Source organism: Perna viridis, chromosome 7 (assembly GCF_037379345.1).
Source record: "Perna viridis isolate PV_CMFRI_1.1 ecotype Kerala chromosome 7, ASM3737934v1, whole genome shotgun sequence".
NCBI classification, from domain to species: Eukaryota; Metazoa; Mollusca; class Bivalvia; order Mytilida; family Mytilidae; genus Perna; species Perna viridis.
Genome location: NC_142451.1, coordinates 15,080,540 through 15,152,628, shown reverse-complemented (window position 1 = coordinate 15,152,628; position 72,089 = coordinate 15,080,540). Strand labels below are relative to the sequence as shown.

The following is a 72,089-nucleotide window of genomic DNA, read 5'->3' as shown; positions in this document are numbered from 1 at the left end:
TCACGCACGTGATAATTACACTAATTACGTTTATGCGTACGTGACATTCTATGGTGTGGATGTATTGGCCTAGTTAGTAATGATTGTATTCATACGCAGTAAAATTAAGTAACTTTTCTGAAATAACGACATTATTAAGTTTGAATCAGCTATGATTTTATTAAGATGCTTTGGATCTAAAAATTTAATCAATTCTGCAGTAAATGGCTTCTACAGCACTCGTGATAATATTCATGCACTCTTCAATTTTTATTCTGACGCAGTCGGCTTTGACATCACGTGACATCCATGTTGTTTAACCATTAAAATTTAACCGATGTAGCTTACAACCTCGCATTTCATTGGACGAATGTGAAAACAACTGTGAAATTTAAGGTTCATTTGGGGCATTGGTGTCAGGAATATATTCGATCACTTTTATATACTGAATAATCTTTTATAAACTGAATAATTTGAAAAATTGTACTTGTTGTACCAATACGGAATATATAGTACACTGATAACACAGACCACCAAATAAAATCTTACTCAGATTTGGGTATTAACAAAGCGAGAATAAACGCTGGCTATCTTTTTGCTTTAAACACTAAGACGACTATATGTGATGGGTATAACCGCGTTGATAGTCCATTGGTTTATATACACAACAACAGAGTGCCATTTCTTGGCTTTGCCGTTCTTCTAAGATCTTCTAGATTTCCATATTATTCTAAACATGAGTTTCCTTGATTTAAAAGTGTTGAAATCATAATAATAATTCTTAGAACTTTCTTTGCATTATAACACACATGACAATGCTAACTCGGTGGCAGTGTTACATTGGCTATATTGGGTTTATCTTGTAAACCATCCCAACCAGTTGATGCAGTGCTTAGTTACGGCAGGTCATACCATGAAGACTACCTAATGATCAAAATATTCAATTAAATTTGTTGGTATAAAAAGGTCAGATGAACTAAAATTTATATTGTAGGCAGTAAAAAGGAATTAAATTCATTGAAAAATAGTACACATACATATAAAAGTAAATGATCATATTTATTATTTATTGTAACCAATATGCAGAAAAAAAATCGTAAAACTTGAGACATTATATTGGTAATTGGACGTGTATACTATTTCTGAACAATATTCCCGGTTACATGATATAAGATAATTATTTACTTAGTAATAATATCCATATCACCCCTGTATCAGTGTGCACCGTATGACATTGTGCAAGCTTGCGATAAAACTCTTGCTTACGACTGAATGGTCACCCTATTTTAAACCAATTGTCCTTTCCAGTAATTTGCGTTACGTGACAGTAAATACTAGAATATCGAATTTCCAGTATACTATAGATGGTTTAAAATCGTTATTTCCCGAAACACGTTGACACTTCTGAAGATATTACAACTATGCGTGCACATCATTTTGTACCAGTGGTTACATGTTACCACAATCAAACCGAGGTCAACCGGAGAAGCATGCTTAGATTTCGGTTTTCTCTATTCTTCTTTTTGATAAAATCTGCAGTTTAAAAATGATATGTTGTGCTATATGACTTGTAAGTGATGCGTGCTGATTTGTTAAAATTATTTATTGTAGGTAATTTCAATGCATATAAGCTGCATTTACTATATCCATTACAAAAATACATGGTCTATCTAGACTGGGCTGTGGTTTTTTGGACAGACTGTTATGGCGGTTTCAGACATTTAACCGTTTAAGGGAGCATGAAATTTACGAGGTGTAAATTGTCATATTTCGTGAATGATATAATTTTTGACAAAAAGGTACATTCTTTTGCGAGTTTAAGGTATCAAAATATCGTACTGAATATTTTGACGCATACCGCTATTACAAGGGAAAAAAATAAATGGAATTTGTTTTCTTGTAGCGATTTTACTTTTTTAAAGTAAATGCCAAAGTAAGTATTAAGCACATACTGTTCTTAGTTTATCTTCATCATGAGAAACATACACGCTAAAATCGTTTGATTGTGCTTATATTTAAAAATGAGGATAAAACAAGCAAAATACCAGGTACTATAGTTATGTATATATGCGAATGTCTTACACTGTCCGGAAAAAACGTATTTTATTTTAGCTGTAATAAATCTGTAAAAGAAGAGAAAAAAAAAAACAACAATTGAATAATTAGTTAGATTCTTTTGATGAATCATTTTCGTTATTGAACCTACCGGAAAACTAAGAACGAAGGTACTTGAATGGTATCGCATTAATTGTTCCTCCAAAATTAATGGGCGTCGCTACGGGATATGATAGCCACTGACTCATATAGTCTAGTTCATGGTATACATAAATAGTAGGAAAGGTGAGTGTGTAAAACGCCTCTGAGTCAATTTAACATTTAACCCTTATTACATGTGTCATGAAAATATTCTTGAAATTATAAAATTGTTATAATAACGGATAAATGTATACATATACAATCTCATACTACATCCACTTTCTATACTCGAGATTTTTAAAGCGCAAGGCTAGCCGAGCGTTTGAAGATTGAAAACTGAACAATTTAAGTTTGAAACGAAATGCAATGTAGCATCCATAAGTACCTTATCGTGACAGCGTCTAGAAAGTTGTACCCTTTATGCGTAACACCATTAAGCAAAAAACTTGTAACGATGACGTAACCTGGGAATTCAAACCAATCATCTGCCGATAACAAAACATATCAAGAGATAACACTTTTCTCGGACATGTGAAGAGGTGTGAAAATTCAGCAGAAATCAGCTTTGGTCAATTCATGTCTCTTTCATCTTACAAGGATTTCACACAGTACAATAACATCATAATCATACACGTTTTGTTGTATTCATTTGAAATAATGATTAAAAATTACGCTTAATATTTCCATCAGTTGTATACTTCCTCTAATATGCCAGATATTTTGATAAAAAGAACCTCTAATGCATAACTAATGGAACAAGATTTTTGTTTGTAATTGTCTATCACAGATATTGTTTATACCTTTGCATTTTTTAAGGTTTACCTGACGTGGTTAGTTTTCTACAAGTATCCCCGTATTATTCATTCATATATAATGTTGAAAAAAAGTCATTTTCGTATAATTATTTCATCGTTGTTCATATAACAGTGGGAGTTGTAGCTGGTCAAGAAGCAAGTGTCGAAGATTTATAGCCGCATTTGCAGTTTCCGAAGTCTTGTTTTTTTTCCATATTTATAAATAAATCAAATACCATTTTATGCCAAATTATCATATGACTTTATTGCGTCATAAATAAAAAAAAAGCGGTAGATCATTGTATCAAAGTCGTGTCCGAAACATACTTAACAAGACGTTGTCTCGTGTTATCTCTGTATTTTACTGGCCTACAAGGCCTGGATGTTAAATTACACAGTCGAGGAATTTCATTTTGCCAAGGAATGTTGTTTTATAGTGTTTTAAGGTGATTTCTGATTCGTAACAACTTTTTAAGCTTATACCGTACATGCTTAAAGCGGAAATCATTGGGTGGGCTTCCAATTTTCATACTAAATACCTCTATTGTTTGTTGGGGTTTAACGTCCGAGCAGCAATATTTCAGCTATATTCAGACGGTGAACATGAAATTGATGACAAAATGAACATGAAATGAGGTGGGTAGGGTCGGGCAATTTAGCCTCCTGTGGCGGAGCCCTATGGTTCCTATTCCGGGAGAATACCACAGTAGGGATCTTTAACGTGCGAGGAGCGTGGCATCTTTCCCAACACGGTGCACCACCATGGTTTGCGGTCAGGTTTTCCGTAATATAGCCTGACAACCCCAGCATGTAACACGCCAGGGTTACCCCATTCCACCACCTGGGGCACACATCCCAGTTGCTCTGTGGGCAGAGCGTCCTAGCCCCCGACTAGGGTTCTGAGCACTATTTAGTCGCCTTTTACGATAAGCTTAGCGCTGCTGCAGGCCTATTCTTTTGACACCCGGACCTGCACGGGGCCTAAATACCTCTAAATGAGCTCTTTGTGAATGACGCGAAACAATACGAACACTAGTATCTCAAGCACCAAATAGAACTTCCTGATATATACATCAAGTATTTTGTGTTATGTACATTAATAGTAGATACGCAACTTTTGTAGCCAAGTTCAGAGGTAGATATGAAAATCGAGAAAAAACAGGACAAATGCAATTTCAAGTGTCAACTTTCTGGAATACATTACTTTTTATTACCGTTGTCACAGTATGTCTCAAAATATAGATACCAGAAAATACAATGTCTCCTTCATAAGATAACTATGATGCAAACCACTTAGATACAATTATGTAATAAACCGAACAAATTTTAGAATATTAAAGTGAACGTTACCATTCTAGTTAAAAAAAATACGTGAAGAAAAATACGGACTCTTCATTCCTAGAAACAGATACAGAGATCCCTATTACTGTAAATTAGAGAAAATATCTACTGTTTCCTACATAAAAAGTAATATGTTGTATTCCATTTTGATTTTAATTTAAGTTATTATTCTAGAATGGTTTATGATCTATGTTCATATTTATTACACATTTACTATGTTAATTTAGGTACTATAGGGGTTGATGTCCTTGACTACCATGTCGGGTCTCGCACGGACGGGATAATTTAGGAATTTTGCAATGCATTATATATGGACCTGTTAGAATGATTTTGAACTTCGTTCTTGTTTAAAAAGTCCATGTTTAAGTCCATACATGATATTTGTAAAGTAAATAAAGTATTTCGTCTATTAAAGTATGGAATATATAACATATATAATATGATGGAAATGATGGGTAATAACAAAATTACCGAACTGATAAAATCTTCTCAGTAATCAAAAGGAATGGATAATCACATAATTTATTTAATTTCAATTGTTACTTATTTTACATTTAAAATTCACTTGATTGGACAAATCACTGAAAACAATTTGCCGATGTGACTACGACAGTTTTAGGATATATAACGTACTAAGCATCTAGTTCGTTTGTAACGCACATATGACTTACTCGGGAGGTTAGTTCACAATGACGTACAAACTGATGTCGGTCCGTAATGCAATCAAAACGAAATGTTCTTAAATAGTAACATAGCGTTGCAGATAATTTAACAATGTGACGTACTTTTACAACTTGATCTAAAAATGCACACTTTTAATTTACTTGAATACATATTTTTCAAAAATCATAATTGTCAAAATTTACGAGATATCGATCACACTGAACGAGGTTCGTAATGTACATCTCAAAAGGGGAGATAACCTTTTTGATACGGTGAATCACATAGGTCAAAAATGTCATAGATGGCGTGCTCTTTTCGATTGTCTTGAATTCATATTTCTTTGGTCATATCCTCTCACGAAAGGGTCCTTATCGATAATCATATCTGCCCGTACTGACACCAAAAAGGCATACGTTCATAAAAAGTTAAATTTTCTAAACGAGTAGTCATTTGCACCTGAATATTTGATTGACAGTTTCATTTAACAGAACGGTTTTGTCCTTTTCATGAGCTGATCCAAAAAGTATTTTTGAAATTTACGAGGTGCGACATATGATAGGCGATAAGATTTTGCTATCATGCAATATTTTTCGCTTCATTATAGAATTGAAAGAATAGATATTGCAATACAATCGGCTTTAAGTTGTAGTTTTGGTAATTGAGCATGAATACATTGTTATTATAAAATTCGAAAATTACGACATCAAAATAATTATTTTATCTGATAGCTCAGATGAGAACATATTGTACTACAGAGATTATATCACCATTTTAACCATAGATAAATCTGTTTAAAATAAAAGTTATAAATCATTTTATTCGAATATACAAGTGTATCCTGTAAATATTAGCTACAACGACGTTAAAACGAAACTACATAGTAACTTTGAATTGTCTACAAAAGGGAAATGGTTTTAGCTTGAACGTTTATTTTACTCAAGAAGACTATTTTTCACAAAAGGGAAATATTTTATACAATATCGGAAATGGCATTTGTAGTTTCATAAAGTCATATGTCAGAAGTTAACCGACATGTGCCTTAGAAAAACAGGGCGCGGTTTCGTGAATTTCTTGCGATTTACTTAAGTCAAGGTAAAACTTGTATTATTTCATTATGCTTTGTACTTGTTTGATATTTTTGCCTGTAATCCGATATCAGGCGTAGGAGAGCAGCTCATTTAATTTGTACAATTAAAAATTAAAACTCATTTCACTAATACATAGTTCAAATTAAATAACATTTCATTCCCGATGATGCAACTATGACGTCATAAAAAAGTAAGACCTTTAAACAATGGCATATTTGACAGAAATCGGGCGTTTTCGGTTTCCTATTAATATATATTCCATAATTTTTAAACTATGTTTATATTTTGAATGTATAAATCCTAAATGTCTTTCAACCGAGATTTTAACTATTTAACCTGCTTTATTGCTTAAATAAAAATGTCAGAAAAAAATATCAGTTTAAATCAAGCTATGCCAAAGTCAAATATTTGCACGTGCTTTAGATCTCCGGAAGCATTCTGTTTTATAGCAGAAATATTTGACATTTATATTTATATGCGTAATGACAACATGTACCGAACTTTCTTATGATATCTTCCCCGTTATCACAAGATGACGACACAGTTATCACAGTATGGTTTCATTTTCTTCCATGAGATATGTTCTTGTTGAATTGGAACCGTCAGGGCACTCGAATCTCTAAGATTTATTTCCATTTTTAAATGTAAACAATTTGCTGTTTATCGCAAATATGACACTAAATTAGCACTGTTAAGAACGTGTCAAAGATTGGACTGTTTTAGTGTTGAAAAGGGTCATAAATTAGGACAATTACTTAATGTTTTGCATGGATTAGTAATTCACGAAAGAAGTGCTTGTTGATATGTGTATCTTGCAATGATTTTAACCTTTGATCAGTGCATACTTTTTTGAGAAGTTATTCAGTTCATTTAGAATCTACTTCAGCCAATTTCTGTTTAAAAATATAGTCATTAAATGAAAATCGGACGTAATGTCGTAAAAGAAAACCATAAATGATTGTTCGCACCAATGAATGGAAAATAAATTACCGTCCAATTTTAATTTACAATTCCAACGTCACATAGTATCGTTCACTTTATTGCTGCTGTAGCGAATCAGAATAGTATTTTATTCTGCAGCACAACCAAACCCAATTTCAGTTTTCGCCTAAGTTAATTTACCATTTCGGTGGTTTCCAACTTTCTGTTTTCACCTTTCCATATGGACCCTGGAGTTAGACAATTGGGTAATCTTGTTATTATCCTTCATTATTCTTGGCCTCTTATAATTATCATAAAAATGACGTTCATCACGAGGTGGTCTAATATTTATTTATTATCTGTTTTCTGTCACCAAAACTGGATATTTCAAAAAACAGAATAGTTTTGAGTTTTTATGTGTTCAACGTGCATCAAACTTGAATAAGCATAATTTATTTCGCTTTGCTTTATTGTTTTTTATTATATAAGGTGGAGCAACATTTGTTTCGCTTTGATTTTAGTTTTTTTTATATGAGGTACATCCCAAATTACCGATTTTCATACACCCAACCTTTGATAGGCAATTATCGCAGGTACTTCCGAATATGAACTAAGAAGAATATGGTATTTCTTTTTCAGTTATAGCTTTCATGAAAGCTGCTTGTTATAGGATGGAAGTTGACCCCGCCTCATCTTTAATATTGTCATGTATTACTTATTAGTCATCGGCATTTTTTTTTATTTCACGTGATGCGATATTTACCGTACATCCGGAATAGAAACCCTTCTTCAGCTGTACCTTTCATCCCTGTCAAAACATTATGACATGAGCGTGCTACATCATAATTTCACAAGGTATTCCGAAATTATGAAACAAACTGACACTTGGAACGTTTCGTACTTCATTACCCAGAAGATCATGTTTTGACCTCGTCCATGCCACGACATCCTTGTGTCAAATGCCAACCACCGCAGGACAATAAAAGCCAAATAATTAATAAGTATCACCCTTAAATGTCATGCAATAGAAAATTAACAAGCCAATTTCACCTGCAAAAAAAGTGTAACATTTTTTGTTAGGTTCAAAACGGTTGAGTTAAAAATTGCGTGATGATAAGTGAAACCTATTGTCCAGTACGTTAGCTGCCTCAGTTAATTGTCCGTTTAGTTAAAAATCAATGAATGTTTCCTTGTTTCAAAAGTTCATAAATGTTATGAAATATTTGACACGTTTCTCCCCTTACATGTACATTCCAAACAAACTCTTATAATATTTCTTAACTATTCGTTAATTTATATATATTTCGCACTTCCTGACTCCCTTAAAGCATTATGTTCTAAGACAGATCCTGATATCATTAATATATATTTTCTGTACTTTTTTATTCTGCCTCTTTGTATTGCAATATACTGGCAACAATTAACCGTTATATAATCGGTAGGTTTAGCGCGCTATGAAACCTGATTTAACCTACCAATTTCATTGGAAATGCCTGTGCCAAGTCGGGACCATTGCGGTTTTACCTTGGTATTACCGTTTGTTTAGCAGACCTACCTTTGGGACAATATATTCCCTTTGACTTTTTCATAGAGTTTGAAAGTGAGATTATTTTATAACATCCCTTTTTTTAAGCATAAATTGTGAATTTAAATCCTTGCTTGATTTGCACCTGTAAATGCTATACAAGGGACTCCGACCGTTTTTAAATGATTTTAGGTGTGTTCGGCGACTTTATATTACACAAATATACACTCTCAGGTGTGTTTAATTGTTTGATAGTTTTCCACAGTGGCCAGATTTTAAAAAGAGGGAGGGCTGTGAACAAGGCAAAGTACATGTACTTGAACTCCGCCGCATTTTTTTGCGTCTGTCAAAAGTAAGAAGTATCAGGCCTCTCTATGTATGTCTTGTTTTGTTTTCACTTTCAGTTTACTTTTATGCTGCTGGAGTATATGGGGCAATTTTTCGCTGTACGTGTGTATAATGTTGTTTTGGGACCAGTTGGAAACTGGCGCGTGGTGTGAAGACCAATTTGTGGCCCTGAGCTGACATGATCATCCCGGTGGGGTTGTTGTCTCCTTGACATATTTACCAATCAAAATCCGCTTTTGGTGTGGTAAGTGCTGTTAGCGTCCGCGTGTATTTTTTTAAGTGTACGATTTTTTACCATTTGACCTTAAGGACGTTCTTCTATGGAAACGCAAATCACCTGATCACAATTATGTTTCTCGATTGCTCAAATACTGCTAACTTAGTGGCGTTCGAAAAAAACTGTATCGAATATTTTTGAAATTGCGGTCGAAAGAGCAATCGAAAATTTGAAATTGTGTGCCGTGTGTTTTTTTCTTGAAAGAAATGTAGAAACTTAAAAAAGAACAAAATTTTACTGTGTCGGCTATCTTTTTTTTTAGATAGTACTTGTTTTCTTTGCTGTCCGTATGTGGCTCTTTTATAGTTTCCAAGTATTCCCCTTCTTTTGAACCTTCTTCATGTATTTCAAATAGGGAGTATAAGTCTCGTCATGTGACCCCGTGATTTCACGAGAATGAGTCCTAGTCTCCCATTCAAAAGCTTAGTGATTTTCCATTTAGAGAGCGTTGAGTTCAGTGTTAAGGGCAAAAACGTTCTGTAAAAAAATACCAATAAAACTGACAAATAACTATATCTACATGATAAATGAAGTAAGAAAATACATAAACTAGAAGACTTTGCATTGTTATACAGCGTTTCGAGTACCCGGAAGTAAACAATAAAATACAGATCGGTCTCCGGTTTTCAATACGTTCTACCTCGGAAAATCCGGTAAAGAAAATGAAACTAGAACTAGACTTACATACCCTATAACTAGCGCTGCTAAAATATATATAAGTTCGAATTGTCACTATACCGATGCATGTGGTGTCACGTGATATGTTATAACATTGTACAGACTTTTTATAATATACGGAGAGCCTTGTCTTTACCATACAACTTAAGAATAGATTTTTATTTGGTTTAAGCAAATATTTTTATTCAAAGATTTTAAATGCGTTTATATTGACAGAAAGTGTATAACGACTGAAATAAGTTAGACAGGTACGTTTACACATTTCACACTGTAGATCAATTTTGAATTTGTATAAATGATATATTTATAAACTGTTGTGTTAATGCTTTTGTGATTGATTGAGAATGATTAAAGCTGCTTTGGTTTTGACATACTGCTTTTGTCCTCAGCTTCTTCATGTTTTTGTTGTTATTGTTTGTATCTTCCGTTTTTGATTGTTTAGACATGTATTTAGTTAACACCGTGGTAGAAGCTACATTAGAGTATTCCATATTTAATGTACTAAGTAAGTTTTAGAGAACAGCAACTTTTATTTTCACCAACCGCATTGCCGAAAGGATGAATATTGACCGGACATCAGTTTATCCCTTTACATGTACATGTCGGGTAATTTGTTATATTTCAGCCGTCTTAATACGTATTACTTGTACATAAGCAGGGCAGAAATAAAGATAAAGTTCTGTCAACATCTTTATTAACTCTCGAGGTTTGTTTAATAATGAACTATGATGCAGGAATGTGGCGTATTCGTCATGACAATATTAATCCAATTTTGATCAAATAACTTCGGATTTTGTTTCTTTCTGACATTCATTCTTTCGTAGACATTCGCGTATTTTAACGTATTTTTCTCCAGTAAATTGTTTAATAAAATTTTCAATTGTTTTTTAAGTTTATTATATAAATATATTGAAATTCCAAATTTTGGTATATTGCTCGCGTTTTTTCATTAGAGCCAAATACATAGGGGTTGTATACAAGAACAATCTAAACCAAAAATATCAAATTGAAAGAAAAAAAAAATAAACATGTTTATATTTTCATTTTTATGGATATGATTCATTCGTTAAAACAACTTGTTTTTCAAACAAATTTTTGCCACGTACCAGAAATAGACAGCCATTTGTAAGGGTAAATAAAAATAAATCAATGACTTAAGTCTTCAAAGTCTGTGCCACTGATTTTGGCTTGCTTTCAACATCCAGGCGAAATCAATGCTCTACTCCAATCAATCAGCGATTTTCTCATTTTCACCATAAACCCTAGTGTAGATATACATTTATGTATGTATGGAATTGGTTCTGAATTAAAAAAAAATCACAAATTTTGGTGAGTTGAATATTGAAGATTAATATACATTCATGTTCTTTAACATTTTACATATTTTGACATATCGTACATAATTGTACATTACTAGCAAAGTAAGTGTATTCCTTTTCAAAAATACACTTGACATTTTAGAACGATTTAAAAGCTTATGTCGGTTTTAAAAGCTCATTTGATCTTGTGTTATAAAATTGGGCGACTCCGTAACTGTGTTGACCCGAATGTTTCTCAGAGATTAGGCGTTTCTCAGCTATATTACAGGAAGTTCAATGCTAACCATTCATTTCATCTTTTAATGTAAACTTCCCGCTCTTAAACAACACACGTAGAACGCATTTACTTGCATGGTATTGAAGAGGTACATTTTGATCTCGTATGAAGCTAGAATTAACGGTTCTACGGTATCGATCAGCAGCAAAATGTGGTGTAGTAATATATATTTATGCAAATCATATACGAATGTACAGTACTGAAATTACGAGTGCAAGAGTCGGTATCAGCGACTTTAAAATAAAAGAACAACACAAGGTAAAGACAGATGACACTTAAAACAGGTCAAGGACATCAAAAGAAATCTCCCATAGAAATATCGAATGGAGAACCAGAAAACAATAACACATAATAAGAAAGTGAAAATTGTACGAGTAACTAGGACCAAAAACTGCGAGAACGCGCGAGATACACGTATAAGGAGATAGAAAATACATTCGTTTCAGGGCATAAATTAATTAAGGTCGCTTTTTTTATTCAAAAACGAAAAAAGAATGAATCCAATTTGTGTCATTTGAATTTTTTTATTCGAAATAGTCATTGGCAGTTATTTTAAGAACAGAAAGAAAAAATAACAGAATCATACACTGACAGTCGATGGACTGACATGAAAACAAAACAAATATTCACAAGAAACATAAATACACAAACTTCTCGTCTTTTGTACAATAGTTCTTGTCACTAGGGTATGCTATCTTGTTTTCCAACAAGGATATTTTTTCAAATAAATAAAATTAACACCATATTTAAGTAGTTAAAATATATCTACTTGTTATTGCACTAACAAAGAGCAAAAATTGGACAGCTAATTCCAAATTTAATTCTGATAGCTGTTCTTTAAAAAATCTTTTATCTCGAATTACATCATGCATGTACATGTATATTTTGATTCATTTGGAATACAGTCAAGAAAATCAAGCATTTTATATTACTTGTCGATACGTAAAAATGTTAGTTTGACATTGTGTAATCTACTTGTCGACATGTCTAGATGTTAGTATGACATTGTGTAATCTATGTCCATTTAAGAATTTCATATTTGTTTGTTTTTCCCAATTCTATATAGTATGAAATAGTTGATGGGCTTTATATATAAGGTTATACATTATGATATAAAAAAAAGGCGAAATATTTCTAATTTCAGTGTTTCGCATTTGCTAATAACTAAATCTGAACAAAATCTGAGTACCGGTATCTTCTCGAAAGAGTACATTGTATCACACACATCCGTACAGCGTCTGAGAGATAATAAAATGAGGTAAAAGAATAAAAAAACGAGAAATTTACAATTAGCAATTCTGTGCAAAAGAACTACATTTGACAGCACTTGGAAACACGACTTTTCAACACAAAAACATATAACAACACCGTTATTCAATAGTTCTATTTTACCCTGATTGGAAACCGAGGCTGTAGCTGACTACACAGATGTACATGCATGTATACAAATGTACATGTATGTATACATTGTACAGAAATAATGTTACTGAAGTACAAAAGCAGACTTTATGAACGGTCCACGTATAATGACAGTCAGAAATAAACAGTTTCAATTCACGACCTCTTCTGTAGAGTTTCCATTGCACCAAAATACTAGAAGAATATCGAGTAAAAGAGTAACAAATTGTTCCGAAGATCATAATATATCTTCTCTTAATCCAAAAATAACAAAACATTTTATGTACGATTAAATAGCTGACAAAGTATCCAAAACATATATTTATAATATATATTTATACTGAAGATAGTCAGATGTGAAGTAGAACAAAAGGTTCGTTGGCTGTGACTTGAAATGGCATGCGATTTTCAATTTAGAGGTATATTTTCAGGTACTAAAATGCGACACCGAGGACAGAAACTGTATCCCTGTTTGTGTGGTACCCGCACAACCTTGGTATTCTCGTATCCTATAAAAAATGGATTTCTAATGACAATAATGATCATGTGGTCATTCATTGCCTTGGTTTGCACGTGCTCTCATGTAACAGTCCCACAATTCCATATCTACGCAGATCTCACATCCGATACGGTACACTACACTAAATACATGTTAGCATAATAACACACCTAAGGTTCTCGTGGGACTGTTGCTGACTGATTTGTATCGCCATGGCGATAAATGGTGACATTGCCATGTAAGTATCCTATAATGCGCTTTTCATTTCATGTTCATGTTGCTGCTGTTGTGCAGCCTTTTCTAATGCATTGCAGAAGTTCATATTTTTCGCAATATGGGAAAGTTTATGTTCTTTTTTCCACTTCATTCTTCGATTTTGAAACCATATTTTAATTTGCCGTTCGGTCAGATTGAGCGCATGCGCAATTTCAATTCTCCGTCGTCTGGTGAGGTACTTGTTGTAGTGAAATTCTTTCTCTAGTTCTAATGTTTGATGTCTTGTGTAGGAGGTTCTTGATCTTTTTGAGTCTGCATCATTGCCATCTGAAAATATACAAAAATGGTTTTTATGGAGTTTGGAGAGATTGAATAAATTATGAATAAATATACAACTTCAATCAGCCGATATAATCGACTATTTACTTCTGATTTAAAAAAGGCAGCTTGAAAAAAAAATATATATGAAAAAACAAGCTGAAACAAGTAAATGCACGTTGCCTTTGTCTTAACATATCTTGTTAACAATGAAAATATTTCTGTAGAAATTGGAATTCATGGACACACATATAATTACCGTAAATAGTCAGGGAATAATGATGTGCGACGATACAACCATAACACATAGAAACTGTGGAAGCCCTGCCAATCTTTAATTCATATTTATGATTTTATGATGTACGAAGTGACAACCTGATATAAACTTCCATTTGTTTGTCTAGAATTTATTACTTTGTGGGGTAACAAGCTTACACCTTTGTTAGATTGTTTGTCAACTCTTAACACTAATATATTCCCCTTTTGATGTATAGGTAGAGACATTGAACCCACATCTATTCATTTATATATAATTTAACTTTAGCACTTTACCTAGTCGGTTACTTCACAATTTATATTTTTTAAACATAAATATTAAGGTTTTTTAAAATTAAGACTTTCTACAACGGGTTCATTTAGTTGTTTTTTTAGCGACGTCCTATTGACTTTTGTCATTAGCTCAAAGCAAACTAATACCATGTGTAGAGTCAGTCGTGCTATTGGATGAGTAAATAAACTAACCAAACCGATTTAACTAAAACAGCAAAACTGGTGGTGACTTCTGGTTATAAAGTGTTGTGAAATAAAACAAGATTACGAAATTCCTAGTCATATATACAATGTAATAAAAAAAATTAAAATTTAATGCACAACTTTTTCCAAATTTAGAGGGAGTACTTGAAGTTGGGTGCGCATCGCTACATCTGCGCTTGACTTTTATAACACAATTATAATTTTAGAACGACGTTTGGAAAGCAAGTACCGGACATGAAACTGGCAGAAATATGTTTACTAAAGAACTTAGCTAGTTACCTTACTATAATTTATTTAAATGCAGAAAAAAATAAAGCTAGATTTTTCTTGTCTAGAAAACGATAAATTAATCTGAATTAGATCAAACTATTCATCTACGAAGGTCATATTTCTTTAACTTCAAAGACTGTTGTAGGTGTAATTTAGATTAATTACGTGACCCGGATATTCAACAAATATAACCGTATATGAATTATTATATATGAATACGTTTTATTCTTTACTTCTAACTGATATTATCTGAACGATATCAATTTCGGCACAATTCGACTAACACGAAACGTAGTAATCTTGATCTTTAATTGAAGCAAGGCTATTTTTAGACTGTCGCGAAAAGTGCTTCTATAATAATTTATAATTAGCAGTTACAAGTTGTAAAATACCAATTAACATGTGTCTAAAGTCAAACGGCCTATTTCCTCATTTTGGGGTAAAATGATTGATCATAAAGGAGAAAACACACAAATATGACAGTTGATAAGAAATGAACATGTCCAGTGAAAACTCAAAACATATTCATATATTTGACACCTTAACGAAACACATTTTTCATAATTAAAATGAATAATTATACACACGGAGCCAAGAAATTTTTGTTAAGGTTCCTCTTTTGTAATAAGATAGTATTGTGAACAATGTTTGAATTACTATAACCGAAACTTTTTTTTCAAACTTGATATATGCAATAATTATTTTGTGTGAGAGCATACTTATTAATGTGTTTAATAGGCATGGAGATACATGCTTCATTACTAAATAAAACACTTTTCTGTAAAATTCTAAAAGTGTTCGATCAAATTATTATTTGTGTGCATTTACTGCACGAAATACTGTCTGAACCTGCATGCTCAGAAATTAACAAAAATAGATTTTTTTCCATATACATACACGTCAAACTAATCCCGTGATACAAAATCCTGAAGAACCAACAAACCTTTCCTGGACCACGAAAAATTGTAACTTACAAATATATAGAGACTCATTCGTTTGTGATTTGAAAAAAAAACAAAAAAAAAAACATATATCATGTTTTAAACAATAAATTGTTTGCACAAAGTGTCCTTAATTTGAAACTAAAAAGCAATGGGTTCTGTCATAAACACTTCTTCTACACCTCAAATCAAGATCAATAGAGACGCGATCTTAAGTAATATTACGAGTAATAATATATTAAAACTGTGCTTCATAGTTTTAATGCTTCATTTATTTGATGGCGATACACCTATCCATCATAGTGTACAAATAACCAATGATACCCAAACGATAAAAGGAACGAGGAGACGAAAGTTACATATTTCATCACGCGCGAATTGTTTTATGTCCGCCTAATTAACATTATGGTCCATTTATGGGGAATTTACTGCCTAGTCTTCTCACCGAAGGGTAATAATTGTCAGTGGAAAGTGTCATCTGATTTAAGGACAACTAAATCATGGGATTTAACTAGAAAGGTGTCTTCTTCACTCCAATAACCAGCTGTATACATATGGAAGCGGTTTTACGTGGTTTAGTTTTGTGGGGAACGTAAAAAAACATGAAACAAAATTATGTGTGAAAACAGTCTAAATTCAATTACTTTTCACCAATAAAATAATAATAATAAAAAAAATCGAAAAGAAAAGAAAGAAAAAAAATCTACAGAAAACAACGGAAATTGAAATCATGATTTACATCTTAGAAGCGCAAAACAAAACAGAAGAACAAGCATGAATATTGACGTGAAAGCACCATATTCTAATATTAATAGAATATACCAAAGATTCAAATAAAAGTTCGACATGCTGAGCAAAGAAACGAGAATATTAGTATTATGAAAGAAACAACATAAAATTTAAATAGGTATTGAAGAAACATGATCGTGATAAAATGACCCTTTGCTGTTCAATTTTAAAATATATGCACTAGTCTACATTATCAACACAAACAAACCATCACAATTCTTCAAAACATTTCTTCAAAACGATGAACTAATGACATAGAGTTTAAGAGAAACAAATGATTAGCAATAATTTACCAGATTACCCACTCAAACCTTCATTCAATGATAAAACACAGACTAACAAACCAGGTACAAGCACCTAAATCATGTAAACTTGTGTATATACAAGATTTGTAGCCTTCTGTGAAACATGTTACATAGAAAGTCTTGATACATGATAGTTCTGTACATATCCGCACGTACGGCAAAATGTATCAAGTTTTTAAAAAAATCATCCTAAAAATAAATGTTGACCGCGAGGTAGACTTTTTATAAGATTAAATCGTCTTTAACCAGAGTGAGACATGTAGAATTACACATTTAGCATGCCAGTTTCTGGATTCAATACAACCAGATATAAGAATCAGTAAATTTACTTGTCTTCTTCAAACTTTGACTTTTTTGTTAATACAACATTCTTCGTGCAGATGGAGACAATGACACACGACAAACTGCACGCGTGTTTTCGCAGACTTAACATTGAAAGAAGAACCAAATCCTTAATATTTATGTGTTCTTTCCTGTCAGTTTTGAAATAAAGAGACCAAAACATTTATCATTCAAAGGGACAATTCTTTTAATTAAATCTTTTGTTTTCTATTGTAAGCAAAATTAATCTGGCACCAAAGGAAAACAAGAATAATTCAAGTTAGTTTGATTTATAGAGTTTTTGTTTATCTTAATTCAACGTTTTTTATTAACAAAATGAAACATTACTTTGCGTAATCCCGATTTATTTGATGACAAGATCTAGAATATTTTAAGAACAAATGAATTACAAAACCGATTTTATTGAAATCTCAAGAGAGACCCCTGATAGATTATATTGAGGTAAGCTTTCTCGTAAGGCCTCATTTCTATCCGAGCCGTCCCGATGCTTATCGAATTTATCTAAAATTCTTGGATTCACCGACTAAATGTTCGTGCAACCGAAACACTTCCTTTGTTCGTCACCTTTAAAATCCTATCGATAAGTGAGATTAAAAACTGGGTTATAATTTGATAACGACTTTCTTTCATGATTAAATCAAATCAGGGCTTACTGGTGATTAGTGTTATAAGGTTAACGTAAAAGTCATTTTGTCTTACTTAATTTTCAAAGTATTTTTAAATATAAAAATACCATTCATATAATTTTTTTCTGCTTTGGAAAAAAGAATGTTTGCGAATGTAATAGTAAAAGAGTCCCAAATTTAACACTTGGTGCACTTGAGTGGCATTTCCCAGTCTCACCCCTACTACACGAATACAAACTATTGAATTGCTCACAAAAAGCTACAAAAACTAACCCCTTATATGTATATACTTTCAAAGCTTACAAAACACAAAAGCTTCAAAATTGATAGATTAGAAGAGAAATAGGCTAATGTTACCATTTAAATTTAGACAAACACAATTTGTGCAAAGCATTACAGTTCCACTCTCAACAAGACATGATATTTCAAAGATTAGGAAATGAGCATATGTTATACTATAGTACATAACGTCATCCATAGAAGCATTGAATTGTTAAAAAGATTAAGATCATATCGGGTTATAAATTCCATATGTTGTTCGGATATTCTAAGGTGAAAATGATTAATTATGATTAATTGCACTTTCCATGGGAGACCTGGACAACTTGAAGAAAAATAAATGTAGATTTTTGAAGTTGGATTATTTTCAAAATCTTGACAAATGCTTTATGCTTGTGAACATTTTAATCAATTGTCTTAAATATCTTGATGCTGTCAGACAGGGCTCTAAGATAAAAGCCCTATTCTAACCAAATAATGCTTGCATTTTAATCGCATTGCAGATTTTGCATAATCTCAGTCAAGATTGGTGACAATAAAGACCTTTTAAAAATTAAATCCTGATTTTGTAGAATTCCCTTTTCATAATTTGTCATAACTAGAAACAGAGATGATATATTACCAATCATACAACTGTCAACCTATCGAGTTATAAAGACTCTTCAATCATTATTAGGAAGCCAACATTGAATGACCATCGTCGTTACAGAATATTTGAGGTGTAAGTCTCAGACACAACGACGATATACCAAAAGGCATATGTACTTTGTTCTTTAATCATTAGAATACTAATTAGCAGAGTGATAGTTTGATATGAACCATTTTGGATATTTACAAGCTACATACATGCTTCTCGAAAACCGAAAATGAATGTGCTTTATTAAATGAGTTTGAATGATATAGTACTAAATGATATGTAACGAAAGTGATAGGAAACACATCTTTTACACTTTTGTCTTTACAAATATCTATGCGTTATGTTTTTGTATAAGTTAATAGTGATAGTGTGTAGCAAGTATCATGAGTATCATATAACTGACATTTCAAATCAAAGAAATTATCAAGAATGCAAAATTTAAAAAAGATGTCTGAAGTTAAAACAAATAGCAGACTTTTTCAATCAGTGTTTTGATGGTCAGAGTCGATAGCCACTATGTGAACCATGACATTCCTGTCCAATTAGAAGAGAAGATTGTTTTTATTCAGGGTGTAAGTGGCCTATGGACAACGAATGTGCAGAAAGTAAGATTGTATAAACTTCCCATTGCAAGAACAGTAACACATATTAAAAGAATACTATAGGAAGGCAATTTACCAGCTGTTGTAATCACAAATTTCGCCAATATACGTTACATTGAGGTTATTTTTGTCGTCATTATATATATATATCCTATATTGAAGGCATAATGAATGTCTAATACTAAGTGAAGGAAACCACGGTACGATTGATTTTTCAAACTTGAAACTTGAGTAACAAAATATAAAAATTTGTTTGTTTGTTTGTTGGGGTTTAACGTCCGGGCAGCAATGTTTCAGCAATATTCAGACAATGAACATGAAATGATGATGAAATGAAAAAGGGATGGGACACAAGGACAATGGGGTCGACAGATTTTGATTGCCACTGGAAATAGGGAGAGGTGGGTAGGGTCGGGCAATTTAGCCTCCTGTGGCGGAGCCCTATGGTTCCTACTCCGGGAGAATACCACAGTAGGGTTCTTTATAACGTGCGAGGAACGTGGCATCTTTCCCAACACGGTGCACCACTATGGTTTGCGGTCAGATTTTCCGTATTATAGCCTGACAATCCCAGCATGTAACACGCCAGGGGTACCCCATTCAACCACCTGGGGCACACATCCCAGTTGCTCTGTGGGCAGAGCGCCCTAGCCCCCGGCTAGGGTTCTGAGCACTATTTAGTCGCCTTTTACTACAAGCTTAGCGCTGCTGCAGGCCTATTCTTTTAACACCCGGACCTACACGGGGCCAAAATATAAAAAAACACCACCAACAAAGTAAACTGGCACAAAAATAACAATAAAAATATTAAAGTAGAAAGTGAACAAAATAGACTCCTAAGTAGAAACTGGAAAACTGACAGTCTCTCAACATTAAGCATACTTATATAATAAACACAATCTATTTCGTACATCGAGATGGATAAGTCATGACACAAGACTCACTGTGAAAAACCCTAACTTCAAATGAAAGTATGCATCAAAATATTGTCATATATTCCAACAAGAAAATCAATAATATGCCTGCAAAAAGCAGAAATTTCATTGATAGACGGACGGACAGTAAAACAAACTATTGGTCTTTATCAATTCTTCAACGTGTGTTAAAAGAAAGAAAAATGGTATAAAACTGATATTACTGCTGCCATAACAACGCACTAAAACTTAATTGGGACATCAATTAAATGGAATAAACTGACAACATAAAATAGCAGTTTTTAATTACAAAAAGATGAAACAATTTTTCATAGTGATGACAACTTATTAATTATGTAAAAACTACACTATTCATTCTGCCCATCTGTTTGTGTTGTGGTGACACTTAAATCTCAAAGGTATTGTTTTGCAATGTAAGTTTACCAATACATTAATTACTGAAAGGTGTAACGGGGCAAACCAAACATTTATTATGTGCTAACAATCATATTTTATATAGATAAATTAGATGCCAAGATGTGTGTCAAATGTTCAGGTGAACCGTTTCTTCTTTTAAAACACCTGTGAACAGACAGAATAACAAATGCAAACAGGCAAGCAAATGTAAGATGTCGGTATGTAATTTGAAAAAAGCAGCTCCCGTCCGCAGTAGCCATATATGGAATACCCCACAAAATACTCATATGGTGATGAAAGAATAATCAAGGGAACCAAGGTTATAGCGGTAATCAAAAGAATGTAACCCAGGGACAAAGACCAGACATCGAAAACAAACTTACACAATAAAGAACATGAAGTAACTAAAATCATACATACAGAGTAACAAAAGCAAATGAGCAACTCGGACTCCACTAAAAACTGGGAGCATTGACCAGGTGCACCGGTAGGGAAAGCGTCCTCTGCTTTTCTAGAAACACCCGCCGAGTTCCTCATAAAACGTCAAGTCTGGGGTAGACGAAAGAGGAAAGGAAAATTATGACACGTTGAATAAATCGGTTTTCATGGCACAGATGAATACAGCATAACGAAAAATAGGAAATGCACATTCGTGCGCATGTTTCATCGTATTCCTGTCAGCTGCATTTAGAATAGCTGTAGATAGCAACCGGGATCGGGCGGAAAGATGATCATTATGTATCTCCTGCTTTTATAATAGGTATAAGCTATGCAAGAAGGATGTCGTTGAAGTTAAGTTTGTCGTCAATTAAAGAACAAAATCCCCCCCCCCCCCCAAAAAAAAAAAAATGCGTTGTTGTAGTTTATAACTGTTAGGACATTTTTAAGAATAAGAAACATATTACAGCATTACATGATATCTTACACATTTATGTTATTTAACATATGAACAGTAAAAATGGAAAAGGTTCAAAAGGTCAACATTAATTATGTTGACCCAAATACAGCCAATACAATCATGTGTACAAAATATTGTTTGACGAAGTCAATGTTTATGGCTGAAGTTATTTTTATCTGAAGTTAAAGCAAAAAGCATATAAGCTTCCAGACGTTACTTACACAGTTGTTTTGAATGATTGCTTTTTGTTAATAAAGTATATTATGATATTAACATTTAACGCACACTCTTTACTCACCAATTTGCTTTACATGTAGCATCGAGCTTTAATCATCAAACTAAGTAAGGTTGGTCTAGGGAGATGGACAAATGCTTAGTTTTCACATGATTATTTAGTCATCGTAATTCTATGATTTGGTAATAACGATGAAGCCTTAAGATCATGACTATGAAAAGGAAATTGTGACAGAAGGAAGATGCACAGGACCTGTTTTTTAACAGAAGTTATGGATTAATGGGAATGACTTTAGTTATATTTCAAAACACTTACAATGCATATTGTAAATGACTTGGAAGATTGTTAGCATACCAAAATGATTTCTGTAATTTGGAAATGTCTTACCAGAAAAGATAAATTGTTTTACTGGCGTCTTCCAATCCAGAAGAAAATCTGAGGCATTGCCTCAGTTCTTCGAGTAGGAGATTTATCTGTGGAAATATTTTGATGGGGAAAATAAATGAAATCAGAGATACAGAAGCAGGAATATTAAGAAACCGTTAAATTAAAAAAATAAACCAAACAAACAAAAAACAAACAAACAAACAAAAAAAAAAAAAAAAAAAAAAAAAAAAAAAAAACGAGGAGCGGACTTAACACGGGTCTTATACCAACTACGCCGATGATTATATGGTCATCGTTCCAGTGAACTTTAACATGGCCGGCAAACAGAGCACAAAATTAATCTTCGTCGGATATCGAAATTTTTGTTGACATCTGATATTGTTTTTATCGTTTGTATAACGCAGATTTGAAAACATTTAAATACTTTTCGTCTCTCCATTGGTCTGTCCATAGTCCCTTGTGGTTTTTCTATCTAGTATTTCGCAGTCATTCATGTTTCAAATATTTTTTACATAATAGACTTTATGTTTAAGCACACAACTTTGATCTATAGAAATCTGCCGAAAAAGTGGAAAAATAAATACCCATAAATCTAAAAATGCCTTCCTAACGAAAATATATGACGTTATAACATACAACTTTTTGATATGTGATTATTAGAATAGTAAAATTTATGTTAATGAGATGAAAATTAGAGATATCCTAAGTATCAGACATTTCATCTTACATTAACCATCACCATAAAGCTTAAAGAAGTTATAAATGTTCTTCAGTTACTGACATCCTGCATACCCTTTGTATCGCGTACAATCTGTTTTATGGGCCTTAACTTAAGATTCACTTTAGTTTCATCAATTAGGAATCCATAAAATTGAAATATAGCTGTAAGATATCTGATAAATGGCCGCCACTTTTGATGATTGATGTCCCAAATGAAGACTGAATAAATTAAGACAAATCATGGAATATACTTACTCTAATTTAGTAAATCTTTAACTCGTTAAAATTTCATTGAAATCACTAGGTATGTGAAGATATTACGTGTCATTGTGTTTATGGTTGAAACTCTACAAGAACTTTCACATAAATTACAACTTTTATTAGAATTAGAACATTTCTATTATTTTCTTTATCTTTTGCTTATGTAATGCATGTTTCAAATCAGCTTTTTTGTTATATAGGATAAGTACTGTTTGTGAAAAAAAGGTTGTTAACTTCATGTACTTATTACAATGTTTTCAGGCTTTTTATGTGTGTCTTTTTTTTGTCTTCATCCTTCATTGTATTTCATTACAAAATTAAAAATGGCACCGGTAAAAAAAATACGAACTTTCCTTTTATTTTAGAAAATTACTGATATTCCTTAATAACCAATATGCTAAGTCAAAGTAATTTATCCTAATACAGTTTTAGTATTGCCTCATTTTAGCTGTGTAATACTAACAAACTGATTTAAGTATTGTCTTAACTGGAGGAGTGGAGAGGTTACATTTACTCTTAGTGTGGTAAAAATAGTTTGTACATATTTGAAACTTAAATAATTTGACATATAAGGGTTGCATATTAATTAAAATTACAACATTTATAATGAACTTTTACAGACTTGTCATCTAATTTAGACATAATAGAACAAATGTTTCCTGTCACATTTTAAGACAAGCTTTGCATTTATTTTACATTTATTATAAGATTGTTAAACCCAGTACATATTGTACTTATAAATCAGTTTTATTATTAAAACCGTAGCATTGTTAGATAAACAAACAACAATGTTCCAAGAGAATCTACACCCGTCCTTTGATCGGTGCCCTGTACTTTTGGAAGAACTATCCATTGCCAATGTGAATGAAGTCATAATTGAATGGCAAGTAAGAAACAAATCGATTAATTAGAACCTTTTCGTCAGAAAATATTGGTTTTGCCCGACTTTTTCCGCTTGTCAATTCCTCTACCATGGCGCGATAACTGATTTTCAACACACCAGTTTGAAGGATTGTTCGCACATATACATTGATTGTATTCGGTGAATTGACCTTTGCAGAACCTGCACTTGGTAAAAATGGTAAAAACGAGTAAGAGAATTCCCTGAAAGATGTTATAAATTTACAAGAAGGAGCAGATAACTCGGCAAACTATATAATAGCCTTTCGAATATCTCTATCATTTCTACACTTTGCAAGGATGAAACTTTTAGGAATTTTGTTGTGTGAAAGAATATTGTAGAATGTGTTATGAGTTTTTGCAAAGACATGTTCTTATATGGCAATAAAAAAAACACTGTTTCAAAATTATTGAAAGAAGAATATATTTCATAAAGTGGGTTTTTATCATTTTATTTCAATAATACACAAACTTGTATTTTGATCGCGTTTCGCCACATAAGAGTTGCCAGAAACTAACTTCAGAAAATTGTTGTGATGAGCTGTACTAATAATTAAAGTAATATGCAGTGATTGCAGACAAAATTGCTGTTGTGTCATTCGTGTAGTTAGGTGTCATTTCAGTAATGTATGTATCTATTATTGACGTTCATTACGTCAAAGAAAAAACTATGGACGGATAAAGATTCTATGTACTCTTGTTAACTCATATTTTTTTCATTGCAGTTATAGGGATAAACCCTCTGGTATAAAAATCGAGCCATTTATATGAATGATACAAAATCAAGTACATCAGCCAGTGGAGGTACATAAAACCGATTGTTCGATATTTTTTTCAATAGGTACGAAAAATCATCAGGCATTAAAGCATATTTCGTTTTATGTCAAAAGACTAAAGATAAATTATAAGTTTGGAAAATCGTCAGGTATGTGTACTTTGAGTAATACGTCACAAATACTGTTATGCTGTTTAAACGATATTTGATGACGCGCCAAAGATGTCCTGCCAATAAAAAGTACAAACTTCAACAATTTTATCAAAAGAATAACTGAAACGTGTTTGATTCCCTTCTAGAGGTCACGACCTAGTCTTTTTGATACATAATACCTTATACCTGAATTTATGATCAATATTTTTCAATCATTAGTTTAGCCATTTGCGTTTAGTTATTCTGTCATCGTAGTAAGATATTATTATTCAATTTGAAATGAACAAGAAATAAACCAAACAGAAGAATGTTCAGTAAGATGTCTGTTAAAATAGAACTCCATCATACGCGTCAATATTTTAATCGAGTGAGAAAAATAAACAGATCATTTTAACATATGTATATATTAAACTAAGAACACCAAACTAATTATGCAGAACATCAAATTTTTGAATATATTTCGTGGGCGCTATTGCACTTTAAAAAGATTTCTTTCATAAGTGTGTCGGACAGACATGTTAAAATTGAAACAGTAATTCAATATTCCCAAATGTTAAAACAAACTTAGGCCACAACTGGTTTAAAGTAAACGTGCAATAAGTAATAATAATAATAAAAAAACAAACACAAGCAAATCTGAATGGTTCACGTTGCTAGTACACTTTATACACTTCTTCAAATTACTCAAGTCTTCAAACATTTTCAGTGTATCGTACTATTTCTTTCTTTGTGTCTAATTTTCCTTTACTTGTAGTTGAACGAATACATTTAATTACAGCACCGTTATATTTTATTAACAATTCTAATACAGTTTTTTAAGAACAATCATAAGTGTAAATATATATAATTTGAATGTTGTATTAATTTTAAGATATAAATGTTCTTTATAAGGCCGCTTAAAAGAACTATACCCATGTCTATCATTGTAATATTTTCAGGATCCGATCAGTTTGATTAAGACAAGACAAGACATGTTGTTTGCACTCTATATGCACTGTTATTTATTATTTTTCTTTCCTTACTGTTTATTTATCTCCTATTTTAATGACTCTGTTCCATATTCATTTAACATTCTACATTATTTTGATTATTTTGTAAACTGAGTTTTCTCTCAATTATAAAGAAAATTTTAATAACATTATAAAAATTCCCCCAAATTTTGTTAAATACAAACATTGCACATTTATCTTTTACTTTACAGAACTGTAATCCAACTGTATGCAAAGTGGTAAGTAACATAAATGTATTATATGCTTTAACAAATTCGACACATTTATAGACGGTTTTATCAAGACCCTTATAAAACAAATAAGTGGTCAAGTGAAATTAATTTCAATTGTTCAAAAATCAGAAAGTTTTTTTTTTTCAGGCATAATGAATTAAACCATGGCGTTATATTTTGTTCAAACAGCAAACTTCGTAAAAATCTAACAAAACGATTACCTCCGTGGTAAACAATATATTACAACTAATTTAGTTTCTCTCAGGGTATGAAAGAATAATTTGATACCAGTTCTTATTATTCCTTCTTCTAATTCAACATTTGTTGATTAATATTGACGTATAAAGTTTAAATAAAAAAAAAGAAAAAAAAGTGTTAAAAATTAGATATAAAACTGGTAAAAGATCAAGTCCATTTGAGATATTATTGTATTAAAAAAAGTTAAAAAAAATAATAAATCGGATAAAAACAGTTCAGGAATCTTCCTTAATTAAACAGATACTTTTTTTTGAATTTATTTCTAACTTCAATATGAATAATTTAATGAAACAACGTTAGACAGGGTGTTACGTATCCGTACGAATGATTCAATAATACTTATTAAGATTGAATGCATTCCAGCTAAATGCGTACAAAATATAACGAATAAATAATAATAGTCAATAAATATAAACGGATAATTGTTTTCCAATAATTGTTTTACAATTTAAATCATTTCATCTTTTCTAAATGTTACACATTACCACTTCAAACAAATATAAATACTAAGAGTTTGAACGATATTCTCTTTGATAATGTAATGGTAAGTTAGATTAATTTTAACGCGTTTTAACTTGAAAAAAAGACAATAAGTGAATAAAATCATCCAAATAACCAAATCAATTTGCCTTCTAATAGCAGAAAACTTCTCACGAAGTTTTCACAATACCCAAATTATATATCTATCATGGTCTTTCAGTGAAATGTCCGATTTCTTTTTGACTTTTGTTTAGCTTTCTTTTGATTTATGGAGTTTTTTTTTCCTGGATAAGATAAAAAGGATAAAGAACACGTGACGGTTTGTTTTTATCTTTTAAGTGTAGGAGAATGGTACTGCTATCAATAAATATAAACTTTTAAAAACATTATCTACTGTCTTTTTTTATACTGTTTTGTAATCCAAATAATTTTCAAAATGAAAAAAAAAATGAACTAATTAACACAGAATTATCATAGTTTATTTCTGAAGAATTTTCACCATAACATTGAAATAAAATTTTCATTCGAATTATAAACCGTTGTTATTCAAAAAATGCTTTAAAAAAGTGTTGAATTTAGAAATAAAGAAGAGAAAACTCCTTAGATATATCAAAAATGATTTGTGGTATTTTACTATGTATGTATAGTTGAAGACAATTACAAAAGAAAATCCTTTTATTTTTATATGAATAATTAATAGCTAGCCTCTTTAGAATTGCATGCATATCAAATGATAAAAGAGAATGGATCCCTAAATTATGTTCAATAAAAATGGAAATCTTCAATCACATTTCTAAGATGATAATGGTCTTGTTTTAAGATTTTTTAGGCTAACTGACAGAAATATAAATTATGGCTATTGATTTTTGTGGCATTGTTTTAGAAGATCCGTTATCTAGTTACATTTCTCTCCATGAGTCGGCAGTAAAAATCAATTGAAGCTTTAACTCAGACACATAAAACTCATGCTGGAGTAATTACACGTCTGTAATGCTTCTCACTACTTGGGCCAATTGACCGAAGTACATTTGTATCTAGCTGACCATCAGCAATATGACTAGGCAAACTGTTTCCCTTATTTAACCAAACAACAATACCACAATATGTTCGACGTATCATTAAGCAATCAGCAATATTTTAGATATGAAATTATTTTTTGTTTGACTTGTTTGTGTACTGATCAATACGACATTAGCCTAGTATTGTACCACTATTTTTTATCTTCTGGCGTATGACGAATTAATACCCATTAGCAAAATTATTGCTATTTATAACTTCTTTTAACATGGAAGATTTTCTGAGTTGTTAATGTCAACATGTGATAAGCATGTTATGAATTGTGAACAAGATATTCTAGGAAACATTATCAATATTAAAAAAACTGAAATAATATACTGTTGTGACAGATACCTTAGTACACTTTCCTCACTTTTTATAAACAAAGTTAGCAATATCCCTATGTCATCCATGAATCTATTTAAGATTGGGTCGACAGCACTCCATTGAATGAAAGAGTATTTCAATTGCAAATAAAAAATAAATAAATAAAAAATGAAATTTGAATCATATAAATATTTCCGTAGCTTTCCTTATTGACTTTACTGTACCCCTAAAATATGCCATTGTGGTTAGCATGCAATGACACTATATTATCAAAGTTTTGTATCATTGTTTTGACATATTAAATAACAGTTTAAAGTATTTGAAAGAACAAACAATTGTGTTCAATACACTGTAGATAAGACAAATTTATTAAGATATATTGTTTTCGTGTCAGATGAGTAAATTTTGGTCAAAACCACGTTTGAAGTTTATTTAAATATTTGCTGACATTCACGTTTCTATTTGCAATATTTACAAAAATTATTGTAAAATAATAAGAGATTTAATTAATGCTACTGAAATCGTCAAAAATTAGAAGCTTGTTTTTTTTTTTATTTAGATAAAAATCCACAATACAACATGCATTTATAATGTATTCATTTAATTTAAGGGAAATGATTGTACAAGTTTAAAGTACAATATATGCAAATCCAGCACATTCAAGTGGAAATGATATTTGATACAAAACACAGTTTTATGTGCAATGCACACAAACTTCACATGAGACAAAAAAAGTCAATCAAATACAAGCGGGCATGGCTGATTAAAACATCAAAGCACTAAGTATTCAAGCATTAAATTCTCTTTGAGATATGTTTTTCCGAAGTGATCAGGCTACCGTTGTAATAGACTTTTTCTGACTTCATTGCCTAGAGAGTTCGTTATACGGGACATAAATCATTTTTGACAAGTAGCTCGTATTATAATATTTAGGAACAACGATTACAAAAGCATTACGATGTGCACAGCAAGAAACTCTACAATAAATGAGAAGTTGAGCATAGACTGGAAAATTCCGTCGTTCGACACCTTTTTAAAAGCATTAAATTATCCGAAAATCATGTGGAGAAAGTTGTTTAGATTTTACAAAGTTTGAACAGGCCTGTTGATTCTTCGCAAAAAAATTAACTTAAATGTTAATGCATAAAAGTCAATGTGATACTATAAAATATAACGTACGAAGTACCATAACGATTTCCATTCTTTGTAAAAGATATTATGAAGTTAAAAATGAGGTAAAAACATACACTTCATATTCCTATCATAATTAAATTCAGTAACATAACGTTATAAAAAAACGTTTGCATCTACAAAATGTTTATAAAAATAAACATCAATGTAAATTTCTCATATGACATCCATCATTGGACTTGATGTCTTCAAGTATAGTATAAAGCTAAATATTCAATTATGACCATTCCAATTGACATGGCGGAACGGATTTACTGCCGTTGATCACATAAAGATACCGGTAAAACTGTACTTTTCAACATTCTTTAAGGTAAACATAATACCTATTTATACCAAATTTAGCTCGTAAATTTTATTTAATGAGCTTGAATTATTATATTAACGAATGATGGTGTACCCGTTATCATACTTTTAAACTTTAACTGCTACGGCACAAATAAAACAAGACGTAAATAATACTTATTGTGAAAATAAATTTACCTTTATGTGTTAATATCATGTATGAGTGATACAATTCCATTTCAAATATGAAGTATATTAGGTCTTTAGATTTATTATATTGCATTACAAAGTCTAGTTAACGTAAAGATATTCCAATTTGTGACATTCACGAGTATTTTGTTAACAATTGCGTGTATCGTCCGCCATTAAACGTATACATCACAACCACTAACCACAAAAAACAACATTTCTAGTTGTTAGTAAGGGACAATATAATTTTAATATGGCCAGAAATATACAAAAAGGACGATCAACAGAGAATTTAAAAAGGTACATCTTAGTTCAAAATACGAGTAAAGGGTTTGTCAGATTTTCATCTACTCGTTTACATAATATTAAATTAAAATAAGTCGTCAGATTATTCAAATATGGCGAAAATATAAACATGTAATTTAACATGTAACTCTTTGATTGTTCACAAACAAAACGGAGGTATACAGCCGACATTTAAAAAAATTATATGGATTTAATTAATACTAAATAAAAAGTAAAATATTTTATTATATTGCTGCATACTTGAATTTTTTGATATTTTTTTTATAATAAAGCACGCTAACATATTTTTATTATAAGAAAATTATTTGGAGGTAACATTTCTACATATAAAAAACAAATCTTAGTCCATGTTAAATCACATGTAAATAAAACAAAAGAATACGGTAAACAACAATACATTTTAGGAGGGCATAAACCAAAAAAGGATAAGGAAAAAAATAAGTATCAATCACATTTTAAGCAAACCAAAACAACAAAACTAATGAAAAATATAGAAACCAGATGATTGTTCAAACAAAAATGTAAACAACATATAAACGATGCATAAAAAATAACAAATTCAGGAAGGGTTAATGGCTTACCTTGTGAATATTGCATTCGTCGCATCCATGGATATATCTGTGGAGTGCCTCCGTAACTCTGATCTGATGGTCGGGGGGAGTGGGGTGTTTGAGGCTGAGGGAGAGGAGACACCGGAGGCGGTTGTTGTGACGGTGGGGATCTATTCCTATCCACATTGGTCAGCTGACCATTTGGGTAATAGTTATTGTTATTTGATGATGTCCTAATGTTGCAATTACGATCACTTGCCGAATGCATGTGATGCACGCTCGGTACATTTGGAGTCCCGCCATGTAGGTTATGAGGTGAAGAACAAGGGCTAGAATGCGGCATATGACTCAATCTCTGAGTGGCATAATAATCACCATTGTGATCATCTAATCGTTCATCTTTAGCAGAAAATGGGTATCTCGACCCATGGAATCCTGGGTATATCCCTCCGGAATGTTGAAATGTTCCATTTCTGTGAAAATTTCCCTCAGCACAACTATCCAAACCAAGCGTCTGTCCCCCGTAACACGTAGACAACGAATTCACAAAGTAGGAACTCATTTGGTTTACTTTCTGATCGTAAAACTGTCTAATGCGGTCAGGGTCGGCCGAGGATGAGTGATGTCAATTTCTTCGTTTATGGGATGCCTCTTTGACTTTAACTGCAGTCGCCACTGAAATGAAGCCATTTTGATCACGTGAGTCAAATAACCAATAGTAAATCAATTTTAAATGCAGGTTTATGAATTCGTTTGTCAACATAAAGAAATAAATTTAAATAGAGAACCCCTCACTTGTTTCATCAACTCTTATAAAAATTACAATGTAATTTATGACTTACCTGACCTATCACAGTAAAACTATTTCCCTCATTTATATGGTTTGTACATCCCGACATTATTCAACAAGTATATACAGACACTCTCGTACGCGTAAATAAAAACTAGATATGTCGATCTGTAAACCCACGTGGGCATAAACTTACACTCTGTACGGGTCACTAGTTACAAAATATTACCCAATGAGAATAAACCTCATACCTTGCTTAACAGAGGCGAGTGTAAAATTTACAAGGATGAAATTTTACTGAAAATATATGTAATTTTTAGACAACCGATAATGTTCTTTTTAACAAATTTGCATTCTAGAAAAACATCTAGAATTAACATTAACCCACTTAAGTCTTCGAATATTACTCGTGTAGATGCTCTCTCAAACAAATGATAAATAGACATTGCTAGAATTTGATAAAAGAGCTCTTTTCACAACGACGGAACAAAGTGGTTATATTCACCGTTAATGCGATTTTGACGACCATATTATAATATTTCGATGTTCTCCAGATATATCTATTCATACCTTTTCATAATTTACACTGAAATATCTTAAACAGACAATAATCTTTTCTGAAGCAGTTTTTTGTTTCGGTCAGTTGCTTCTAAAACGAGGGAACATAAATCATCTCCTAAGTGGAGAGAGTGTATGTACAAAGTTTAAAAGAAGCCTTCGGTAGCCGTGATTTACGATAGGCAAATGCATCCTATCCTCTATATATCTCAGTTTCAATAGTTAAAAGGGAGTTTTTTGTCACATTATACGAAGGTGTGGAAAATAACATTGACAAAATTTATGTTTTGTGTCCATTGTCATTTAAAATAAGAGATAGCGGTCACACTTCAAAGTCGGCTAAAATTTCTAGTACTAGCTTTTGTGATACTTATTAATTTCATGATTAAAAATTGGCAAAATTTATAAATTTTGAAATTGCTTTTAGTTTGTTTTTCATTTTTCAATTATGAACGGTACAAATTCTGAATTACTAATAATAAAAAGCATAATAATTTAGAGTGATAAATTTATATTTTTCAATTATTCAGTTGTCTTTTAACAATAGAAGTAAATTTATCAATATCAGTTTTTACAAATATATAAAATTCAATAAAACGCAAAAATACGTAAAAGATCGATTTCAAGAAAAACAATTTCGTATTCATAATATTTTGATCTTTTCGAATAACAAATTTAAGTCATTTAATAAATATTATTTTTTTTTATTTATGACACATTGTTTGTTTTTTGGCTTTTATATTTTATAAAATGATACTCAAAATCGTACGAGCAATGAACATTCGTTGTTCTCTGAGGTGGAAACATTTACTCGCGCAAACGGTTTTCAATGGCTTGCGCATTTGAAAGGGTCTTAGAATAAACATTACGATGTTTTAAGAGCCATTTAACTTTCATCATTTTCCAATCTATGTTAATATACAAAGTTCTTTTAAATTCCTTCTTCTCTACTAATTCGACTTAAAAGTTGGAAATAATTGGCCATTTTGATATCCACGACATGATCATAAGCAACCTTTCTCACCTCTTTTATACCTTTTCTCTTGTAAGTCCTACTTTCATGTTCACCATAGTTGTTTACTTATTCATACCAAGTACACAAAACACGCTTCAAAAGCAACAGTTTTCAACCATGAGCTTTAACACTCTGAATGTGAAAATAATGGTACTACTAAATTAATAACATTTAATAAAATTTGATACTTTTAATAGCAGTATATAAACTTACATGACATTCGCGTAAATAAATTACTTCAATATTTGGTTTGATAAAAAAAATCTTAAAAAAATATTGATAGGAAAATAACTTAAGCTTATATTCTCTAGTACACAATGAAATGTCACCCGAAGGTTACATAAATGAAAACGCATTAGTAATGCAAGTTGTTCAGGAAACACTTTGCTAATCTATTTGAAACTGTTTTGATGGATTTGCTCGTCATTACAATGGTATTGTTCTGTTTTTACTGTTCTAATACGCAAGTCAATTGGCCTAAAGGACAATTATTGTAGTCTCATCTGTACTTCCTCTTATTTTGGTTTAACTATTTTTATGCATAGCCTTCTAAATCTTATTTCCTCTACAAATAACGTATATTTAGTTTAATGTTTTGCCTTTATCATAATAATATCATGCTTGTTTGAGATGTTTTTTAATTTCCAAAATACTGTTTAATATAAGACAACACTTTTAAATTTTAAATGAGAAGGACAAAACCTCTTTTATTTATTTACACTTAACACCATATATTGCAATACCAATAGAAAAGTATCAAATGTGTACACTCATAAGATAACGACCTTAAGGAGGTAGACCTAGGGTAAAGGATATAACTCTTGAAATCAGTGTAAAGTTTGTATCATATTCAATTTCACCAAGGCCTCTCAAGCTTTTGTTTGAAGCAGAATAAAATTAATCCAAATTAATTAGATGCTTACATAAGATGGATGTAAAATGCTGCATACAAAGGTTCCAATGATTTTTATGTGTCGTGTCACTTACCCTAAGTCTATCTCCTTAAGTGGTCTTGGTGGTTTTTGGACTGTTATTTTTTTCATATAATAAATGGGCTATCGAAAAAGTTATAACTTTGCAGATTATGACATTGCTTATACTGAAGTAAAAAACAGGTTGTCTCCTATCTCCCAAAAGACGCAAACGTTGACATTACACTGAATGTTTTCACCCTCCTTTGAATATATATATCAGCCACCGCCTTCTCGTAAGATTTTGTAATATAACGTTTGTAAGATAAAAAAAAACAATTACTTAATATCACCAAGAAAAAAAATTTGTATCCTTACCCCAACCCTACTTTAAGATAAAAAAAAATCCGTGGCAATTTTTTTCTCGTACGTGCTTATCCCATGAATATCGTTTGATTGTTTGAAGCAGTTGTTTTTTATGTTTTTTCTTCAAATTTTGTATATAGGGCAATAAGAGTCAGACTATACGGTATTGAACACCAGACCATACAGCCCGTTGTATCATCACAATCCTGCCTGTTGTAACATCACAATGTTGTCTAAAAGACGTTTATTTTGCCACCATATGGAAACAATAGCCTTAGATAATGTAAAGACAAAATTATCCTTTAATCAGTACCAAATAAGATGTTACTTCTAAATACTTTATAAGTAACATATTTCCAAACCCTGCCTACTAGGCTGGAAGAAACACATAAAATACGAAATTGTTTAACCGTTTAATGGCATCCAACCTCCCCAAAGTCATAGTTCCCTAGCAGATTAAACAGATCATGGCTCATTATTTGTCTGTCATATTCCCAGATCAAAAGTGTGACATAACATTAACAATTCTTGTATTTATGATAGCAAATCATGTATAATCAAACAAAAAGTGTGCTATCCTGTATATTTTATTTATAAATATTAGAAATCCTATACCTTTGGGGTATGGTTATTAATTGTTATGTTGAATATGTCGTACAAACCCAATTCATCAGAATCCAATGTGATTTTGACATATATCACAACAGAAACATATTGTATTGCCAAGGTAATAGTTAAGTAAATTATTTATAATTTGTGTAAACACCGTTTAAGGTCTTGAAGTCTTTAAAAATTGGACATATATTAAACAATCAAGTTCTTACACTTATAAAATATATATTAAATCCATTCCATTACAATAAGGCGTTTCATTTTTGAGAAGACTAAACAAAGCAAACAAACGCAAGCTTCATACAGATGGAAAATAAATGTAGCAACCGAATCGTTCAAGTAACGCAAACATACCCACAAACTGCATATATATAAACCCTTTCTCTAGTAGCAAAGAATCTTCGTTTGTTTGGAAATGATCAATTATTCAGATCAAATGAAACAAATACTACTACGGTATTTGTTATATGGAAGTGAAGCAAACATATTCATTATCAAGTTTCTTTTGTTTGCCATCTTCGAAAGTAGTTGCGCACATACATTGCTTTAATGTCAAGACAAAGTATCATGCGTTTAAGTTGGCTTGTAACGTTTATATAAAGAAACGGAAGCAACATGTTTGTATTCTAATAGAAACTTACGGACGAGATTTAGTCCAATTATAGATTGGCTTGCATGTATGTACGAATATTGCAGTCAATTTACATTGTTCTGTAACCTTACATATTGCTTTGATTTCAGATTGTTCTGTTCCAACTTTAGAAAGTATTTTGACATCAAAAGCGGAGCATGCAAAGGAATCTATTTTTCTCTTGAACCTTATTTAACTTTGGTCCTCCATAATTAAAAAAACTGTCTTCCTGGGAACACGATGATGTCATAATAAACGCAGTCAATTTGTGCATGTTCTTCTGCTTTGAGTTCACTTGTCATTGATCGTTATGAATGCTGTTTATTTCATTTTGCTTTGCAAATTAAGAATGAAAAAACATGAACTGAGTTGTTCGAATAATAAAAAAAATACTAATCATATATATTATTAATTTCGATAAGTGTACACGTGTTTCAAGGAATAACCTCTCGTCAGCAGCATTAGAACCATACTATAGGAAGATCTAATTCAAAAAATGAATTGTATACAAGAGGTACTCTATACAAATACTATAGAAATAGGAAGCCAAATCCATCACCAAAACATCTATCGTGTGCAATACAAGGAATGAAGCCTCAATGTTTAAAGTATTTTCAGTTTTGATAAATATGATATACAAAATCTGATATAATTCGGTGTAAGAAAATTCTGACTACTTAGGTCCACCAGCAAAGGCATCGAACCAGTGGCTATAAATTACAAAATACACCAATTATATATATTGTAAAGTTCGATATGCTATACACGACACGAATGACAAAGTATTCCTACGACTGAGAAGCAGGTATATGGTAGTCAATATAAGCCAAAATACATTGTAGTTTTAATTCCCCTAATGTGGAAATGCGGCAAGGGAAATACTTACTCAAAAGTAAATCTGTATAGTTTTCCTGTCAATTAAGAGTTTTAAAAGAAAGATAGTTAGAGTAACACTACTTAAACATTACAAAGTCAAAGAAGTTTGTTCATTAAAAATCAACCCCAAAATAAAAAAAGAACAGAATGCAAAATGTGTGCCTTCATTGGAATCGAAACATGCGGGTGTTGCACTAAACTGAAGACGAACGAAACAAATAAATATGCCTAATATGCAGCAAAATTATAGAAAACTGCATCAGACACTTATATAGAAACCAAAATTCTGTCATAATTATGATGATAAAGCCTATACCCCAACATTCAGTCTGCATCCTTACATTAATATATGCAAAAAGGACCTATCAGAATTTAACAAAATGATAGGCCTGATGCTGAATTTAGTGAATCTAAATCTTTGGACAAATAGACTCTGGTTCACTGACAAACACAGGAACAAACCTAATATAGAAATCCGAAATATTTAAGACCTTTTTTTACCAAAAGACAGACAAAAAAATAAATTTAATAATACAAACATGACAGCAGTTTGTTAATTATCAGAAATTTGAATTGTTTTTAATAGTAAATATTGTAGTCATCAACTTTGTTCTACATTGCCAGCGGCAAATTATACTGTTGATTTTTGTCATCAATATTTAAAACTTATGTTTGAACAAATAATAATGTGTCATAATGAAACCTATATTTTATTATGTTACATTCACGTATGGGTATTAATAATAAGCCGACCTGTTTCCAATCTATATTCGACGTTGTTCTCATTTTGTGTTTTATATTGTCGGGTTTAATTGAAATGTATATATAGTAACATGAAAGTTTTTTTTCAATTCTAGTTTATTCATACCATAATTTATTTTTCTTCTAAATTAATCAACTCATGCAAAAAAACCCAAACAAACTTCTAGTTTACACATGCCATATTTTATTTTTTTTTTAAATTAATCAACTCATGCAAAAAACCAAAACAAGCGAAAACGTCATGGTTCGTCTTTGATGTATATAGATACATTACATATTTACTTCGGGATCCACCGGACAGCACAAACAAGATACGTTAAACGATCATACATTAGGGACAGCTACATGCTTCCCGAATGTCATCGACAAAGCGAGACATGTCTTTATACTGTTGACATAAACATTTAAATATAAAATATTTTTCACAAACAAATCACGATAAATAATATTCAGCTGTAGCTTACAAGATGAACTTATGAGTAATTTAGACGAATTGCTCACAAAACACTGGCCATATTACTGTGTAAACAATAAGCGTGCATTGAATGTGAAGAAAACGCGAGGAAAACTAGATTAAAACAGATATAACCACATTAACAGATTAGGATATGAAGAGTTTCCATCATTTCAATTTTCAAATAGATTAAATATTCTGCTAACATCTATTTAGTTTCAAACACTAATAAAACGTGAGACATCGACTTTGACTTTTACTTATCAGATAAAAATCGTGCGTTTTAAAAATAAACATCCGAGTATTTGCTTCTGCAAATCAACCGCCAGGGGCAAAATGATTTATGCAATTATTAAGAAGAGTTCTGACGTCATAATTATTGCATGCAGCATGTTGCTATATTTGTACTACGCTTATTGACCCGATATCTATAAATGGCAAGTGAGAAATGGACAAGATGTTGCTTATTTTTATTTTTTTAAAAATACATCCATTCATATATCTTTTTTACTCCTCGTTTTTAATCACCACAATGACAGTCAGCTTTTGCCTTCATTGTATGATATTTTGAGACGTCTCGTGAACATACTGCTCACATCACATATCCTACAGAAAGAAAGCCTTTCATGATATAAAATCGAAGATTTATTTACCCAACCTTATCCACAGAGCATTTGTTGTGTTATATCAAATTAACTAATGTTATAACCTTCTCCGTAATATAAACCTTGATGAGTATTTTCTCTACTTTCAAAATTCGATTTAAGTGCTTTAGTTTAAATTGTCAGATTCAAAATTATAATAAAATATAAGTTTCTAACATCAGTTTCTTACGTATTTACACAATATTCTATTTTTTTTTAATAAATGATACAAACAAAGAACAACTCTATGTGTACAGATTTCCAAACATGAAATACATGTATTTAAGGGTAAAAGAACAAATTTTTACAATTTCATCCTCCATATAAACAACAGTTATATTATGTATCATTTTACAACTCTGCCAGTAGGAAGCAACAAATCTGATAAACTAGCAATTTGCCGCCCTATAAATAAGTCGCCTTGAACAATAGAAATAGCCCATAATGATAAAGATTAAATGTTTGAAACCCTAGTTCAACGAAGCATCAAGTAAATAGAAATATTAGAGGTGTCGGAAGAACCATTTTAACACAAATTTATAGTCTCTAAATCTTTCTTGGCATATTCAAAATCTGATCTCAATTATAGCTTTACAGTTAAGCAGAGAAATGCAAGAGCTTTTTCAATATTTTTGTGTTTGTGTAGAAGTAGTTCTCTGGAGATGAACTATAAAAATCGTAGTTTTGAATTTTAGGTGTGATCGGAAGTAATAGAAAACAGACAAAGCGATTTTCTCTGGAGTCAGAATTTTGAGAGTCTGGATAATTTATGTGTCTTTAAAACAACATTTTCTGATAGAAGTTTTATACGGTTCATTTACTAATAGGAGACAGAAATTTGTACAATGACCAATATGAGACGGTTGTTATGGGATGAAATTGAAAATTTATTATTTATAAAGGATCAAAAAGCTTAGCAAAGGCGATGCTGAAATGGAGTAGTAAATAATTTATGGTTTTACATGAGAAAGTCTTTCTAAAATACCCGCATATTTCAAAATTGACAGAAAAGCAAAATGAATCATTCGTCCATTTGAGTAATTAAAATTCAACTTGATAAAAATATGATTGTTAACAAATAAAATATTTCGATTGGAAACTGTTTTAATTTAATTTACCAAGGATTGGGCAATACTTTGACTTTTAAGACCCTGAAAGCCTAAACTAATTTATACCTCGAACGTTCATTACACTTTCATACGGTTAAAAGCGATTTTTCATTTCCACACAAATTGGACAAACTTATTTGCTTCTCGAAGCGAAAAATTTAATCATTGGAGACTTGGAACTAAGGCAGCCAGGGCACCAGTAGCATTGGTATGCAAGAGATTAATGTATTTCTTAAGAAACGCCGATAGAACTTTGAAACATGTCGGATTGTTCTTGAAAAATGGTTGTTAATAATACCTTCTTCTTTATTATTTCTCGCCCAAAAACTCATGTATCTTCCTTTTACGAAAATAATTACAATCTCGCGAGACTTGACCTCTCGTCTTCAACCAGTAATAGCGGCTAGTGGACAATAGATGCTGAAGTATTGACCGAAATTACTACACTTCCAGAAAAGACATTTATTTTCTCCCTGACTCACGAACTTTTATTTAATTCAGTAGAGCGTTCGTGAAGCCATGATTGAATGTCTGGGGAAATATATTTGAAATGCATTTCACATGCTTAAGTATTCGGCATGAAAATACATTTCAAACTCATCACGAATTCAATTGGAACGAATTTAAACCTCGTAGCGCTGAAACATGGGAAAATCTCCCCCGTCAACTCGCAAAGGAAATGTAGCGCCGACTTCCATGAAATCCTATCCCCACATCAATGTAAAATTTGCAGATTTTTGTAATTTATCTTCAAAACATTAATGGCAAAAATATTCTCTTGGGAAAAGCATGTCACGGAACGGATTAGAATTGTCTGTGTAAAGATAAACCTTTGAAAAAAAGAGACTCAATTTTAAACCCTTTAAGCTCACTGTTTTGTCTACGATAAATAAAACACAAAAAAAATTACAGAAAAAGTTAGCAAAAATACACATATCGTACCGCAACAAATAGCTATTTCATTCAAACGCGATTAAATCCTATTAGTATCTGGAGTATGCTTAAATACTCAATTTGTTTTTACTGAGAAATAAATTATAAATAACAATACAATACATACAGAACTAATCAATTTTTATCTTGATTTTACGTATGTTAACTAAGTATGGTTAATGTATATCTTTTTTTTTCTACATATTAAACACAATTAAAATATTTTAATATGAAACAATTTTATTACCTAGAAAGTCTTTGTTTGATTATTATTTTCCACATTTACACATGTATAAATTGCCACACTTACTTTAGTTCCAATGATGTGAATAATGTATCCAAAATTATTATTTAAAGAGAAGTTCAATTTATAACATTTTAGCACACTATGGCTCCTTATTATTTTTCAATGAAAAACCATTGCCATTTGATGAATGGGTTTCGATATGAAACATCCGCAATTTTTCAAATACTTACATCTTAGTTCGAAATAACTATGCGTAAATGATAAACCGCGTTCGTAAAATCGGAATTTATCTTGTTTAAATAATGCAGTGTAAACAGTATTTAGAACAATAAGGCCTCTGTACGGAATTATTACGATCAAATTTTATACCTATTTTCTATTATCCAATTTCTCTATGTGTTGATTAATAAGATTACATGCGATACTCACCTAAATGAGAAGGGTCCGGTATATCAAAATCAATCTTTTGAAAATAATTGCAAAGCTTTTTTAACGTGTCGAGTGTTTTACTGTACGTACTGAATTTATCAATTATGTCGGTTTGCTTCAAAGGCAGGGGCGTGGCCTGGAAGGTTTCCAGTTACATCTATGTAAACGCTTCTGTACTGTACTTTTTTTTAAATCCCAATGGAAAATAAGACTGATTCGTATCTTTAACCAACGAAAATCGATGATTTATTTAAAACCATTTTTTTAAATATGAATATTCATAAGGTTAAATATTCATAGTCATTATGAGAAATAATGTAGAAAATAGTAACTCAGTCAATTTTTGTTATTTTTTAGTATCGTTTATAATTGAGTAAATAAAAAATAATGTAGTTTTTTAATTTCTAGGACTACTCTGTACTCGTACTTGTGGGGTATAAAAATATGAATTATTTTTTGTTTGTTTCTTAAAAATGCCTTTTTTATGGTAAATGTAGTTAATTTCTAAGACTTTAATCTCGAAAATTAGTAAGGCATTTATTATCTATTTTTACATGAATAAATTAATGCAACATGCAATATCATAAATACATAATGTATGTTTTGAATAAGAAATACCATCACAATTCGAAAGTAAACAAGTAGGAAATTTCTTATCTAATTGTTGGTAAGTATGTAAAAGAAAACAAATAAAATTGAACTTTTAACTCGGTACTGTTTCATTAAATATAGTAATGGTGTAGCATCCCGCTTTTGAAATAAGATATGACCATAGACAAATGAATTGAAAAAAAAATGTTTTTTTGTTTGGAAAAAAATGTCCGTACTGTATTGTGTTCAAAATAAAGCACTGGTTGCCTCACGCGCATAATTCTCAGCGACCATTTCTCAAACCCAATATAAAATTTGTCAAAGAGTGCAAGCACCTTGTAATCTTGCGGAAGCTAGCATATGGCGCAAGGAAAATCCGTATAGTACTGGCCTTGTTCTGAAGCATGTGCCTCCTAAACCGTTACTTAGAACCTTAAATGTAGAATTTAGAATGAAATGGTTTTACACGTATCAAATAGTCATCAAGCCTATAGAAAAAGTACATAGTCGTGTAAACTACCGAAACTAAAGGGATCAATTTATGTTTTATATAAAATATTGCAATATGGTACAGTATATTGAGAAGGCGTGCAGTTTGGTAAATCAACCGTGCATTTTGTGCATATTGTCTATGGTCATTAGCTAAACCTCTTTGTGTCTCGTGTACAACACATTCGAAATCTTCCGGTTGCAGTATGTCAAAAAACGGTTGAATCATTTTAATAAAATTGTTACGTAAGTATTTAAGGACAATCAAGGATGAATTAAGTTTAAGATATAAAGGCTTTATATTTCTGTTGTATTGCTTTGGGCCTTTAATAATACGAAATAAACCATTTCTTTTGTAACTTTTATAAAAAAAACACAAGAAAACAATTCTTATTAAAGAAAATAAAAACGAGTTTAACTGCACTTTTAATGTTCATTTTTGTTTTGTTATGATTTGCATGATAATCTTCATTCTAAAATCATTTTGAGAGATCATGATGCAAAACACAGTTATAAGAGAGATGTCAACAACTTAACGAGCCTCTCAATGAAATATTAACTTATTCTACTGTACGAGTTTATTAGACAGTAATTTGTTAAAAAAAAGCTTAAATCAGTATGTGATTCGAAACTATAAATCAGTACGCACTTCTACACATATACAAAACTCATGAATCTGTCCGCTCTGTAGTAGTGATAAATCGAAGAAATGCACAGAAAAGGGAATACGCCAGTGTGTCTAAAATAAATATAACTTTCATATTAAGTGTTACAAACAAAACAAAGAATTGGTGAAAATTCAACTTTTTACAAAAATCGCTAGGAAATCGATGTTGCACGCATCCATAAACAAACAAACAAATAGATAAACAAACATCTCAGCATAGCAACAGAAAAACAAGGCAAAAGTTAAAAAACACAAATAAACAAAAGTCGGAACGAACTCGATACAATTTTTGAACGATATCATCATTCGATATTTAATAAATCTTCCAAACTAAAACCCGATAACCACCGATAATTGTTCTCGTAGTGAAAATTTTACCCAGGGCCTTCTTCCAACAACTATGTATATAAACAAACCGAAATATAAACAAAATGGCACCAAACACCAACACAGGATCAAAGAATTTGGATTTAAGTTGAAAGAACATACACCAAGGAACGATAAGCGGTCAGTCAGTGGTCACGTGGCCTTGATTTATATATTTTTACATGATCCACACTTCTTACTCATTGGAGTATATTTGTAATTAATACAAGAAAAAACAAACTATATCGTATTGGTGTCGTTTTGACAACTTATCTCTGTTAAAACAATGTAACTTTCCGTCACATTCTCTCTTGAACCAATCCTTTCTAGCGGAATACTCTAAATGGCTGTTTGTATTTCATTTGAAGTTTATTACAAAAAGGTTAAAATTTTCATCCTGATCTTTCTATGGTGTATATCAATTTCAAGATGCATCAACTTCTACATTTTGAAAATGTATTCACTGCGCTATTAGACATTTACGCATTTTTACACGTCTGTTTTCCATATTAGGAAAGGAGGCAGTTATAGACCTAACCTGCAAAATTCACCAAGTCTATCGAAACAGTATATCAAAGGTTGCTGTCCCACTCACCTCCCCGTCTATAAACCACTTTCACTTTATTTTTCATTCCCATCGTAAGCATACATGCTTTCAAACAATATACGCTGCGTAACATTTTGACAGACATTTTTTTATTTAAAATCAATCATTTATGTCGACAGTAAGCAGCAAATAAAATCACTTGTCACCGTGACAATGTTCAGAACATCATAGTTAAGGACTTGTACAGCAGGAATCATATACCCATATGCTTCCAACAAAATGGTCGTATATTTTCACTCATTTTAAAACTATTCAACTTGAACAGTAAGGACATATCTTGAATACTAGATTCCACTATTCTAGGCGGAAGTAATTTGTTATTTTACAATTTAGTATATGGTATATATCTTTTACACGTAATGAGTTATACATTGGACATTGGCTTGTATAGCAAGCGGGTTCCTGTATTTCCCAAGAAATCAAGTCCAAATAGTTCTACCCTTGCAATGCACCTAATATTAAAAAAAAACCTACAAAATTAATTGACGGTTTCCATTTCTGTGAAAGTAAAATAACGAATACATCAATAAATTCCGGAAATGCAAGTGATACTAATTCAAATACAAATAAGCAACACAAACACCTAAAAACTGGATTGAGAATCCGTGAGCGTCTGTGCTGTTTGCTACGATATCTTAAAGACCAAAGATTTTATTTCTTTAGGTTTAATATAGGTGGTTTACTTTCGACTTACTACATGTTGATGGACATCTTTGCACAGAGATCAGCCAAATAGCAGAAATTGTCTGGGTGACCATTTTCAAGAAGAGTCTACGGACATTCAAATTGCAGTGATGTCAAAATCAGACTTTCTGATATCAGCACCAAACAGCGTACATAAAATTGCTGATTAGGATGGTTAATAAACGACGAAATCGTTCTGATCATAAGACTGTCAAAATTGAAAGTTGCGATACATATTATTGATCTTAATATGACATTTTCCTAATTTAACTTTTTAAAACATTTTGAGTAAAGAGAAGTAACGTTCCAAACCGACAGACTGGTTTACCGTCCGGTTGGAGCAATAGACAGCAGTAAACTTCAAATATTTGACTTATTGTAGCTGTGGTAAGAGTAATCAAGGGAACCAAGGTTATAGCGGTAATCAAAAAGAATGTAATCCAGGGACAAAGCCCAGACATGGGAACAGACATACATAACAAAGAACATCAACTAACTAAAACCATACAAACAAAGTAACAAAAGCAAATGAGCAACTCGAACTCCACTAAAAACTGGAAGCATGGACCAGGTGCACCGGTAGGGTAGATGTATAATTAATTTCAAACCATTTAGCTACTTACAGAAGTGTAAATAGATTTAAGTTTTAAAGAAAATATTTTTACTGTTCTTCCTTTCCCCAATGAGACCACCAACCAGGTTCTCGGGTGTTGGTGGATAACTTCCATTTTAAAAACTTGCCAAATGGCTTGCATTCCGCAAATATGGATAAACTAAAATATTTCTGTATTCGAAATTATGTTGTATTTGAATGGAATAGTTTAACAACACACAAATAAACCCTGAATCGAGATCAGGAAAGTTGGCGTTCACAAATGTCAGTATGTGTAACATTGCTAGGCGTCTGATCATAGTGAACACCTGATAAAAATGTAGCTATATATCATATTGTATCATAACATCTGTTGGTGTCTTAACACATAAATATGATGTTTGTCCACTAATTTATGCAGTATGAATTATGTTTGTATTCAATTTAGATTATATTTATGTCCTTATGATATATAAGTGACTTCATACATTCCCTACAAATTATTTATTATACTAGCCGATAGTAAAACATGAGAAAAAATGTAACCATTTTGTCATGTTACTCAGCATTTTTTTCAATGTAAGGAAAACTGCCAAGTGATGCACACGGGTGTCCAATTATTATTATTAAGTTGACGTTGAGAAAAATATGATGTCTTACCAATACAAAAATTAAATGTTAACATGATACAAAGAATTAAAAAAAACACACACACCAAAAAAGTTTTATTTTAATGTAATGAATCTAAAATGCATGTTTTTAAGTACTTTTTAAATTTCTTTAGACTTGTTTCACATCTCTCTTTAATATTTGTATTCTTTTATATCAATACTATCAAATATTCATTCTTAATACATCTGCAGAACAGAGTTTCTATACAAAAGATAGTGAATAGTTAACAGTGTAGATATTTACATTTTGTTAAATATTAATACAGAGAGAATTGTAACAATAATAATTCCTCCTACGAAACAAAGTTTTTAATTCAAATGTTTAGTATATACTGATTTTAAATTATCATTGAGCCTGTATCCGACACAATATTTTTATTCACAAATAATTCATGAGTTATAGAATTGTAACAAAAAAAAAATGGAAATCAAGGGAATCGGCGGTCCTTTTCACAAAAAAATCGTAAGTGTAAAATTAGTTGTAAGTTATTATGTCATGATAAAGTTAAGTATTGTGACGTCACAACTTACAACTAATTTTAATCTTACGATTTTTTTGTGAAAGGGCTGCAGGATATATCATTTATATATAAAAAAGAACCCAGTCCAAGGACCAGGCAAAGAAAATAGACACACACCACATAGAACATGAAACAACTAATATAACACCCAATACAAACGAAAGTCTACTCCACTAAAACCAAGCAGGGAATATAACATTGAAAACAAACGTCTGAAATATCAGTACAAACAAACGAACAACGGAAGGTTTAAATTCTTGGTTTCTATGGTTGCTGTTGGTTGGTTTTTCTGTTTTATACCTCTTCTCTTGAAGCTTGACAATTTGCATGTTCTATTATAATTTTGTAGTAATGATGACTGTTTTAATAACCACACCAAATTCGTTATTTTTTTTTAATTTGTAACGCTTAACTCAATAAGCAGATTGGTATCTACTTAGTAGAGCGATATAAATGTTTTGAGTTTCTGAGGCACACAATTCATTGGTCAAATAATATTACCGTCTATTTGTCAGATATATGTTATAAAAATCCTTGGTCAAAGTAATTATAATGCTTACTCCTTCATGGCCATAACATTTGAATAAAGCATGTGAAACCGTTTGTCAAAGCAATACGACCACTAAGATCCTTGGTCAAAACTCTGTCACCACTAGGCACATTGGTCATAAAAATATTGAAACTAGGCATCTTGGTAATAAAATATTATCACTATGCTCCTTTGTGACAAAAAAACTCCCTGGTCAAAGTAATTATGATACTTACTCCTTCATGGCCATGGCAATTTACATGCAAAACTTTTTGTCAAAGCGATACTAACCTTAACAGCTATGATCATAACAATGTTATTACTTGGTTCCTTGGGTATTATGGCAATATTATAACTAGTCACCTTGGTCATAACAATGTTACCACCAAAATCCTATGTTACTGATATAGGGTCATTTTTTAAAGTTTTTTTTATTGCTAAACTCTTTGGACATGAAAAGGATACCGATTAGCTCTTTTGTCAGATCAATGCAACTAAAACGAAACTTTAACAGTGATGAACTTTCTTGTCTGAGCTTGCTTTTGTCAAAGAAATACTTTTTCATGCCCCTTGATCAGTGTATAATATTACCAATAAGTCCTTTTTCAAAGCAATGAAAGTGATAATCCATAAGGAAACCCATTTTTAATGACATCGTACATGGCTACATAAATGTAACCGATAAATAAAAAGTTCAACTCAATATAATCGGTAACCTCTACGGTCAAAGCAATATAACCGTCATCTTTCACGGTAAAAGCAATGCAACCGTTAGCCTCTAGCTATTCAATCGTTAGCCTTCACAGTAAATGATTGATTGATTGTTGGGGTTTAACGCCCGAGCAGCAATAAAAAATGCAACCAGTCGCCTCCATGGTCAAAGCATTATAACCGTTATCCTTCACGATAAAAGCAATGCAACTGTTAGCCTCCAAGGTCAAAGCAATTTAATCATTATCCTCCTTGGTCGGCATAACTGAAAACCTCCATGGTCGACATAACTGAGAATCTCCATAATCAAAGCATTGCTATCGATCACCTCAAGTTTAAAGCAGTGTTGCAGATAACCGCCATAGTCAACGCACTTTACTTTAAAAATGTAACTGATGCGCTCAATGTCTATAGAATAATCAAGGGAACCACGATTCTAGCCAAAATCAAAAGAATTTAACCTAGGGACAAAGACCAGACAGAGAAAACAGACACACACAACAAAGAACATAACCAGAATAATACATACAAAGTAACAAAGGTAAATGAACAGCTCGGACTCTACTAAAAACTAGGAGCATGGATCAGGTTCATCGGAAAGGTAAGCGTCATCTGCGTTTCTAGAAACACCCGCCGAGTTGCTCATGAAAAGTCAAATCCAGGGTAAACGAAAGAGGAAAGGACAACTATGACACGTTTAACATATTGGATCTCATGGCGCAGACTGATACACCGTAACGATACACAAGTTTATAATGGCGACCAATTACTAGGTCCGATGTTACAATGTTATCGACCAACTCGCTTTGGGGTTAGAACAATTCCCAACTCCTTGGTAAGAACATAGTGCCAGGCTCCAATTTCAGAGCAATATAATTTCTAAGCTTCTTGTTCAGAGCAACTGTACGACTAATTTCATTGGTCAGAGCAAAGTTACCGATCAACTCCTCGCTACGAGTAAGCATATTGGTCAGACCATTGTTACTAACAAGCACCGTGGTCAGAGAATTACATTGTATTACAGTTAAGCTCCTTTGTCAGAACAATGTTGGCAGTCAAGCTATGTCATTAGTGTAATGGATTGCTATGTACTTTATGAAGGAATATCTTACTGGCCAATACGTCGTCTTTTTTAAACTTTGATTCTGATTTAATTTCTAGTCTTTTAGGAGTTAATTTTAAAATATTTATCTCCCAGTGTCTTTGTCATTGAAATAAAAAAGTCGTTTTATCGAAGTTTCCCTTGATTTCACTTTTGTATTCTCTTTATCTTATGTCTTAAAATCAATCATGCATTTGTGCAACGCACTTGCAGATTCAATTTTTCCACTTTTCCTTTCCTGTGTTCTAACATTCTTAGAAACCAATGGCCCATAGGAATTTCTTTGAAGTTATATATGTGAAAATGGATGTCAGTAATTGCATACCTTTTCTTAATGTCCCAAACGGATACAATTAAAGCAGTTGTTGTATTCTGCAACCCCAAACGATTCGCAATAATTCAATAACTTCGCAACTGTTGCAGTACAGTCAGGGTTTTTTTCTAACCCTTTCAATAAATGAGGAAAGGAGAACCGTGATACACACCAGCACGAGGAACAACAGGAGTAAATACTGAACATTTGAAGATGTATGTCTTTTGATCTATTTTGAAATCGATTTTAGACGAGTTTTAAATCGATAAAATGATGATAGGAGAATCAATGCTTAATATAGCATAAATTCAGGGTTTTACATCAGTAATAAAAAGATAATTTAAGATCTTTAAAGTTGCTGTGTAGATCTGGTTGGAGTTATTCAAGCTGATTTCCTTTGATATATTTAAATATATTTTGATTTTTTACAAGGATTCCGATATACTTCAATTTTACTTTAGAATATATTTAATATCGTAACATGCAATTGTTCATTACATTGTTTGAACATTCATTAAGATTAATAAACATATAGTTGGGTGTTGACGCTACTCGAAATAAATACGCCCGTTAATACAGATTACATTGAATTATAATAGACGGCAAGTGTTGCATCTTGAAGCGCGCGTCAGAGATCAAGCATATATTATAGACTTGGTTGTAAGATGTGAAACGTTTATTATGAGAAAATTCAAAAATCGTCATGCGGACACATTATCAAATGGTTTGTAATAAATTACAAATTAATGCTCGGTATTATTCGTACACGTTTTCACGCATCGATATTTTTTTCTGCACAACTGTCGGGTATGATCGAGAAAGGTACAGTACGTGCGGCGTTTGATAATATTTCACAATATACTTACGCTTCATTTCATACCAAGCTTGCTAACTTAGCAACATTATCAGCTTTAAAGAACTTGTTCTATCGGCAACAAATGTAATAACGATTTCATCGTCTTTTGATCTTTCTCTAATTTGCATAAGTACTCTTTTTGTTTCCATTCCTATATCAAAACGGTTGAAGTTTGCCTGAGTAAATATTGTACAGCTTTTCTTGTCATTAAAGACTTAACTTGTTAAGAATGGTGTATTGTAAAATGATGGATCATTTACACTGGAATGGAAAAGGGAACCGATTTTTATGGTTTTTTTTTAAATTTGGTTAACACCAATGATTTTTTGTCTGTGTTTTTAATTTTTTTTGCATGGATCATAACTAGAACACATTTCTTTATAAGTTTTTAGGTACACATTCAATAGTATTTAGCTATTCACCAGTCTTGCAAGAAGTTGGGTATAGAAAGTGTTAATCATTCCTTACTTACTGGTTAATTATTCACAAGGTGTATTAAGATTTCTCTCATGTTTTGACTTTGTGATGATTTTGTACTGACCGAACCGGTTTTGAATGATTTAAAATGAAAGAAAATTCGAATAGTAAATATCATTATTTTGAGGAATCCATTTGTTGACTAAATGATGGTCAGATCCAATACTATTCAGAAACTAATCATTTATAACGCTTGCTATTTTAACCACAATACAGCAAAAATGAAAGAACTGAAACGTTATAACCGTTGAATAATACATAAACTGTTTGTCTTTTTTTTGTATTTAGATGATGAAAACGAATTGAAGTAATGCCTACTATACAAATATAGATATTTATTGTCATTTAACAATAAGAAATCCGGCCCGGGTTTCATAAAGAAATCTAAACTTGAGGATTTCTTCAAGTCCCATTTTTCCCCTCAAATTTCAAGTGATCTGATTGGTCGAAATTAGAGTTTAGAAATGATAGGAAGAAAATCTCGATTTGTGATGTTTTAATTATGTATAAACTGGACCCAGATTGTTTATTGCGATATTTTGGATAAATGTCCCTCATTTGCTTATTTATGATTTCTAGCATTGTTTACACGAAAACAAATATTTTTTTCTTTAAAACTCCAAGTACAAAACTTGAGTTCAAAAACACTCTAAAAGGTGTATTTAGTAGGAGTACTTTGACATATGTGTTTATTAAATTTGTTTGTTTTAAATAAGATATGTCAATATCAGTAAAATTTCATTGTATAATTGCAATATTTCTAATCATATATGCAGAAAATGTCAATGTTTTTGATAAGCAGAAGTTTTCATTTCGCACTTTTAAATTACCGGTTATTTAGGTTTTGAAGAGTTTTGAACCTTAATGTTTTCCGTATTACAGGTTTTTTATGTTGAAATCGTACAGCTTTGAACCATTACACTTTTTACAGGTTAAAAGGAAAAAAGGATTGGTGCCCATCTACCGCTTAATAAAATTTTGTACTTCAATTAAAGAGCCCCGTGCAGATATGGTGTCAAAAGAATAGGCCTGAGGCAGCGCTAAGCTTGTCGTAAAAGGCGACTAAATAGTGCTCAGAACCTGGGCCGGGGGCTAGGGCGCTCTTCACACAGATCAACTGGGTTGTGTCCCCCAGGTGATGGAATGGGATAACCCTGTCATGCCACATGCTGAGGTCGTCAGACCATAATACGGACAACCTGACTGCAAACAATAGTAGTACACCATGTTGGGAATGATTTCTCTTTCCTCGCACGTTAAAGAACCCTGATGTGGTATTCGACAGGAAAAGGAACCTAAATGGTAGACTAAATTGCCCGACCTAATCACCTCTCCCGAATTCCAGTGGCAATCGAAACTCGTCGACCCTATTGACTTTGTGTCCCATCCCATTTTTTTTCATTTCATCATCATTTAATGTTCATTATATCATCAGTTTCAAGTTCATCGCCCGGATATAGCTGATATATTGCTGCTTGGGCCTTACAGACCAACAATCAATTAAAGAATTTTGTTAATATACTCATGAAAATATACAATTTAACTTGGGGAAACGATTTTGGTTATAACCGGTCTGTTTTGATATATAATGTTCAATTTAGACGTTATATAGACACGTCTCTCTATAATAAAAACAAAGATTAATGGTGTTGCTCCACAAATTAAGATGGTAACATTCGTTGCGTATGTTATTTTTTCGTATATGTACTCGGATTTTCTATATAGTTCTTCAATTGTTAAGTGTAAGTATTTGTAAAAATCAGGCAAATTGAGAAAAATCAGAAATATGTATGTCAAAAACTTACTGCTCTGACAATATAGTTTCATTCGAAGATGATATTTTTATTTGAAAACACCATTATTCGATCCCTGCCTCACTGGATTTGCTCTGAATTTTTCGGTAGAATGTTAGAAAAATGTTTTTTTTTTTGACAGAGCTATCTGCCATTTCATTTTCAGTGCATTTCAATGAAATTTTAATTCAATTTACCAAAGTGATATAGAAAATCTTGTCTTTTTTTCTTGATTCTTATGGTGCAAATAGCCAAATAAAACTTTCAAAATGGTGGGTTTTTCATACCATGTTTCACCCTCTACCTGATTCTTATAGAGTCTGACACTTAATCGTTAAGTGGTATAAATGAAAAGAAATGTCATCAATACAAGACGTATCGATTTTAAGTAAGCGAAATATGCAACGGCACATAGGCGGATCCAAGGACAGATCGGGTACTGGTGGCAGGGGTATTTTGATATTGGATCGTTATAAATGGTAAAAGTTCTGTATGTACAAATAAGGGAATATTACAAGAATTCAGAGGAATATAGTTCAATTATTTATAATGCATGGGAATTAACACAGTTCAATACCAATACTAGTTTTTTACCAATTTCTTAATGAGAAAATTTGCCACGTCACCCCCTCTTTTTGTAAAGCTCTGCGTCGGTACGATTGGTCAATTTTTACTCTTCAGAAATCAAAGGAAAATTCTATGACAGACTCAACAACTACAACAATTGTAAAGTTTTGCACAAATATAAATGCGCAACGCAAATAAAAGTGAAAGCTGGGGCAAGTTGCATAATCAGAGTATTACTTAAGTAACAAAAGTTAAATGACGATGTCAAACACTCAAATTTATAAAGAGTCCAGAACGGCGCAGATAAACAGATTGCTTTCTACATCTATTACACAACTTCAGCTTTAACTTATCTTGATTTTTGGGCAAAAACTTTAATTAAGTTTTCAACTGCCAGACAATATTGTTTTATAAAGTTAAGCATTATCTGTATTAGCAGGACTATTTCGTTCATTTTCTGCGGCTTTGCCAAATTCGTGCCTGTTTTCTTATTAATCAGGTTAAGGTCCTGGACCGATTACAAAACTAGACAAAAGCAATTACCCTCTTTTACCACACAGTTTCCCTCCATTTCAGAGGTTGTAAACTTTTCGAGAAAAAAACATAAAGATTTCAAAAGAAATTTATTACAATTAAAAGCTTATTTTGATAAGTTTTGGACATAAAGTTATAAAATAAAGTAGTTTTAAATTATTTCTTATTAATTCCAGAGGCAGCATGAAACCAATTGGTGCTGATATCAGCCTGGAAAGAATGTGGTTCAAAAAATGTATAATGCCAACGTAAATTATGCCGGCAAGTATCCATTTCAGTTCGAAATTCTTTGAAGATTACGGTGAGACTTTCTATACTTTTTGTTTTATTAATGGAAAATTGTCGATGCAAAAAAAGGTTTAATCTCAAGGAATAGCAAAACAGTAAAATCCTATTTTTATATTAGTTCCAAGATGTCTTAAGAGACCCGCTTCTTTGTTTTGTGTCAAAGGGCAGGAGATGTGGATTCGGAGAACAAGTAATTAAGATTTATATGGCGGATTCAAATGGTTCATATTTTAATGATATGTATCATTTACTGATTAAATTTTAATTTTTCATTTTGATTAAAGGATATCTTTCTTAGCTGATCATATTACTGCAAAATGCAATTTGAAAAAAATGATTTGCATGAAACTACATCATTGTTGGTTTGTTCAGCTGCTTAAGACGTGAAATAACATGTCTAAATCCATTTCGAACGCATGATATAAAAACATACATTTCACATGTAGAAACCAGTTGTCCTGCTATACAATTGAAACCTTTCATGTGATTAAAAAGTATATCAAAATTAAATAAAAACTATAGTTTCAAGATTAGACAACGACATGAATACAGAATTACAGAATCAAGTACCAAAGATAATATAAACCATTGTGTAAAATAGTATCATATACTGTAATTAAACAAACAGTCGAGAACCACAAAAGACATTATGTCCTGTGATTTCTGTTTTCTATCTCTAATTAGCCAAGGTAATGTCCCTTTATAAAATTTTCAGAAAAAAGTCATTGAGTGTGTATTTCATACTTATTCCTATCTATTTTCTTTAATAATATAATGTACGCAAAAGATACGTTATATGGTCAAACAAGTTAGATCAAACAAAACCCGGATAATAAATCGAAATATGTCAAAACAACGTCTTAAAGAACCTCGTGATTGTAGTTTTTTTCCATTGCTGCGTTGCTTGGTTTACAACAAATATTGTTCTCAATAAATATTGACCCATTCATTGATAGTTATATTGTCCCATATACCCGATAAATATTGAATATCGTTTTCTGTCTTTTTTTACATAGTATACTTTCACAATAAGAATGCTTTCCCATTGTAGACTATGTATCTGCAGACATATGGATTGTTATCTTCAGGTTTAAATACGCCAACATCTACACTGTCGGGAGTCACAATGAAATTTTCGATCGTTTTTGCGAAGGATATGTTTTAAAATTCACGAATATCTTGTAGTACTTACAAATTCCCTAAATGTACTTAGCCTACTTTTAAAAAGACATTGGTGTGGAGAACACTTATTGTTTTTTATTTTGTATAGTCATTCTAACTCTGTTCATTAAAGATTTCATTAAAAAAAAGTGCGCATATCGTCTATTTTTTCCGAATTAGTACACAACTTCATGCATGAAATTACGTTGACTCAATAAATAACAAACTCTCTGTTTCCACCACATACAAAAACTTCCCAACTACAAAGAATAGAGATGTTAATAAAAAGCATGCTATAATGGGTTTCAATTATAAACAAAAACAAAAAATACAAATTTAATACTTCCAAAGTCGCTAAGGATTTTCTTAATTCTTCTATTTTCTTTTACTGATAAATGGTTGAGTTAAAAATTACTTTGGAAATTCTTAAATAAAAACATTGTGTTTATAAAATTTTCAAGCAGGAAATCTAGATTTAAAACAATAGTAAACCTGTGCGCTACGATATAAAGAAACCAAATAAACAACAAATAATGTACTCAGATATAACATGAGGCAAAACTGACCAATTAGTAGAAGAATTAGAGCATACTATTATACGTTAGTACAAAATTATTATTTAATATAGGATATGTACTAATCTTCTAATAAAGCTCGATGGACTTTCACGATATAAAAAGATTTTGTCTTAACTCTACAATTTTAAAGTTGGAAAATTTCTATTATAACACTTCAATAACTTACCCATTGTTCTCTGTTACAATTTGCTCAAAGAAAATACCAGGATAAATTTGAACAAGTTGTTACTTTTCGATATTTTGATTAATGACCATGTCTGGAATATGCTCAAATTGACAATCAGTAAATTTATACTTATTGTCAATTGCTTTGTAATTTTGGTGTATTCCTCTAATATTTATGTTGTTTTAAATACGTTATAAACAATCTTACAAGAGCAACATAAATTATTATTAATATATTATTATTATAACTTAAGTTATTTTTAGTAAACATACATTTTCAAGAGAAAACTGTGTTAAAGAACAAGAAACACCGTCTTTCTATTATCCTTTTTTTCCATAACTAAGTTATTCATTTGAGGAAAAAAAAACTTAAGTGAATTTAATTTTATTAAGCAATACTGCTACTAATTAATTGTGAAAAATCACATCACTTTGTAAAATGTACAGAAACATATAGTGGTGTATTACAATACTCCGCCAAAAACGGATGTATTTAAAAAGAAGACGTCAACACAAAGAAAAAAATGAAAATCTTTCATAGCCGACCTATGTCCTACAAAGGATGAAAGGGTTTAAGTCAAGTAAGTGAGATGTAAAAATAGTGTACAAAAGGTATAGTGAGTTTAGACACCTTTTTGCAATGTTCAGACAGTATTTACCACAATGAACCAACATCCTTTAAACATTCACACACAATTAAACCATCGCAAATGTGTAGTTAACGAAAGAAATGATTTTATATTTTGGCCAGTTAAGTTGTTTGTTAATTTTTTGGTCCTTCTATTCATACCAATATCGAAATCAAGATGGCTCTATTCTGATTATACACTGCAATAAGCCATATATTTTTATGATAAGTTATTGTGTTATTTTAATGTTTAAAACCTTATTTAGCTGAAATATTTACATAGTTTGTTGATGAAAGTTTGGCTTTATCAATAATTATAAAGGAGAATTATACAGGAGAATATGCAATGATTATAATTATTTGGTAAACCATGGTAATAAGAATTAAGGCTACTGAAAGAATTTGTAATTTTTGTCTAAAAAAGGGGTAAAATACAGAATGTTTTACATTTCGGTTAAATATACAATATTACCTTAGATCAATCATCAGTTACACAAGTTTGATTTCAATGTTATTACGACCTTTCTTCTGTATAGATATGCGATTGACTGCCACGCATTTTTTTTTTATTTTGTAGAAAACTTCAACACTATCCATGTATCGAAAGAAGTAATTATTTATCATTTAGTTTGTTCTTATCAATACAAAAATATTATCCAGACCCTAGCTGTGAATGGCGTGGTGAAATTTCCGGATATTCGATGACGAACGAGAATGCTTGAAACTTAATCTACGAAGTGTTTTAAATTGGGAGGACACGAGAGAGAATGAAATGTCAACAAAAGACTCAATAATGGATGTATTTTGTCGACTAATACAAAATGTAATCAAACAAAACAGAGCTGGTCTATTTATCTGCAGGACCCTAGTAAATAGGGAGAAAATGAATAATGTCGAGTTTTACTGCAGTAGAAAGACACAAAGCAATTGTGTTTGGTTCATTATGTATCTCTAGTATTTGTTTTGTTATTTATAGTGTGTAAAGAGTATGATCCGTTTAACAGTTGCCTTTTTACACAGTGGGATATTAAAGTAAGCCCCCATTGAATAAATAATTTAATAAGGTAGCGAAAATGTGAAAATGTTATCATTTTTTATGTAATGTCATTTTCAATATTCAACTTAACATTTCATCGCCCTTGTATTTCTATATATCTCTCAGATCATGAAACTCAGTCAAAACTGTTAAAGTTGTTGTTATTTTCTTAAAAGTACGAAAATGTCTCCGACTTTGTTTTATTTATCATCAGTGAAATGGTTAAATATATTTTATTTAAAATTACATTCGTTAAGCCACTAATCAATTTATTTTGAAGGTTAAGGCTTTGTTTCATTAATACATTTCTTCAAAATACCCGTAATATTAAGATATTAAGTGAGTTTTTTTGTTAGTTTTTGTTCTACAAATGTAAAATACGATTTAGAAAATGTAAAATATATATTTTTATAAAGCATTTAGTGTATGACGCTTTGCGTTTTTCCTTTTTTGAAAATATGCAAACGTTGTTCGCTCAATGAATTATAAAGATGAAGGTATAACTGAAGAAATAAATTAATCAGCTCCATTACATTTGCAATGCAAGAATTAATTTTTCAAATGTTGACTTAAAATCGATGAAAGCCTGTAAGCTTTTAAAAATAGGATTAATTTATCCTGCCTGTAGTGAAATTTGCATATCTAACAGCGCTGTTATTTACTGTCTCTAATGCGTATGAATATTTAATGTCATCTAAATTACGTAAGCTGTTGATTGGGTGAAGTGTGATTTATCACGCATCAGTATTAGATTTCCTACGCGTAATAACATATTCCCGTAGAAATGAAATGAGCAAAAATAACTTCTAAATGATTGCATTAATAACCAATATATTCACATAAAGAAGATGATTATAATCTTTAGAGAATTATATATGTCAAACAGTGGCCGATTTATATTAAAAAGAAACAAAAATAAAAGTGTCTTACATTGGAAATAAAACAATAATAATATATATCGTTCAAGTGACCAAAATTGTATGGTTAGTGTTTTCATAATTTTTGTATACTGATAAGTGAACTAAAGGCTACTAAGATGACAATAATAACTCCATCTCGAGACACTGAAAATTTACTCATACGTGTATACAATCAAAACAATCTGTAAGAATGATTATTTGATATAAATCTGTACTTTTTCTAATTTGATTATTTGCCTATGACCCTGCGATTAAGTTGAATCAAGAATTTGATTTGCATTTTAAAATTTGTATTAGATACTGATGTTAGTTCACAAGTTTACGTATCGTATATACTAGAGATAAAAAAGAGGGTATTATTTGGGGAGTTGAACTCGTTCATTCATAAACAAAGCCTAAACCACAGTGTTATCAGATTACATTTTGAGTCGATCCAAGTATTCAACACAATTAACTAACAAATTGTTTAACACTACTTTCATTGCAAGATAAACGTTAGATTACTATAATGCAAATTGTTGGCCGTAAATGAGACATCTAGATTTGAGTGATGTAAAAAGTCAACTCATAAATAAAAAAGATAATTTGGCACACAAATATGTCGCCGATATATTGTCTTTCTTCGTAAGGTCATGGGGTTGTCACCATGTGTCCATTATAACTGTCATAGAAATAATTTCTCACTTTCACCACAAATATTTACTTTTGTTTTAATTAATTTTGACGACAACTAGATAAACGAGAGAAGTAAACATTGTTTATCAAGCTGTAAGAATTTGCTGATGCTATGCTTTAACACATACTTTGCTATTTTTGATATGGTATTGTTTATTCTGTTTTGCATTCTTAGACAGACCATTTTTTGAATTTTTATTTAGTAGATTTTATAATATTTCGTGCAATACTTCTCGATAAACAATTAACGATACTTAATTAAACATTTAAAGGTATCTTGATTATAACATAAATGGCAATGCTGCGTAAGTACTCACTTTAATTTGAAATTTGTAATATTCAGAAGAACAGAGGCCAATGACTGTGAGATACCGTATGAACATTTATAAAAATATCTATTTTTAATAATATAACTAGTAACAATATTTTATTTTTTTTGTTCCAAATGAGATAAAAGAGTTTGAATTCTTTACAGGAAATAATGTTGTTTGAATTTATCAACAGAAATATCAAGAATATAGATTAAAAGCAGATTGTGGTACACCTAGAAGATTTATTTATTTTTTGAAACAACAAAGCATTCATGCGTAAAACAAAATTGTTTATTACCTCTGAGATGAAAACCACAAGTGGTTACTATTTTCCCCAAAACAATAAACATTCCGGTATGGTAATAAATAACTCTTCCGAATTTACAATTACTTTTCCAAATTTTTGTACAGAAAAATCTCCTCTCTTGCCTTGGCTAGAAATTAACTAGTCTAAAATATACAGATAGCTTGCCATTGATTAAAAATAATTTATATCATTTGTGACCTTTCGACCATCTTCGAAAATCTCTTCAATCAATTTACTAAAGTCAATGATAAATAATTAGAAAGATTCGGTAATTACATAAATGGATGGCCCATAAAAGCGTTCTGACCACTTGTAGAGATACGTTGACCAGCTTTGAACGGCTACGGAAAGCTCCTTAACTTACGACCATTTTATAGTCAGTTATTCACATTAAGCTACAATAAAATAAATAACAACACTAATATTTAAAACTATTAACTTACGGCTCAGCTCGTAAATCTTCTCGGATGTACAAGTGTTTCGCTACATCGAAGAAAACCCATTTCTCCACGATCGCTCATTCTTTTTATGGCCAGATAATCTTCATGCTTGCTAACCAATCAGATCTCGAAATTTTAAATTATTTTCCTACTGGTAATCGTTTACGTTACATATATTTTATAATAATGAGTATTTTGTATTGTAGCATGAGAGATTATAGCTTAAAAATGAAGGGTTTTATTAGCTAAACAGTTACAAATGCATTAATTGTGGATATCTTATACGAATATAATGGAATAGAATAGATCATAAATTTAAAGCGAAAAGATGGGTTCCATTCTCATAAATTGATATCAAAATTCAATTTTTAGAATGTTTAATAAATGCAACTATTCGTAATGGTCTTAAAAGTCAGTATTTGATGCAATCTTATTTTTAATATTTGCATTTTTTATTAAAGGCCATTTTTGGTTTACTATGTGTTAGTACAGATGTACCCTTTTTTAGGAATAACATATTCGTATCTAAGTCTGTAGTTCTTCTTTATCTTTAGAAAAATAAAAAAAGAAATCGATTAACAACATTTAAAAATAATATATAAAAAACATAACAACGAAATGTGTCACACAAAAAAAATCGATTGCTCAATTATAACCAACTGCAAAGTCGGAAAATCTTGAATAATTACCACGGCTAATCGTATGATTTATAACTTTCTCTTTTTGAAGTTTAAGCCATGCAATGACGGGACAAAACTGATACTGAAGAATATTTTTAGTGGAATCAAGGTTTCTTATGGGAAATTGCAATAGTCTGGATTAATATAAAATTTATGGGTTCTGTAAAAGTGAAAGGTTGTTGTTCTAAATAAACAAAAATGAGTTATGTTTTGCCAAAATAAATAGATGTGTTTCTAAACCACTCTAAATTGGGAAAATATCAGGGGTTTTGATGAAGAGTTTGCACCATTTTTTTATCAGATCTTTTCTTAAGTGGTTAATTCACTAAAATTGAAATATTTCAATGCATGTATATCTACGTAAAATCCGAACTTAAAAAAAACATTCTGAGTAGATATGTATGTATAATATCAAATAAAAATAAAAACAAAATAAACAGTAAGGCACATGTTTTTAAAATAAGCATATGATTCTCTTTGTACGTGATGCTAACACAATATAGGCAATACATATCATTACAATGAACTTAGGATATACATCTCTATGAATAATCAGACAAGCGAAATTTTTTCAGATTTTTATAAGGAATTGGCAACAAATAAAAATGCTGTAATATAATTTTATTGTATGTTCATCTACATTAATTCATTACGTTTCCTTTGTAAAAGTTCAATACAAAAATTCAATTTAAAAGAACGGTATTTTGTTCCATTGTTTTGCTAGATCCCTTTATTGAGTTACCAGTTTAAAGTTTTTTTTAAAGTGTCGTCACAAAACGGAAGCGTAGCCTACAGGTAAATCCTTTTTTATTTTTTCTCAACACTTTATGAATGTAAATGCATGCAAAATATATATCTTTTATGGAATAGAAATAATTTAAAAGCAATATCTTTGGGGTTATATGGCATAAAAATGTATCCTTGTTAATCAACTACTACTGTATTTTACCTTGAAGATCAAGGCACTATTTTTCGTATATTTAGCCTGTCAATAGAGTAATCGGACTGGCAAGGTACTTGTTAACCAATATTTCAATGTATTATTTTCCAAAATACATTTTATCATCGTTTATGTATATATTTCTGTTTGTAGTTTCCGTTGAAGATTTGCGATGAATAGTTAGTCATTTCACTTAAAATTGATACGTGAATGTCAAATGTGAACGTGAATAAATTAGAAAAAAATGAAATTAAACAAGTAACGAAAACCATTAACCTATCCAAATTACTTTTTGGTTATAGGTTTCCATGGAAGTATGATATTGTCTATCTGATTTTCGGCAACATTAATGATGCTTTATCGCTGAACTCAAGGAACTTGCAAGACGCAGTATGGTCTTAACAAACATGATCTGGCATCTTGAACTACTCCAATAGAGCTCGACCAAGCCTGATATACACCGTTACATATCGCTGATACAATATGATGCATGCCTTTATGTATGCATACAATAACTCGGGACTTTCTAATCCCTTATCCGTAAAGGTGTATATACAAAACAACACATACAATATCATTGTATTTGTCATCGAATTAATTCATGAGTTTTCCTGTCATGCTGATGCACTGATACAAGATCAAAATACGAATGAGTATTGTGTACTGCAGTCTACATCTAGAAGTCAGTGAGTTGGGCATAATAAAAGTGATCACCAGGCAGTCATCAATATTGGTAGAGATTAATGCCATTCTTTATTTTGGGAAAAATTGATATGAATTGTCCTCATTTTAATTTCTATCTGAGGACCACCTTTTGTCAATCGGAAATCAAAAATATAATTATTAAGTACAGCTCTAGCTAAAAACCAAGCAGAGGCTTATAATGAGTGATTCACGCATTTCTTAATACCAAAATATTTTATTATTACAAATCCTTCTGTATAGGCCCCAAAGAAATTGGATTATGAAATATAAGTGCAAATGAAAGTAGTCCACTGCGGAGATATTCAAACTTAAAATTTGGTTATGTTCTACTACAGCAAAAGTACAGGAAAACTTCCCGCCAGACTTTTTACACTATAACCAGCCAAGAAATATTTCATGATAAGTAGCAGATCCAAGGACATGAACATAGGACGAGTTATTTTAGGGCCTAACAAATGTATTTATACAGTTTTATTGATTATCTTAAGTTATGATATATCATCCCCTGCCTAATTTTTAGGCAGGGCCATGCTTAAATGTAAAAACAAAACATGTACGCCTGTACAACTGCATATGTTGCTATTTAGAAATTTGCACAAAATCTTTCCAATTTGTTTCGCTTCTGAGTTTTTATCCCTTTACCATGAAATAAAAAAAGAAGGAAATTCGTTTTCACCAATGATGTGAGGGTGTATCGAAAAAAAAAAAACAGCACTAAGCGACATATTAAAGATAGCAACTTATATGTTGGGTTATATTTTATACAGTCAAAATTATTAAAGTTCTTAAATGATGTCTTTACTTAACAGTTGCACAGTTTAAAAAAACTTGGCCATATACCCAGGATTCTAATACAATGTAGGACCAATTTGAAAAACCTGCAAATATGTCAGATACTTACCTTGAAATGTACGGGAAAAAAACCTTACTGTTAACATAAAATCAAATTAGTACGTAAAGAATCAAAATGAGTAATAAACAAAACAAGCAACCAAAAAAAAATGAAAATGCATTTTTCGACTCATTTGTTACTAATATCTACAAATTGAACTATTTTTGTTGGAAACCTTTTAATCATCATATGAATGATTTATTATTTTCTGTGATTAAGGAATGCCGACGGTAGTAGTGTTTGTTTCTTGGCGAAAGTAACATTTTGGTAAATAAAAAAAACTCACTCGAACTGTCACCTTTATGTAACTTGCTGCGACAGCATTTCTATGTTGTGTCCGTTTGTCCGTACCCTAACTGACGGAAGTGTTGTATCAAGAAACAATAGTAGAGAGCATGTTTTTATCTCGGGCCTGATTGCGGTACACTTTTTGTTTTCTATTTTTATAAAAATTGTATTATTTTGATGTCATGTCTTTTTCAATTACCAATTTCGTCTTATATTTAAAAAAGGACAGGTCATATATATCATTTCGGGGCTACCGAATAGACCAAATATATAATCGATTCGCATTAAATAATTATTACTTTCAATTTACGAGGGAAGTTGATCCTTTCTCAATAAGACTTGATATTTTTTTTTTCAGAATCCACCATGGATTTGTACCACCCTTTGAGTAGTTAATCTGATCACTAGTTTAGAGCCCGAAAAACAAAAAAAAAGTAAATTTTAATTAAACAAGATGATATAAAGGAAGGCTGTATTGATAATTGTAATTTGGTTATACATCAATGGAATATCACAATTATAGTAAAAGGGAAAGATATTGACTGACAATACAATATAGTCATCATGACCACCAATTATCGCTTACTCTGATATTATAAAAGTTGTATACATATACATACAGTTTCGTGTATTATCGTCCAGTTTTTATCCTTCAGACAATAACAATTATTTTGGACTTTTTGTGGGTTCGTGTTTACAGCAATACTCTTGCTATGGGTGAATAGATGATACAAAATCTTAGTATTTAAAATTAAAAATTTTAGAGGTGTACTTGTTCCGATGTCTATGTTTTTTGTATTATAAGTATTGTATTCATTATTATTAACCAACTTACTACAATATGTGTAGAAATGCCCATCCTTTATGAACCAAAAATTTCGACAACTGGTCATTACGAACCGGAAATTCCTACAAAATAATTCAATTAATTAGATTCGGATATTTAAAATTGCTGAAAGATGGTACTGGGACTAAGTATAATGAATTATTAGGTATGTTTTAACTTGAGCTTTAAATTTACGATTTTTTTTTTTTTTTTTGGGGGGGGGGTACTGGAAAAGGCAACAAAAATGAAATCTCGAAGCGGGAGCACATATTGTTCTACACAGCAATGTGACTTTCGTGTTTTAGTGATTTTCAAAGACGAAATGTGCAGTCAAATCTCATTGTTTTGCACGAATCCAGGTGTTGAAATCAATCTTCTAAGAACATTTCTTTTCTCTTTTTACTCACCTACCTTGTGCGCTCTGTCAAAAGAGTTTTAACGACATTTGACAATAGCTTGATTCCAGATCAAAATGCACTTAAAACACGGTTTTTATGTAAAAAAAAAGCCAAATTATTTGTTTGTTTTTTTTTTAATTTCCCGGGTCACATACTAGGACATTATTAATAAACCTAAGAACAATGACGGAAACAACCCAAATTTTCCGTATATTATGGAGATTTGAAAAGTCGTGGTTTTTGTCGGGTATCGGGTGATTGGTCACGTGATTAATTAGCTCATGAATATTCATTTTTCTCCTTATGAATTATTAGGTATGTGTAATCTTGTACTTGTCTATAATTTTAAGTTTTTTAAGGTTTTTTGTTTTGTTTTTTTTTGGGGGGGTGGGGGGGTGGGGGGGTGGGGATTATTGGAAAAGACAACAAAACCTTCATGATTTATTTTCATAAATATTTGATTCATCGAGATATGAACTTATTTTTAATTAATGTGAAATCATGTGTATTGATAATAGTTTCTGACTATGTCCTGAAATTAATTTAGTTAATAAAAGTATCAATGCATGGCCTTTTCAATTTTGGCCCTATAACATGCCGTCGGCGTTGCTTCGGTCCATTACAGCCATCCTTGGCCATTATTAATACCTCGGGAATGTTACGGGGGCAATATGGAAAAGGCCATACATTACATGTAATACTATAGTAATGAAACAACAGGTGACAATTTCATAATATTTGTTTTAGAGCTGCATGTTACTAATATTTTAGATTCCATGATTACAAAAAACCAAATACGTCTGAAATACCGTATTTCCGTTCGAAAGTCCAAATAATATTTTAGATTCCATGATTACAAAAACCAAATACGTCTGAAATACCGTATTTCCGTTCGAAAGTCCAGCATAAGTTCTCATCTGGAAGAGTAATCAAGGGAACCAAGATTCTAGCTGAAATCAGAGGAAAGTATACCAGGGACAAAGACCGTACATGGAAAACAGAAATTCACAACAAAGAACATAAAGCAACTAAAATAATACATACAAAGTAACAAAAGTAAATGAACAACTCGGACTCCACTAAAAACAATGGACCAGGTGCACCGATAGGGTGATAAGACCTTTTTATTCTATGAATCATCCTATTTATTCATTATTTAGTGTTCATTTTAAAAGTTATCATTGGCTACCTAACCGATTCAGTTGTCTGATCGTTAACTAAACGAGGATTTTATTTTCTTCTAAGAAATCAGTTCGACTTTGATGTTGAAGAAAAAATTAAGTACATATTTGGTTATAAATATAACGAAAATGGATCCGATGAATATGTCAAAGAGACAACATCACCGGGATAAAAGATATCAGCTCAAAGCCACCAATGGGTCTTCAATGAATGATGAACAATTCCTCACACCTTAGAACAGACTGTAGATGGCCCCAAAACTGCATTATACACAGGTACAGCGAAATAGTTACCACATATACTCCATCAACATAAAAGTAAAATGAAAGTGAAAACCAAATAATAAATACAGAGGCCAGAAATTTCAAATTTTGGAGAGGCGCAAAATATGGTAAATATTACACAATTAAATAAACCTAAAATCAAAAATTTGGGTAATAGCGCGAAACGTTTGTCTTGTTTGTATATATAAAGGAAGAAGAAAGCCTTTGATTTGTCAGCCTGTATTTTTACAATTGGACTTTCTAATTTTTTCCCTAGAATTTACAATTTTCCATATTTTTTGTGTTGGAGGTCGAAATGGGGAGATTTAACCTTGTTTTGTACTTTATATAAAGTAGTACTTATGTTTTGTTTTGGTCAAACGAAGTGACTTATGACTTTTATATCAAGAATGAAAATGGGACGAAAAAAAAAAAACAAAAACATCAAACAAACAAAAAACAAAACAAAAACAGAATACAGGAGTAACAATAATCTTTTACGTAAAAGGTCATGACCCCTAAAATATTAACAACAACAGAAAGGTACTTATTTCGTTTTATTAATGCCGATAAGTGCTACCTACCAAATATTTTTTTTAAAAGCAGAGGCATACAAATTACCAAGGTGCCCCATGAAGCTTTGATATCAAAATGGCGACCGCTAAATAGATTCTTGCTTGTCATCGATTCAAAATACTTTCACTTTGAAGGAGAAGTTTATTCATGACCATCTTGGCAGCGAGGGAACTCAATGCTACATACATTTCAACTAAATTATAGACATTTGAAAAAGAAATAAAATCTCGGTCTCCATAATGCGCGTTTTCATAATATATATAAAATATCGCGCGTTATAACGCGTAAGTTTCGCGTCCTAAAGCGAAAAACTTTTTTTTAGTCTACGAAATGAGCTCAGTGGGCTTTTCTGTTTTAAAACAGAAATAAAGAAACTTATTTTACGTTACACAAACAAAGGACTACTAGCGGTTAACTGATATACCCACCGTTAAAAATAGTGTGTTAGTTTCTATGTAAAGGACCGAATAAGCGAATCTTTAACGACTACCCAACAATATCATATTCTGCACTTAGTATATAAGATATTGCTACGTCCGTTGAGAAAAAAAAACATGAAATGTTTCAAACCTTTCAAACAAGATGTAATGGTGATTAAAACGGGTAATTTCAAAGAATTTAGAATTCCAGTATAAATGTGAACACACAAGACTGGTACTTGACTGGGCGAAGAAATTATTGGACGGCATTTTAAGTACAATAAGAAGTGTGTATTCTTGCGAAAAATGTCTGTCAGTGATATATCGGAAATGTTACTCAAAGCGAGGCTTATAAGGATTAATTTCACCGATATGGTGAATTATGCGATAAATTTGGTCTCTTGTTGATTTCTCTATTCCCAATTTAAATTTATTGGAAGTCTAGTATTGAGACTTTTTCTCCATGTAACGCAATAATTTATCGATTCTATGCTCTCTGGGTTAATAATAATCCTTGGACATTTTAATTAAAGTAAAACTTGGAAAACAAAAAGAACGAAAGATTAATGTTATTTTCTTCAAAACTCATAAATTTTGGTTAAATGTGATTGGTTTTACAAAACAAATGTGTTCTGTTGTAACTTTTTTCTCCTCCTTTGACAAAACAATTGACGAACTGAGTACCAAGTTTAAAATATTTATCCCGGTAAACTTAAACCAAACATGAATTTAGAGCAGTGCAATAATTAGTACAATATTCAAATTCTTCACCGATTCACACTATGCATGCAACACTCATGAACATTTAATTGTTTGTTTTAATTTTCAAAGTTTCATTGCACAAAATTGATGAATAAAATCATGCATTCGCTTGCAAATACTTACTCTATAAATATTTCAACAAAATTAAATTTAATTTGTAGCAAGCCCTCTAACTGGTCGGGCAACCCAATTTATTAGCATTATTGTGTAAGGGTTTCCAAGGCCAGTCATATTTGATTAAGCTGAAGACCAATAACCGGTTCCTTTTGGGATTTATTTTTTCGTTGTTTCATCGTACGTTTTATACACTCTTTATATGCTTTTCAATAATGCCAAAGTTTCAGTGCACAAAAATAATTTGAAAGAGAAGACAAAAAAAAAAACAAATGAGTAGATCCGTTTATACCAACGTTCCGGTTCACTCACATTGCCAGGACTCCTTAAATATTATATGAGAATAATGAATAAGAGAACAATAGGCACGTTGAAAAGGTAAAAAGATACTAAATACAAATAAAATATAACTAAAACGTAAAAATATTAAAGATTATGAGCTTAAATTTTCGTCCTTACAGCGTTCCTCAGTGGTAAAAAGTATTTTTTCATCAATACTTTTTTTTTCTTCTGATGAATGCCGTATTTTATTTGTATTTAGTTCCTTTTTACCCTTTAAACGTGGCTATTGTTCACTTATTTATTGCCCCGTGCAGGTCCGGGTGTTAAAAGAATAGGCCTGCAGCAGCGCTAAGCTTGTCGAAAAGGCGACTAAATAGTGCTCAGAACCATAGCCGGGGGCTAGGGCGCTCTGCACACAGAGCAACTGGTATGTGTCCCAGGTGGTGGAATGGGGTACCCCTGGCGTGTTACATGCTGGGGTTGTCAGGCTATATTACGGAAAACCTGACCGCAAACCATAGTGGTGCACCGTGTTGGGAAAGATGCCACGTTCCTCGCACGTTAAAGAACCCTACTGTGGTATTCTCCCGTAGTAGGAACCATAAGGCTCCGCCACAGGAGGCTAAATTGTCCGACCCTACCACCTCTCCCCTTTTCCAGTGGCAATCTAAATTTGTCGAACCCATCATCCTTGCATCCCATCCCATTTTTCATTTCATCATCATTTCATGTTCATTTTAGCACCCATTTCAATTCCATCGCCTAAATATAGGTGAAAAATAGCTGATCTTGCGTTAAACCCCAACAATCATTCAATCAAGCAATATTTCAATATATCGTTTATGCTTTTAAGGGAAAACAGTTAAGTAGGCCGAATAGTTAATATTTTGCCAAACGTATTTTAAAATATATTTTATTTGTATGTATTAGTCACAAAGCAAGCGTTTTCCACTGAATATACCGACTTTATCATTTAATAGTCATTACTTAACTTCTCTTATCTATAATTAGGAAAGAGTTTTGAAACCAGGTCAACACATATTGTTTTATATTTTGCAAATATTGACAAAAGTTATTTAGGGCCTGTTTTCTTAAAGCAAAAGCTTTCCCTTTGATTAAAGTAATTCATTTTAGAATAGAAGTAAAATAATCTACAAAAGTTCTCATCGTAATAATGAACGGTCACTTAGATACAAATTACTAATATAGTCATTGGTACTAAGATTTTACAAGAAAACTTTTTTTGCTGTAAAAACATAAAAAAGTATGTTTTTGATAGATTTTTTTCTAAGAAAAAAGCCATCATATTGATGTATCAGCCTTTAAGAAGACGTAAATGAGATAGTTTCAAATAGTGTTACAAAGAAAATACACTGTTAAAATAGCGTGTAGAGATAGAACAATTAAAGAACATGTTTAGGAAAGTGTTCCAACCCTAAACATTTTTGTGTTAAACGTCAGTTTTGGTATACTTATTTAGGCTTGTACACAAGCTAAACATATCACTAGGTATGTGCTTTAACGTGTTTAGATATTAAACATGTCCTGTTAATTGAACAATTTGAATACTGCCGCGCAAATTACAAGAACAAAGAGAAAAGAGAAATGGGAAATTTGACGTATTGAATCAAGACTGGATTTTGCTTCTGTTACGGTAGGAATGATAAGTATTTTTTATTGGATATATCCATTATGTTTTTGTTCACATTGAAATTATAATTGTTGCTTAGGGAGGCGAATTAAAGTTGCTTTAGGGGTGGGGGTTTTTATTTCAATTTTCAGACCCAACTTATCTTTGAATCCGATAGATTTATTTCATTGATTATTATTTTCAAACAAAATATTAAGTTTTTTTCATTAATATTTGAATTCTATTCTAGCCTATGAATTTTAATTTGTGCTTTATGACAGTACACGTGTGCTTGAGGTGGCTGTAAATCCTTATTTCTTCATTTTAGATCGCACCAGACGTTATGATAAACAGTTTAAGGTCTTTACAGTGACACTAAAAATAAGCTGACTAGTAGCTAGCTGCAAACAAATCAAAGAGTAATCAAGGAAACCAAGGTTATAGTGGTAATCAAAAGAATGTAATCCAGGGACAAAGGCCAGACATGGAAAACACAACAAAGAACATAAAGTAACAAAAATCTTCATACGAAGTAACAAAGGAAATGAGCAACTCGGACTCCACTAGCCCCGTGCAGGTCCGGGTGTTAAAAGAATAGGCCTGCAGCAGCGCTAAGCTTGTATTAAAAGGCGAGTAAATAGTGCTCAGAACCCTAGCCGGGGGCTAGGGCGCTCTGCCCACAGAGCAACTGGGATGTGTACCCCAGGTGGTGGAATGGGGTACCCCTGGCGTGTTACATGCTGGGGTTGTCAGGCTATAATACGGAAAACCTGACCGCAAACCATAGTGGTGCACCGTGTGGGGAAAGATGCCACGTTCCTCGCACGTTAAAGAACCCTACTGTGGTATTCTCTTGGAGTAGGAACCATAGGGCTCCGCCATAGGAGGCTAAATTGCCCGACCCAACCCATCTCTCCCTATTTCCAGTGGCAATCAAAATCTGTCGACCCCATTGTCCTTGTGTCCCATCCCTTTTTCATTTCATCACTATTTTATCATTATTTTATCATCAATTTCATGTTCATCGTCTGAATATAGCTGAAATATTGCTGCTCGGACATTAAACCCCAACAAACAAACAAAAACAAACGGACTCCACTATAAACTGGGAGCATGGACCAGGTGCACCGGTAGGGTAACCGTCCTTTGTTTTTCTAGAAACAACCGCGGAGTTGCTCATAAAAAGTCCAGTCCGGGGTAGACCAATGCAAGTTAGTACACAACTTTCATCACATTATAGCTTCATATGAACATATCAAATGGGAGAGGAATATCTAATAGATGTCAAATAATGTCCACTTCTTTTGTAAAGGATCATTTAAAAGTGCACTTTTGTTCACAGCCGCACTGGATTAAATGTTTGGAGCATTCATGGTAAAAGTTTGAAGCACATTCAGGATGATATAAAATAAGCATTTGATGTCCCTACATTAAGTAATGTATTTTTTTATGTTTCAGTGTAGCATAAACAACTGCAATAATAACACATTTGTGTCGGCCGATGGGGACTTGACACTACATAGAGAAGATATACGTTTCCAGATGTATTGAGAGACTTGAATCAGATGTAAAAAACTTGTATTTGAAATGGCAACTTTCAATGTACTTGAATTTAGTTTAATACATATGATATAGTTAGCATACTTGTTTTGACATTTCTCACTGTAGTCTGTTTGATAGATATGTTTTATGAACAAAGTTAGTTCCACCTACAAATGGAAAGCAAGGTGAAAGTCAAACTTGCATAATTTGCTGTTTAATATGCAGTGTAAGCTGTTTATATAAAACGTCATGATATTGTATGCGACCCATTAAAATTTTACATTTCTGTTCAACAAATTCCAATAGATGAAAGACAAGGAAAATAGTGCACCATGAAAAGTACGTAGTAAACTGTCCAACACCAACTAAACAGTTTCAATAAGATAAAAACTGGAAATACGCGTGTTAAGGACAAGCACACATAACCTGTAAACATGTTCAATTTTAAACGTGTTCTGAATCAGAACATGTTCAAAACCTAAACGTTTGAACACTAATGGTGTTTAGGATTATGTTTAGACTCTACGTACAATTTTTACAGTGTCTGTACAATTTAAACAAAGTCGACCCGAACAGCAAGCAACAGAAAATGGACAGAGAATCCAGAATCAACAATCCAGGAACAGACGGAAAACTAAGAGAAACAATAAATATATGCAGGAATCGACGGTAAACAGACACAGAAACAAAAAAACAAAACAAAACAAAACAAAACAAAACAAAACATGCAAGTACCGAAAGAAAACTGACAAAGAAACAACAGGTAACAAA

At 31.6% G+C, this 72,089-nt stretch overlaps 1 protein-coding gene across 2 annotated transcripts; it reads right to left on the bottom strand.

Annotated features, from left to right (window-relative positions):
• Window positions 1-11,910: 11,910 nt before the first annotated feature.
• On the bottom strand, window positions 11,911-60,908 carry LOC148611493 (uncharacterized). Of its 2 annotated transcripts, none has more exons than XM_088592090.1 (3): window positions 59,823-60,908; window positions 30,934-31,578; window positions 11,911-13,846 (listed from the first exon to the last, which is right to left on the bottom strand). In XM_088592090.1, the coding sequence occupies exons 2-3, from the start codon at window positions 31,463-31,465 to the stop codon at window positions 13,551-13,553; spliced, it is 828 nt and encodes a 275-aa protein (XP_088448216.1). In that variant the 5' UTR covers window positions 31,466-31,578; window positions 59,823-60,908; the 3' UTR covers window positions 11,911-13,550. The 2 variants fall into 2 exon arrangements, with proteins under 2 accessions (XP_088448216.1, XP_088448217.1); XM_088592091.1 differs by lacking the exon at window positions 59,823-60,908 and adding an exon at window positions 41,241-41,357.
• Window positions 60,909-72,089: the final 11,181 nt, after the last annotated feature.

What these genes read in the sequence shown, in the direction of transcription:
- LOC148611493 (XM_088592090.1), bottom strand. Translation starts at nt 31,465, where the DNA reads ATGAGTTCCTACTTTGTGAATTCGTTGTCTACGTGTTACGGGGGACAG. An exon ending in ACGAATGCAATATTCACAAG is followed by an intron (nt 13,847 to 30,933) that starts GTAAGCCATTAA and finishes GTATATTTTCAG; the next exon opens with ATGGCAATGATGCAGACTCA.